Raw genomic sequence first — 63481 nt, forward strand, 5'->3', positions numbered from 1 at the left:
GCTGGTTCGGATAAAACTGGACGGGACGGAGATACATTGCGAGCCAGGGAAGCCCCCATCGTCTGGGGCAACCCACAATTGCTCGCGACAGGAACGACCCCAGAAGGAATTGCCGCTTCTGGGACCGGATCCTCATTGAAATCAGACCCTACCGCAGCATCCAGGAATTCAGAGTCAGAATTCCGAAGAACTGAGTGGGCTGGCGAACTTCTAACCGGACAATCAGGAATAGGCTTACCTGTTGTAGAGGTTGCAGCGACTTGTTGCGACGAAGATAACAAGTTTAAAATTTTCTCTTCAAATACATGGAAATCCTTCTGAGTCAGGTATTTTCCAGTATCCCGACGATCATGCCGACTTCGGTGACGGTCCCTCGAACGGGATCGAGACCTACTAGAAGAATCGCTTTCACCGCTAACCGCTGTCGACGAACGATGAGAAGACCGATGGCGAAACTTCCGACATTAACGATCGTAGTCCCTCTCGCGATCAAACCTTGATCTGCGAGAAGGAGATCTTGCTCGTTTATTACGCTCACGGCGTCTAAATCTAGTGGGAGAGCGAGCTCTATCCCCGGAGCGACGATCAGAAGCAGATGATGAACGTACCGGATGTTTTGAACCGGACGACGTCTGGACTGGACCGGTGCCCGAACCGGACCGATGCCCGACCAGGACCGGTACCGACCGAACCGGTGCGGGCCGTTCCCGACTACCACGGCGTGCGCTCGGTTCCGAACATGTAGTCTGAACCGGCCGAACCGGTGAACGACCAGAGACCGGTGAATGACCAGAGACCGGTGCCGGTGAACCAGCGTTCCTCCCCGGTGAACGGAGTTGGGAAGCCGATCGTACCTGAACGACCGGCGACCGCTTTACGATAAGAAACAGGATTAGAAACGTCGGTTGGCACGTCGGCAGAAACCAACGAATCCCTGCTAACTCGACGACGATCTCTTAGTTTAAGAGCCTTATCGGCCCGAAAGCCAAAGGTCCTCGGACCACACCTCGCAAATCTTGCAAGGATTGCTCCTGCACATATTTGACCGGATTTGCGCCGAATCGTGGTTGTCCCAGGCGCCAAACAAATGCCCGCATCCCTCCCTGCCACGATGTTGACCCTTAGGAGGGGGTGGCATAATTATCCTGTTTCAAATCAAAACAATTCAATTCAATCAAATTATATTTGTAAATAAAATTCTTACGGAAAAATAGAAACCAGGGATAACCCCCAAACCGAACGGACTCACCGTTATGAGAGTGAAAACTCCCTAATATATTAATTCCCAGATTTTTACGGCGAAAAAACCCAACACGTTCTACTGCGAGAACGCCAAGAAAATAGATGGCCGATTTCGCCGGTAGCTAGATGCAATACCGCAGGGCCGGGTCGTATAGAAAAACCATTGGCGATCAATCCAAATTTAGAAAATATTGGCCAAAAACCATAGGAAAGGGTACAGTACTCGACGGAAATACCTCGAACCAGGCCCGAGCCTAATTTTAGCACCAGACAAATGATTGCGTTTGAATTGCAACTGGCACCGGAAATGAACCTTTTCGCTTTGAGCATTGTTGAGTATTGAGTGAATGGTTTGCGTGTGAACGCGTTTTCTAATTAGGCACGGGCCAAATCTTCTCCGTGTGATCGCAGCTAATGTGAATGTACAGATTAGATGGACCAAAATTGTAATAATCAGGACTTATCATTTACCAGTTCTCAGGGTTTCCAGAGGTAAGGCCAGGGTAAAAAGAAGTACTAAGAAGGACTTTTTCACTAATTTTAGGCCCAAAAGGAGGGACTTTTTGACTCGGAAAGATATACTTTTCAGTAAAATGAGGGCCCATAAGGGAGCATCATCGCAATGCCTTAAATTGCCCGAATACTAGTCATGTAGACTGGTCATATATTTCAGGGTAATTCCATAACACTTGCCCGTAGATTTCATCTCACTGATAATTGAATAATGAGGCCTGATTAATGAAATACTTGAACAACAGTCGAATTCGCGACAAAATTGCGCGCAAAAATACACAAAATTCAAATTTGGGAGGACTTTTTTATCTGAAGGACTTTAAGTCAAAAAGAAGGACAAAGATGATGTTTGTCCAAACTTTTTCCAAAAGGACTTGGAAGGACCGTTCGAAACCCCGAGTTCTGTACAGTAGACTAAAATCCAGATTGGATAGAGCCAAATCAGTTTATTGATCTAATCCGAATATCATTTACGGTATATAGATGTGCCGGTATGGAAAACATTATGATTAATTGCAATTCTTAATAAACCAAAAGAATTCTATTGGTCCCAGATGAAAGCCGGTTGGTGTATGTATTGACTATATTTTCTAGACAATAGTCATTTTTTTCCGAGGTAAGTAGGGGGATAATCTAGGTTCAAGTATGGATATGAGTAAAACTGAAAGGATACATTCCACCCTTTTTGGCAAAATCCCAAAATTGTCAACTTCTCCATCTTCAGGTATGGACATTTTAGGTGGCTCTTCAGATGTTTGTTAGATAAAAAACAAGCTTTTGAAATACTTTGAGACAGATTCGTTTCGGGAAAAAATCTAAGAAATTGTTTCAAATGTATATAGGCTCTAATTGATGAGAGGGAAGAGGAAATATTTTTCATGATGTTGACATTTTCCAGAAAAATCTCGGCAGCACTGCGCAAACAATAACCACCGGTAGAATGAATATAACATTGAATTAAAGATCTAATTTTGTGCAAATCATTCGATCAAAAATCAAGATAGAAATATTAAGAAATATGAAAAAACACAACAGAGGATAAAAAAGATTCAAAATCATTTTTTCTAAATAAGACATTTTTTTGCAAATTCAGGGAGCAGGATTTGGACACATCAAGTAAAAAAGAGAGCATTAAGAAACAAACCAAGTGTAGATCTGTAGTTCATTTTTCGGTGTATTGCCTTTTCTGTACTCTCTCAGGTCATTGTGGTGGCCTGTATTGCAGAAAACTCGCAACAGCAGAGGACACGTCTGAATGGAAGAATAAAATAGATTATGGTAAAAGTACAATGTCTAATCTTGCCATAGATTAATGACCAAACCATGAGTTTGAAGTAATTGTTTCACAGGTACCTCGAAGATCCACGGTGCATGGGTAAAGGGGGAAGTGCAACGTTAACTATCACACCATATGGCATGAGTAGCACTCAAACTTATGACGAGCACTCAGTATTTTCATTGAGGTAAACAGAAATAATGCTACTGGAAAAAAGCCACATTCACAGAATTTTGCATCATAGGAAACTATAGGTCCAGGGATGCGATGCCCACTTGGGAAGTGGTTTCAAATGCTCAACAATCTCAACAATTTCAATATTCAACACCCCCTGGTGACCAAATACAAAAACCAATGACCTTGGAACTCACCACAATCATAGAACATGTCAGGAGCTACGATTTTGTAATTAATTGTGATGACAAAATATGCCTCATAACCAATTTAATATGGGAATACTAAATTATTCTACTAATCAACACCCCCTGGTGACCATATGCAAAACCCAATGGCCTCGAAACTCACTACAATCAAAGAACATGTCATGAGCTACAACTTTGTTATTGATCATGGTAACAAAATATGCCTAGGTACATATATAATAAGGAAATACTAAGTTATTATTAGGGTTTTCTGTTATTTCACAGAAAACCCTATTGATATCCGCGTGATTATTAGGGTTTTCTGTTTCTTCACAGAAAACCCTATTGAAATTCGCGTGATTATTATTATTTTTTTTTCCCTTTTCCACATAGTTTTTGTTAAAAGTGTAAAGGCTTCCTTACCTTACCGCTGTCGCCGATACAATCCGTATGATGTCCTTCAGCTCACTTCAATCTCCAGATACTGCATGGGAATTTTGATAAATCCACGTTATAAAGGCACTGTCGAGCCGTAAACATCGGAAATTTGGCTCCGTTCAATTAGTAGCCATGTTGTGTTTTCTTACCGATATTTCTCTCTTCTTTTCGAGGAAGAGCTATCGAATAATTCTCTCTCTTCTCCACAATCAATTTCAAAGTCAATTTTATGAATTTATTGCTCAGCGGGTCCGAGTCCAAGAGTTTACGAGTCTGGCGTTCGCGTGTCTGACAGGTTTACGGGCATTTGTTTGTTACCTCTTTAATATTTTTGATTTCTTGTTATTCCGGTTATTTTATTTAAGTATATTGCTGATCAGTTCATGTAACCAAAAGCGTCAATAAACACACTTTGAATTGATCAAGTTTAAATCAAGGTCGTTGAGTCGCGGAAGGCTACTAGAATTACGTTCGTCTTCGTCTCAGAGAGAGAAAACGAAAGACAGAAAAGTATCAGGTGATTATCGATAGCCTACAACGGTACACACAGCTGACAAACAGTGTTAGGCCTGTGCCGGTTGGTGCGTACTGGGACTAAATATACTGGTTGGTCAGTTGGTTCGGTTGTGAAGTGTGGAAGCTAAGATTATAAGAAAGCCTACCGGTATTTATTTGTCTATAGGCCTATTATATAGAAGCCAATACCATTTTAAGTACGAAATTGTAACGCGTACGTGACTGTACGGTGATATCCACAGGTTAACCGTACGTGAGTTCCCTTAACACGCTGTACGTGAGTTCCTATAATCTGCAAACGCGCATGCGTAAAAGAATAGAGTTTGGGTTAGGTGAGGCTAGGCTATTTGTAAATCAAATTTCATCCACCCACCAGTTACGTTCTGTGGCACAGTGGGTAAATCACTGGACTACTACTGGATTTTTTTTTTCGTTTGGTTTCGAATCCCAATATTGCAAGTCTGAGCGTCAACGTACTCACATATGGCTAACCTGTAGAAATCCCCGTACAGTCACGTACAGGTAACAACAGCGTTTTAAGTATTAAGTGAGTACGACAAGCCTACCATGCCTATGTACTACAAACACAACTTTTTCCCTCTCATCGGCCCTACAGTGATGTTACTATAACTGGTGCCATTATAATATGGATAGGATTTGGTCAGGACTAGCCTAAAGTCTAATTCAGTCTATGTACTAATTCACTCGATAGGCCTATTTTTAAAACAATACAGTGAAATATTCACACGCAGAAAGGCTAATTGATTTGAGCCATGTGATTAAGTTTGGCCAGGCCTTCTCTGACCTGCTGACATTAATAGTCAAACCAAAACATGCATGTGGTCACGGCTTGTATTACCAGAAATCATTGTAGGCCTGTACATTTTGCTGTTCGTAGGTTTGGTATACCGATTTCTCCATTCTTGACTGATAAGTGTACGGTACAGCTGTACACATTATATAATTGTTCCAATGGGAATAGGGCCTATTGATTGGGCTTATTATTTCCTGCTTTTTTCCTAGTACTGAAATAAACCTAATGTTCATTCAAATATCCGACATCGGTGAAAGTTTGATTAATACTGTATACATGTACTGTAGGTTTTCATGTTGTATGAATATTTTGCAGTTCAAATGGGTATGATGCTGATTCCAATGTCAAACGCATGAAGTTAGATGGTCAAGGACAGTCAACACCATATATCTCTCTTCGACCGATGTTGTACCATAGAAGATCTGATTCTTTCAACTCAAGGAAAGTGATTCAACACGATCGACATAACACTGGAATAGGTTTGCAGTAACTAACCGTTCATTTCATTTAGTCCTACGTACTTTTTAGCCAATTTGGATTTGATTGTAATTGAAACTCTGGAACTGTTAACAAAAGACAAGTTGAAAAAACACAAGTTATGCTTGATTCTCATGTTCAAATTTAATTCAAATTTATTTTATTACATCATATTTACAAAGCATATCATTGGTTCATACAGTAATAAAAATTAGGGCAGAACAAATATTATAACAGAAACTCCAAAAAGGCAATGAATTTCTATGACTAAATGAACATTATTTTTAGCCCACTAGGGACTTTAGTCCCAGCGGGCTATTGCGTTCACTTTTCGTCTGTCGTCCGTCCGTCCGTAGACGGAAATCAGTTATTTTAGGAAGTTTTGAAGACGCTTCAATGTAATGTCTTGATATTTGGGTTTCACATGTATCTACCCTAGACACATCTTCAGCTCAAAAACTGGCCCTGTCAGAATTAAGATGGCCGACTGGCAGCCATTGTTGTTCGCCAAAATCAACACTTTTTACACATTTTTGAACTTTTTGAGGGAAATTTTGAAGATGCTTTGATCAATTACCTTGATCTTTCGGATATATGTGAATGCCCCCTGGGCCCATTAGCATAACAAAAATTGGGATACGGACTCAAGATGGCCGTCCTATGACCTTTTTTAGTGCCCAAAAATGTCAATTTTGGCCCGAATTCTGAGTTTGCCATTTCTCATTGCAATTTGTGATGGGTATTCTTTGAAAAGGGATGTTTTATACCTTTGATACCTGAATTGTTAGATTGTTGAGCATTTGGAACCACTTCTCAAGTGGGCATGGTGGCCCTGGACCCCTAGTTCTAATAACTCAGATCAAGAGTGACTCTCCCGTTTATTAGGAAACACACGCAACTGTAGAATTTGTAATCCATAAAAGCCAAAATCAACATCAGCCGGAAACCCAGACCAAATTAATTCATAATTTATTGATTGAATCTACATTAAAATATATGTATTTATTCAAATATTTCAATAAAAACATTAACTTCTTAAATCTATTCTAAATCATAATACGTTCTTATCTGTGAATTCACTCAATCTATCGGCTCAGCAGGTGCTTAAGATGAGTTCTTAATAGGACAGATCCATTTTTAAGGATGGTGATAATACAGTATCATGATGTTTGAATGCCAAGATAAGTGCCTGGTCAAATATATCAATATTTGTGATTGTACGTCCACGTATGTTCGGTTTCAAAGCTGAATCATATTTGACGTTTACACAGTGGTTGCATATTAGGTTCGAATCTGTCAATGCATTTAATTCTATGTATCGATATTTCAATTTACTACAATTCCCATCATTCTGAATGGCTTTACAGAAAACGCGTCATCGCTGCTTTGCAGCTATATTTATTATTATTATTTTCTTCCACACTATTTTTACCAAAAGGACATAGGCTTTGTTACCTTACCGCTGTTTCATATACAATCCATATAATATCGTTCAGCTCACTGAGATCTACAAATAGCCCGCGTGTTTTTTCACGAATCATCGTTACAAAAGCGCTGTCGGGCCGTAAACATAAAAAATTTAGCCCCATTCAATGGGGCGACATGTTTTTCGAGTCGTCATCCCGAAATCAACCCGCAGGCCGACTGTCACTTCGATTATCAATTCAAGTATAAATGAACTAATTTATTGCCGCAGACTTCAAATTCTGTCGCGGTCTTCAAACAGTGATTTTAACAATAGCCCATTTTCCTCATCAAATCATATTACCGATACACTGGAAATTTACTACTTTAGATTTTAAAAGCACTGTCCAGCCGTAAACATCGACGAATCGACGTGTGTTACTACATCGTCGTTCCGGGGATCAGCTGCGAGTTTCTCCTCATCATGAGAATCAAATCGAGTACAAATTAATTTATTACTACCAGTGATTTGGCTGCGGGTTTCAAGGAGTTAGTATAACAATACCTATTTTTCTTTACCGAATTAACCGTGTATTTACTAAGATAAATCTTTAGTGTACCGGGGAATCGTAGGCCTAAACTAAACACGCCGAAGAGATATAGCGGAGAAAAGCTGTTATGTCGACGAGGTATCAAAATAAAAGAATATATCACTTTATTCGGCCGCAGGCTTCAACCTCTATATCAATACCATCAATACTCTATATTTCCTACAGTACATACTGATCATTGTCAAATGCACAAGGTATTTACTAAATACAAGTATATAACACACTCCTATCCGTATGCTGGACTCACACTTGACATTCGGAGTAAGCGTTCGCTGTGGGGGAAAGGAATCGTTCGCTGTGTCGCTTGAAGTGTTTATCGAGTTTGACGCGGCTTTAGGCCTACCGGTACTGAGCTTTACTGTATCAAACAAACACAGTACAATTGTTGCGTTTATTAACGGACTCATTGGATTGAACTTCAAAACAAAATTTACGATATTTAGGTGGGTTGTTAAATTCAATAGGCCTACGACCAATCTGTCCGGATGTTAGGCCTACGCATATACATAGGCCTACATAGGCTAGTAGCCTCTACTAGGTTAAGCGTTCGCTGGGGGAAAGGAGATCGTTCGCTGTGTCGCTTGAAGTGTTTATCGAGTTTTACGTACGCGACCTTAAGGCTTTAGTATGGTGGCTGATAAGGGCCATGCGTAAAAAAAACACGTATATGCAAATGAGGGCGACATTATGACAAAACGACAAAACTAAAATAACGCGACAAAACAATAATTTTGGTTTTGTCGCCCGCGACAATTCATTATTTTGGTTTTATCGCCCGCGACAATTCATTAATTTGGTTTTGTCACCCGCGACAATTCAAGATTTTGGTTTTTCTGCCGCGACAATTCATTTTTTGGATTTGTCGCCCGCGACAATTCAATATTTTGGTTTTATCGCCAGCGACAATTCATTATTTTGGTTTTATCGCCCGCGACAATTCATTATTTTGGTTTTATCGCCCGCGACAATTCATTAATTTGGTTTAGTCACCCGCGACAAAACAATATTTTGGTTTTGTCGCCCACGACAATTCAATATTTTGGTTTTATCGCCCGCGACAATTCATTATTTTGGTTTTATCGCCCGCGACAATTCATTATTTTGGTTTTATCGCCCGCGACAATTTTTTTCTTTTCTTTTTGTCGCGGTTTTATCGCCTGCGACACTTCAATATTTTGGTTTTATCACCTGCGACAATTCATTAGTTTGGTTTTGTCGCCCGCGACAATTGAATATTTTGGTTTTGTCGCCCGCGACAATTCATGATTTTGGTTTTATCACCCGCGACAATTCATTTTTTGGTTTTATCGCCTACGACAATTTATTATTTTGGTTTTATCGCCCGCGACAATTCATTAGTTTGGTTCTGTTGCCCGCGACAATTGAATATTTTGGTTTTGTCGCCCGCGACAATTCATTATTTTGGTTTTATCACCCGCGACAATTCATTTTTTTGGTTTTGTTGCCCGCGACAATTCATTTTTTTGGTTTTGTTGCCCGCGACAATTCATTTTTTTGGTTTTGTCGCCCGCGACAATTCATTTTGGTTTTATCGCCAGCGACAATTGATTATTTTGGTTTTATCGCCCGCGACAATTGATTATTTTGATTTTATTGCCCGCGACAATTAATTTTTTTGGTTTTGTCGCCCACATTATTATCTTTTGAATAATTAGGCCAATTAATAACGTAATAAAGACTTATGCTTTCGCCTATTTTGAAGTCGATTAATCTGATATAGTACGGAAGCGATATAGGGCCTCGAGTTGTCGCGTTCAAACGCGACAAGTCGCCATATTTATGTCGATATATCGCGATATATCGTTTCAAGTCCACATGAATATGTCTACATATCGTGACGTTTTCACGACAAATATCGCTATTTGCTCATTTCCCACGGGACAAGCCGTCATTTGAAGACATATCTAAATGTAAGATGAGGACGCCAGTAATATGACGACTGAGTTTCAAGTCGTCATGAATATGTCGACTTGTCGCGAGGAAAATGGTTGAGAAAACGAAATATGTCGTCAAAACGTCACGATATATCGACATATTCATGTCGACTTGACGCGATATATCGTGGTATGTCGACAATAATATGGCGACTTGTCGAGTTGGAACGCGTTATCTCGAGGCCCCTTATCGCTTCCGTAGATATAGTGTCGAATATTAAGGTCATTTTGGCAGATTCTTTTTTTTTAAAAGTGATATTAAAGCGATCATTCAAGTGATCCTACTTAATGAAAGATCTACGGAAGCGATAAAGGGCCTCGAGTTGTTGCGTTCCAACTCGACAAGTCGCCATATTTATGTCGATATATCGCATATATTCGACATGAATATGTCGACATATCGTGACGTTTTGACGACTTGAAACGCAGTCGTCATATCACAGGCGTCCTCATCTTTCAGCAACGCCAGTCACATGGAGTCGTACGTGTTCTACTTTCTGCGACGCGACACGACTGTTTATTAAATATTTTCAGTGTGAATGTGGTGTGAAAGAGAGAGAAAATTTATTTCGTTCGAACCAATAATATTCTATACAATTGAACCAATTTGAAAAAATCGTTAGAACAAAGTTGAACAAACTTTTTTTTGTCCAAACGAAAGGTTTTTCGTTCGAACAATCATTCAATTGAACAGAATCGTTTTAATCTGGCAGAAACTAGTCGCACACAATCGTATTGCATGCGACTTGCATCGAAACTTGCGATGCAACGCGAGGATCGCATCGTGTTACAAGAACAACCTACGTCTGGCTTTAAGTTACTGCGGAGCACCAGAAATATCTTTTTTTTTGTTCATAAGACCTTTCGCTTGAAAATTCTTTCGTCGGAACAAAATTTATTTCGTTCAAACCAATAATATTCTATACAATTGAACCAATTTGAAAAAATCGTTAGAACAAAGTTGAACAAACTTTTTTTTGTCCAAACGAAAGGTTTTTCGTTCGAACAATCATTCAAATGAACAGAATCGTTTTAATTTGAACAGAATTTTCTTGTCAGAACATTAAGTTTTTCGTTCGAACAAGTATATTGAAAAAAGTTTTTTCTCCGAACCGAAAGTATTAAGTATTTCGTTCAATCGAACAGAATTGTTTTCATTCAAACATTCGTTCGAAAAAAATTGTTTTCGCTCAACCAAATTTTTTTTCATTTCAACAATAACATAGCTTTTTATTCGAACACATTTTTTGTCAGAATGAAGAAAATTTTTGGTTCAAGCAAAAAGCGTATTGTTCGATCAAACAGAATTATTTTCATTCGAACAAGATTTTCTTGTTGGAACATTAAGTTTTTTGGTCAGGACAATAAACAGAAGACAACTTAGGATACTACCTTGCGTGACTCCACTAGTTTGACCGACTTATTCCAAGATGAGGCGTTCCGTTGATTTCAGCTACAAGTTTTCGTTCAGAGATAACTGCTGAGCCATTTGGGCGACCTATCATTGACACTGTTTCCTAATAGCCTGTTTATTAGTAATGGCTGATGTTGTGCCTTATCAAATGCTTCGTCAAAATCCACCGTTGATCAGGATTCTAAGACTGTGCAGAAAACCCGTTATCGCTGCTTTGCAGCTATATTTATTATTTTATTTTTCCATTTTGAATTATAATAATCGTACAAAGTAATACAAATACAAAAATTCAAGATGGAGGGAAACATGAAGAAACCTGTTAAGGTTTATATGATATTCATGCCACCCTCGTACACCCAATCACACTCTCTTTCACACCACATTCACACTGAAAATATTTAAGTGCCAGATGGCAGAGACTGGCAAGGTTATCGAAACATTAATTGAGAAGATACTGTTTGAGAGCACGTTTAAAAACTGGAGGGGATACTGATCCAATGATCTTCAGTGAGTTAGGTAAGTTATTCCAAGTAAAAGGGGCTGATACTTTTAATGAAAATTTCTTTCGATTGGTTTTAAATTGTTCTACTTTGAATGCATGACGGTTTCGAGTATGATGATGGTGAAAGTCGGAATTTAATGAAAAATAATCTGAAAACGAGTTAGGCAGTAGTGAATTCTTATATTTAAATATGAAAAAGCACAATTGGAATTTCGTCATTGCTCGAAAAGCAAGGATACCTAAGTTTTTGAAGATGGGGGCTGTATGGTCAAAGAAGGTAACCTTCGATATTACCCTGATCGCACGCTTTTGAAGTAGGATTATTGGCCTGATTCTCGATTCGTAATTATTGCCCCAGATAAAATTGCAGTATTGGAGATACGGGTAAACAAAACTATAGTATAAGGTTTTCATCACTAAAACTGGCAATCGTCTTTTAACTCTATTCAAAACACCAATACTACGCGAGATCTTTTTACAGACAAATGATATGTGGTCAGACCACGTCAGTTTACTATCAATATATAAACCAAGAAATTTTGTGGAATGAACTTGCTTTATTGGTACATTTCCAATTTTTATGGCACAAGGGGTACCCTTGAAATTTCCGAAAATCATAAAATAACATTTTTCAAGGTTAAGAGACAATTTATTAACTTGAAACCACATTCGAAGTTTGGTGAGTTCATTGTTTATCAGTTGGAATATCTTCTTATGATCTTTTGAATAAGCGAAGCATGTTGTGTCATCTGCAAAAAGGGTGAAGTCAAGAATTTTTGAAGCATTGACACAATCATTTATGAATAATAGATATAAAAGAGGACCGAGAATAGAACCTTGGGGAACTCCGATAGTTATACCCCTTCTTGACGAGTTAATACCATTAAAACAAACAATTTGACCCGATCAGACAGGTAACTTTCGAACCATTTGAGAGGTAAACCCCGAATACCATAGTGATCTAATTTACCGAGCAGAATTGTGTGGTTGACCGTGTCGAATGCCTTCTTTAGGTCTAAGAAAATGCCTATGGCTGAATATTTTTTATCAAGGTATGATGTTAGGGTGTCTGTTACTTTGGCAAGAGCAAGTGCAGTGGAATGATTTGATCGAAAACCGAATTGATTTGAAGAAATAACGTTATGTTTATTGAGAAAGGAGGATAATCTGTTAAAGACCAGCTTTTCTAAAATCTTTGAAAATACCGGAAGAATAGAGATTGGACGATAATTATTGAAATTTTCCGAATCTCCTGATTTAAATAACGGGTAAACTTTGGCTTGTTTCATGTCAAACGGAACAATACCATTATAGAAGCTACAATTAAATATATGCGATAAAGGAGCATTTATTAGATCTATTGTGTCTTTAAGTAAAGATGTACTAATACCATCCAACCCTGCACTTTTTTTCGGATAAAAATTTCTAACTATATTCTACTATTCAACGCCCCTGGTGACCATATAGAATAACTAACGTCCTTAAAACTCACCACAATCAAGGAAAATGTCACGTGCTACAAGTTTGCAATTGATAATGGTAACAAAATATGCATAGGTAAAAATAATATAGAAATACTAAGTTATTGTATTATTCAACGCCCCCTGGTTGCCATATACAAAAAACAACGACCTTGAAAATCACCAATCTCATAGAACACGCTATGAGCTACAACTTTCAAATTGATTGTGCTAACAAAATATGCTTAGTTGTCAATATAATGTTGAAAAACTTTTTTCCGTCTACGAATGAGTACTGATGACACCAAGATGGCCGCCAATTGCGTCATAATTGGCTGATCAAAAATACCTGTCTCAGGTATAAAAGATCCCTTCTTCAAAGAATCACCCATTACAAATTGCAATGAGAAAGGGCAAACCAGTAGGAAGCTACAGGACTCTGAATTCGGACCAAAATTGAAATTTTTGGGCTCAAAAAAAGGTCATAAGACAGTTATCTTGAGTCCGATCGACCCAATTTTTCTTGTGCTGATGGACTCTTGGGGGTTTCAAATATATAGATAAAGATCCAGATAATTGATCAACGTGTCTTCAAAATTTCCCTCAAAAAGTTCAAAAATGTGTATGAAGAGCTGATTTTGGCAAAACAACAATGGCTGCCAGTCAGCCATCTTGATTCTGACAGGGCCAGTTTTTGGGCTGAAGATGTGTCTAGGGTAGATAGATACATGCGTAACCCAAATATCAAGACATTACATTAAAGTGCCTTAAAAAATTCCCAAAATAACTGGATTCCGTCTACGGGTGGACGGACGAAAAGTGAACGCGATATATATAGCACTGGGACTTAAGTCCCAAGTGGGCTACAAATTGCCCCCAGTAAAAATTCATTTCAATATATAAATAAATTCAGTTTCAACTACAATAATCATCGAATATCTTACCATCTAATCGTAAACTTGTATGCACTATTATAAGATTATTCCAATATTACCATTAGTTTGTATCACATCTAACTTAATCAACTTTTACATTCAAATGGGGTACCCGCAAAACCAGCTATCCCACCAGGTGGCGTGACGAGTAGTAGGTTGTTTGTAGTCAAAACATGAGTTCATTTTCAATAAACTTTGAACAGGATTTTTAGACTCCTGAATCCATTATTCCAGGACTAACCAAATATGAAATAATTTCATTCTTCTTAACAGATTTGGATATAGTTTTCATAGAATATTGATTCATTTAAGAGAAAAGTTCATTCAGATTTAATTGAAATGTAGAAGGAAATTGAAAGCAGACGACCAACTATCTACTAGCGAACCTGGCGGATCCTCGCTTGCCATACGTCGAATCCCCAATTGCCACAGTAACACTGCGGGTAAACTGTTATCTGATACAAAAATAAATCTTTGGCTGTGCCTGTGATGAGAAGTCCAACACTTTGATTTCATCTATTATAGCCGATAGAGGTCCACATAATCGTGTTGACTGGAATACAAGTATTGATTAATGATGCCAGGGCCAGGGATCAGCAAAATATCAATTTCTAATTTTATCAGTTTTCCGTGGCGTGGTGTACAACCTAACCAATAAACCATCATAGTCTACCTTCTGCAAAAGTGACCTAAACTGCAGTTACTAGATTGGATGCTTATTGTGATTGAATAAACTAGAACAATGACTAACTCAATATTGCAAAGATACACCGTACAGTGCTGCCACCTAGATATATAAAAATTGCCGCTATTAATGATTACTTCTCATCAGTGAATAGATCCAAAACAAATATCAAGCATTTAGCAAAGGGACAATGTGATCATCTTTCTATAGCTTTTAAAACTACCGCGGAAAAACATACCTTTTCGCGGTCTACAGTTTTTTCAGGATCACGATCACCGCCAATATTATTATCGATGTGGGCCGCCATCTTGTTATTCGAGTAGGCTATTAATCGCCAAAAACCGTTCACGCCGATGCTTTCGCGCGGGACAACGGCGGCCGGGGGCGCGGAGCGTCCTTGCGTACGAAAGATTTTAAAGTGCATCAAAATACGATGCATGCACTTCCCTTTCTGATAGGAAAAATAACTACAACTCCGGCCAGGGAAAAAACTGTGGCATTTGAAATGCAATAAGGGCACAATATTCAGTTGTCAATCAATTCAGAAAAAAAAAAAAACAAGAAAGGCCACTTTTAGTCGCTCTATCAATCCCAAAGGTTGAGAAAGGGCACATTTTTAAAAGACAAGGTGGATGATTTTAACCAAAAAGGCACGCCGTTCTTCATAGTCTAGGCTATCAGGATTTCATCTTTATTGCTGCATCTCAGTGCAGTAAATTTCCTGTTCCTAGATTGCAATTTGCATCAGGACTTCATTTATTGCTTGGATATTGCACTAAAAAGCAACACATTTTCAAAATTTTCTTTGGGGGACACCCCCAGACCCCTCGTTTTTTCGTGGATCACGCCTTTTTTTATAAGTTGTGCTAAAGTAGCCCCTGCTCCGCCCCTGTTTATGGTCCAGATTGCAGGAAATTGATTTAAAAACAGGAAAAATATCAACAATTTCTCACCCCTTTGCTTCGTGCCTGCGGCGATCGCACATTCCGGCCACCGCGCTACCACCATCTATGGGTGCCTTTTTTGGTGACATTGCCCTTTTTCCCCAAGTAGAACCCAGCCCTCGAATAAAAAAGTGTGAAAATGCGTGAATCTCTTGAAATCGATGCTCAAATTTTCAATGAGCGGGTTCGTTTAACCCCCCTAAATGCGGGCCTGAAAATGTAAATTCTACCATTCACTGGGCATCGTTCACCCGGAATAGGATTTTCGGAAGCGTTCTTATTAACACAGGGACTTTTGCAAATTTGGAGTTGCGAAAGTATTAATTGCGACTAAAGCCTTCTCCCACTGTTGTTCAGAAAATCGATGTAACCACCTCTCGATAACAGCGCCCGTTTGCGCTCTTACTAACCGTGCTAGCTAACAGTGATTTCCTGCGCCTATTTAGACGCCTAACCCCAATTTAACTAACCATGGTTAGCGCATACAGGGCTTCCTATGCCCGCCCAATTTTCGCCTAGCCATCGATATATCACAGTATCCACCAACATTATTTCCATTTTTTCTAATCAGTGATTGGTAGGATCATCAATTGAGAACAATCGATTCGATTTATACCGAAATGTAGAGGAAATTGAATGCGAAAGACCGAGTAACTACGAGCGAATCTGGGCGTTCCTCGCTAGCTTGTCATAAGTAAATCCTCGATTGCCACAATAGCGTGGTCAGTCGAGTGACTAATACATGGCCAGCCATGTGTGTATCGCCCTTCAATCCTTCTGGCAAAACTGGTGACGCGAGTTACGGCGATAAGTAGTAAGAATTAGAAATACCTTTTTATACAAAAGATTCTTTTTTATTCAGAAGAAATAATCCAAAACAAAACGTATGTCCAATGCATCATGGCTTAATTTCTAGGTAAAAGAAATTTGTGAATATCAAACATGCATGTACATTTTAGTTAAGTAATCGATTACATTTTGTGATCAAAAATAATACTTCAGCATGATTGCATTTTAAGAGGATATCTCAGTAACCATGATAGTCTTAAGTAAATCAAGATGATACATTGTATATAATCAAAAATACACAAAATACATAGTACATAAATTCTGTATGTATTTTTGATATAATGTACATGTATATGTCAATTTGCGGAATGTATATATATATATATATAGCATAAACACAAAATCTTAACACGAAAAACAAATAGATAATTGCATCATTTACCATAAACAATTGAGTACAAATAATACTTCAGGACAGTTTTTAAAGACCAGTCTTGAATCGAGCTGGTTTAGACCAGATTCTTAACGGACGTACATTATTCGCTGTAAACCAATTATTTGTCGTTTTTAAAGTACTGTATTGTGACATGGAGAATCTTTTATCATATTTGACTAAGAATTGGCTTTAAGTTAATACTAAATGTACAATGAAGTCAGAAACACTGCACCTTGGTTTAAAATGTTTTTTTTTGCCCACTCGGGACTATTGTTCTCCCCACCAGGGAGTTACTAATTGAATCATATACAATCATCCATATTTATCAGTACCTAGACATATCCGTTATCACAATCAATCGCAAATCTGCTCATGCTCTTTGATTATGGCAAGTTTCAAGGTCATTGATATCTGTATATGTTCCAGGGAACATTGAATAGCCGAATGACATGGTATTCCCATACATATTTTTACCTAAGCGCATCAAAACCACAATCAATTGCATAATTGTAGCTCATGACATGCTCTATCTATGATTACATTGAGTTTCAAGCTCAATGATAACAGTTTCTGTTCATATATCACCGGGGAGTGTTGAATTTTGAAATTTTCAGATTTAAAAAGCATTTTACCAAGTGGGCATGGTGTCTTTGGACTCCTAGTTTATCGTAAATATACTCTCTCTTAACTTACGAGACAACAAACATTATTAACAAACAGCAAATATTACTTGTATTTTATGATGGAAATAACCGGTATCGCATGCAGTACGAGTAGCCATCAGATATGTATCATTCTAAGAATATAATATTTAATGCACAACGTTCAATGTAAAATTCACCGTATAAAACTAATTCATCCTTCAACAAGATATACAAAATGTTACGTTTGGCTTCTTACAAAACTACATTGTATCACCACCAAACCGTCTAAAGCCAACAACAATAGTAAATTTGTGTACATTTTCATATACGTGACAATGCTGATAATGTATATACTGCTTCTAAATGCATCAACAAGATGGATATTCCAAGACAAAACATCATTTCAAAGTAACTGAATCTCCTCTGTTACCGGTACACATGTAGATCTGTAAAACCCGCATAAATTTCACCCAATACAGTTCACGTGTTCCAAAAAAAAGTGCTCGATTGAAGCGCATACATACTGGAACCGCAGAAAAATACCATTCCAGCACATGTATGACCATTAACAAATGAAATAAAAAACAATCACTATATACGATTATATAATCAACAGAAACTTAAGAAATTTTAAAAATATTGATACATCATTGAATATATAATATTCCAATCGAAACAATGAAAATATAATTTGTGATCTAAATTGACTTGTTACCGAATGGACAATGCCAATGATAATCGAATGCATTAGCAAGAGACAGATCCAAGAACTACAAATGAAGATCAAAAACGAAGCGAACGGTTTGAAATTCAGAAAAACAGATTTATCAAATCTTCTCAATTGAGCAATTTATATATTACTGTAGGTAACGCTCAGTACCTTACAAGTCAACGCCTACGAAAGGTTCACCTTTCACCTACTGACTGTAACTTTTAACATTTTAATCATTCTATATGCTCCCAATGCCTCGTTGGATAAGGCAGAACATCCACTGCACATTTGACACATAACTTGTGGTTTCACACATGTCAAGTTTTACTACCAAATACGTCATCATAAGACGGTGGTGGATTAGTGTCGTGAAGGGAATAAGGAGGGGTTTCGATGTACACTTGATTGACATGACTTTCAGAAGTCGGTGATGGTAAGGTGGAAGCATTAGCCATAAAACCAGTAGGATTTGAACATCCTTCCAGATTGACATGGTCAAGATTACATGACTGCCAGAGGTCGATTCCAAATACCGGATTGACGTGACCGCTCATTGGCAGCGTCGAACCAGACAAAAGCTGAATTCTTGGCGCAGAATTGCTCGATCTCGTACTGGCAGTTAGTCGTGATATTCCCGGCTGGCTTGGTGTGCGAATTTCGCTTGTTTCGTTGCTCAGTGGGTCGGCTATTCGCATCTGTTGACGCTGTCGTTGTAATTTGTATGATTTGTAACAGCGTCCCATGATCGTACATGTAAACACGAATGAAAACAGGATTCCAAAAATGATCGGCATCCACGTACCTGAAAAGAAGGATAACATTCAAATTACTATTGATTTCATATGCTTTTTCGTAGAAAATGAAAATCGTACTATCTATTTCAAATACATTCAAACAATTACAAATTCATTTCAGCTATTCACAATGTGATCTCTTTTTGATTTATTTGGAAATCAATTTGCATATTTACCACGATAGTCCCAGTAGCAAAATCCAGAGAGTTACATACAGTTTATACGTTGTAACAATGAAACCCCAAAACTACTATATATTCAAAATTTCGGTACCACAACAGTAAATTTTTATTACTTAATGACAAATATCACATATGCATAGCCTATACTACCCAGTTAAATACCGGTACTGTCATGTGTATACAAATATATGAATCACACTTTAATTTATAATCTCAATAGAAAAAACATATATACATATATAACATATACAATCTAAACAAAAAATCAACATCAACCAATTGAAGAATTCATTACTACAGAATCTTAATGGTAACACACATTTTTATCTGGACGGACTGACAATTATAAAAAAGGCATATAAATCATGGACATGTAACTTCACAAGGACAGCAATGAGTTGAGGGCTTTATAACATTTGCCTTGAACCCAACAATTTAATTCGAGTGGCAATCGTTTCAAAATATTCAACCCATTCATCATACTATATATCCAGGGCTGCAAACCTCAGAAAACCTCAGAAAAGTACTATTGGTAACAAATTAAATTTTTCTTCAGTAACATTTCATTGATATATGAAAGAAAATGTTCAATTAATCAGTAGACATTAACAGCAAGTAACATCTTACATATTACTGTACATATCGAACAAATTAAATCAGTATTTCTCGTTATAAAATAGTAACAAATACTCTAAATCAGGAACTCTGAACAAGCAAATTATTGTAACCCTATTGATAAATTTGTGAAAATCATGACGCAGTATCAAATATGAAGATTTGAATCCTCATTGATAAAATACACGTAGATAACAAGATTTTGAATTAAAAATTGGTACAAAATATTTGTTCAACCTCTTTTCACTATATCTCTACACAAAGCAAAGACCGCATAGTTTAGTGACAATTCACCTGCAGACTACATTTACTAACTATAGCAATATCCGTAATAGAGCCCAATCACAACTAATCTAGATGTTATTTTATGATAAACTCAATGATTGACTATGAATTACAACGCATCCAATTATATCATTGATCGAAATTAACAGTTATAGAAAAGAAAATGAGACAAATTTCTTTTACCCACCGACGTTATCAAGTGCCTTCAGTTATTTTAGTAGTCTTTCAGATTATTTTTTCAATCATGAATCATAGATCATAATTCTCCACAATGAAACGTGCTACAGGCAAATTTGCTTAATCCAGTCTAGAAACTTCTACATGTAGATTTCTGAGTAGAATATGATTTTTCATCTGGTTTTCTGCATAATCTGAATTAATTTTACTGATCTCAAATAATCCCTGATTATTACCATAAAACCACATAATGCAGGTATCAAGCTGCCCAGTACACACTCCTCAGACATTCAGCTTTGTCTATCGTGATTAAACGACTTATATGGTCTGGTGAATTAAGTTATTCGTTTATTTTCGATCAAAATTGTCCGAGTTGATGTCCCGAACGCTGGACCATCTAAAAATTGCAGGAATGGTGATGATTAAATATCACATGTCTGAGGGGTGAATCCTTGCTGCAGATTATTACCTGCATTATTCCAGTTGTTAACCTACATTATCTTTAATTATTATCTTAAGTTGTTAGATGTAAAAATATTATGTTCGAACCTTAGGTGGTACCAGTTAAACCTGATTTCATTGGCGCAAAATGATCCAGAAGAAACAGGACATACTCACCAGCTGGTTTTACGTATTAGAAACAAGTGTAATTAGATATGAGACAATTAGTATTTCATATGTGTGTCACATTGATTATATTGATTTAGATTAGATCGATTAAATAAATTGTCAGTGGATACATTAGATTATATTTTCATTTCTTGGATAATATGCAAGGCTTTCTTTATAAGTGATTTAAATAGAGAGTAAAAAGATTGTCAAGATGTCAATTCTGAACCCTGTGTTTTCCTATCTATGTATTTGTCGCTACTAAGTAGGCCACCGATATCGGAATAATTATTAAACTCAAAAAAATATCTGCTGATCTGGTATTTCTCGGTTAGCTTTTTCTATTTTTTGACAGGAAAAATACTTAATCGTTTAACCAAATTGAAAAATTTTTGGAGTAAAGAATTTTGGGTATAAAGTTAAGAGCAAATTGACGTAGTAGTAGCAGGCAGGTCTGGTTTGATGAAAAGCTCAAGAAACGCGTAAAAAATTGTAAATAAATAAATGCAATTAGTGCTTATTTTTACAGACATTTTTCTAAGAAATTCTTATGTACTACTACTAAAAGTGATAAAGTACCTAATAAAGATTTCATCGTATGAAAATATTCTGAATTTCTAAAATTTCAGAGTAAGTGGGTTATTAACTTGATTGATAGCGAGAGGTGTCTACTGTATTAGAAGGTGGCTATCTACTTTTCTGTTCTGTCTATAAAATACATGCTGCTATCAACGGGCCAGTTCCACAGTCGAGACATTAGATAATAAGACTTTAGATCATTTTCACCCATACTAATTAACCAATCAAACAATTATGACCATTATTAAGTTCAAGTCAGGGTAAATCATCGTGTAAACCCTAGTTTAAGGCCATTATTGGAACTTAAGCCAGTAGCCAGAAATGGGTTCATCAAATATCTTATTTGTTGTTTAGAAGCCATATATCAACATCCAGTCACTGAATTGAACTATAGATGATTAAGAATTATATATATATATATATATATATATATATATTGATTTTCACTCAAAGTATTTTATTCCAGTTTTGAGTGATAAATACTTTGAACCGTGGAGCTAAGCTAAGGTGATTTGGTCAGATCATCGTACGTAGGAGGCAAACTGTCATCATTGGGAGACGGTGATGACATGACAAGCGAATAAGATGGCGGGAGCGATATATCCAACTCATCGGTCATATGCAATGAATGATCTGAGATCGGAGAATCAGTATTCGTAAATGACGGATTCCAACTACCGCCGACTGATGAATAAGTAGACACCTCCGATGCTGGTGAGATTAACATAGGCATCGGCACGTGGCGAGGCGTTTCGTATAACGATGCCAAATTAGAAGATTGATACGGGTTAGGTGTTAGCATACGACCTGGGTCGTGTGAGTTGTTGATGTGGTTATTATTGAACCGGTGACAACAAACTCTAGATAAAAAGCAAAGAAACGTGGTTAAGAGTATAGCACCCATAAATGTACTGATTCCGACCCAAATTGGGAGGGAGGACGGACAGCCAATACAAAGACCACCTGAAAGCCAAGCAAGAGAAGCGTTAATACTAAGCATACGCGATAAATTCAAAACAATATGCCATCTGAGATTCAAAGCGTGGGATTCTCGAAAAACGTTTGCAGTACTTGAAAACCTTTTATGGAATTTTTATATTAGATTAATAATATAGATATTGAAAATGTGAAAGAGTCAACCGTGATCGTGCTAGTTAATCCGAATTGAAATGTGGAGAACTCAAAAATACTGATAGCTACAGCGCACAGCTAGTCTGAGGTGGACACACTTCAAGTTGATCCGTGTTCAACAGACCGGGGAGGTTTCGCACCTGCCTGTACAGACTCAGCTTTGATCATTTTCTTCACATTTCAAAATAGGCCTCAGACCTGACTCAGTTAATGCACCTAAGTAGGATCTGTAACAGCAAGTAATTTTACCTGATGCTGCGCCTGACATAATGAGAACATTTTCCATAACTCTAATCTAGAGGTATTTCACCTTCTACATTCAAGCGTTAGGAAAAATAATGCATACATGAACTCAGATGGATCTTTTGGGTTCCATTCAATTTGAGACAAATTAGCCATTGATCACCCGCATCAAGCAGAATACTTGACAATCCCAATTTCATTACACAGTAACCGATTAGAGTTATATGTAGCTAATTGATATGGGTTCAGCCGATCAAAAGGAGTTAAGAATTGTTTTCATTTCCATAAAAGTTAAACTCGCGAAATCTGGTGCCAGAAATCAAAACTTGGAATCATCAGGTAGATCAACATTGTTAGTCTTATCACTGATATCACTTAGATAGAATGCGCGATTGTCATGTGCATTATTATTCCACGACGCGGCTGAGTAACTAGGAGCCACCGCGACTCGCATATCTTCGAGAGCCTCTTCGTACGACGGAGGCTGATCGACAAATACGGGATTCGTCGCATAAGCCGGGAAATGTACATTCGTATCAGAGGGAAGCATGAACCCCGAGGAGTTTGAGACGGCAATTTCCGCCGCTGCCACTGAACCATCGGTGACGTGCGACGCACCGATACTGTTCGGATCAAAAGACGAAGTGTTTCGATGCGTGTAAATTCCTTTGCGACACGACGGACAAAACAAGCCGTTGCGTAATTTTACAATTAGAACGACAACGATGACGATAACAAAAATTCCACCCAATACGGGAAATACGATTGTCAATATATTGACATCGACGAGTCCATTTACACCTGGTGAAACTGAAAGAGAAATTATGGCGCATGCAGAATAAGGTAATGATAAAATACAATGAAACACGCTTAATCCCGATTCATCAATTTAATGTGAATATATCATCATTCATTTCATGGTCTTCCTTTAGACAAATGCATGTAAAATATGATGTTTAATCTGGATTCCTCATATGCCAAATTAATTTCATCGTTTCCAAATGATTCAGATTAAGCGGGTTCTACTGTAATACGCTTTCATACAGCCATCCATTTATCACGTAACCACATACTCGAGGAACGAGAGATGTCGTAATGCTCAAATCCTTAACATTAGTGTGTGTTATGTGGTAAAAAGCCTTCACATATATGCACGCACTGTTTTAGTAAATCTACATCGCCTTATCCGCTGACAAGCGGTGCAACTGGAATATGGCATGACCGTTCCGTTGCGCTCATGTGCTGCCATCTAAACCCCCAGGTTCTCTTTGAGAATGTATACACTTTGGGGATAAATGTCAATACAGTATGGTGCAAAAGCATTTTGATCTCAGTATGCATACATGTATGATTGACCAGTGTACATCAATTAAAATGTGTACAGGGCTTGAAAATAGGACAGTATTTTGCATACATGATAAATGGATGACCTCTATAGCCATAGAAAAAATTCCATGCAGAGGACTTCTGTTTCTTAAGGTTAATTCAAGACCATGAAAATGTGTAGAAAAATTGAGTAAGCTTAAGTGGAACCTTGTTAATACGAGGTGGTCTTTTACAAAACTTGGCGTATAACAATGATTTTCGTGTCCCAGCCAAATGTAGTTAAAAAATCAGTGTAATACGAACACGATACAAAAAATTGAAACAATGAAAATGAAATAAAACAATGAAAATTTTCAGTCGCCATGTCTCATTTCCCTAGTAAATACTTGTGGTTAATATCAAAGCTGATCGAGTGGATCACCTGTATCCTATATAGGCCTAATACATGTGTGTAACAATAACATGATATCGTGCCGAGAGTTTTATCGATCAACAAATGAATAAATTTTGAAAAAGATATCTTATATTTCGTTTTATCATATTTATTATTATTCAGAATTGTGTACATATAGGCCTACAACAAAAGGAGAAACGATCTCAGTGTACATGTGAGCGTGCTGTGAATCGATTGGCGGTAAATTTATGTTGGATTGTATGTTATGAATTCTCGTTAATACGAATAATTTTCATTGCCCCTGGTACTCGTATCAACAAGGTTCCACTGAAATAAGCTCTAGCTTAGGAACCTATAGGAGGGAAATACTAAGAGTCATGGCAAATAAAACTAATAGAGACCAACTTAACCAGAAGAAACAAAGTACGAACTAAGGAAGAATCTAAGAATCCAGTCTATCGGTTAATATTTGTTATGCATGACAATGAAAAGATGTGTACTAGCACAACAACCGAAGAGAAATAGAATTTTTAGACAAATGAAGATGCAATTGTACATAAAAGAGAACTTAACTTTAAACAAAGGGGTGAAGAATGCAGCCAAGAGAAAGAGCCAAGTAGAGCTAAGATAAGTTTACCACACTTACTGGGTGCTGTTGTAGTAGTGTAACCATTGGAGTCTGGTGCAACCTGAATCCCAAATGGACATTCATTCTGACTCGAACAATATGGTTTCTGCAGACGAAATGAGTTCTTATCGCGTTTACACCAACTGCAGCCAAGCGTGTTAGCACAAGACCTTAAAGGAATTGATAAAATTTCATAAATGCTAGAAAAACGATGAGAAATATTTATCATGTAGACCAGTTGTTGTAAGGCCAGCTCTTGCCAGCAGAGCCTATACAGTAGCAAGTCTAGAAACAGTAATCCAAAAGAACAGTGGCAAAAAAAGTTTTGGAGCCCTCCCCAAAAATAAGTATTCCAGGTGCACTTTTGGCCAACATGAAGTCACACCAACACAGAACTCTATGACTGTGAACTATGGCACTGGAGGAGAGACACCATTCAAGTTCTCCTCATTTTCATGTTCATGAGGATTAGGTAATTGTTAGTTTGACGTGATTGGGTTTGCATGCTGTTGCAATGTACACATACTCACCTTTCATCAAGGGATGATGTGCAATCACCTTGAAAGCATTTCAAAAGTAATTTCGCAGCAGCCACCTCAGACTGTACCGCCGTTGTTGGATTTATTTTTGGTGCAGCCGGAATGCATGGTGGATAAGGATTCCTGAAACAAAGGACATCACATTTGAAGCCACTAATTATGTCGAGAGATTTGTAAAGATGTATGGCACTAAAATAGAATATATGAGTTTGAAAAGGCTAAATTATTGAATGAAAAAAAAACTTGACTTACTCTCCAGGAATGTAATGATCTTGACAGTACTGATACATTGCAGCGGAATAACAAGGGCATTCACAATACGACAACCTCTTTGGTTGTAAGCACTTGTATTCTTTGAGCTGAAATTCAAAAGTGATATTGAAATTCATATGAGTTTTCAGAAGTTACCTTTAATGTAGTGAATATGTATTGCATTGCTATGTACGCAAAATAACATTAACAATTTCTATATATGTAGGCATATATGAATTTCGATTCTTAAACCAGATTAGATCAGTTTAGTACGAGATTGGTGATAATGCCAAGACCTTGGGAAGTTATTTTATAGTTGGCTAGAATTCGACAACATAATTTGTCATAACGTGATTAGTTATGTCTGGGAAAAAAATTCAAGCCATTCTTGGGGATTATACTAATTATTCAAAATCATTGAAATTAAATTCACTTAGAAGCATCTTCAAAAATGGTTTTGAAAGAAAACTGGAGTAGAGTCTGATTTTCTCTGCATACTTCATACGGGAAATCATACAGCGCCAAGAAATCTGTGACATACTGTAGGCTAAATGATTTGGTAAATAATTTGGTATATTCTACATGAAAAAAATTAGGCGGATGCAATGAACTTAACTGACCTTTGGAGCACATTCACAAGAATGATACTGCGGTGAGACATTTGCAACAACTATAAATACATTGCTGGTTGGCACTGTATGAATTTGAAACAGCGGCACGCCAGTTGAAATGTAATACTCTTCCTTTGTAATTGATACCTTCAAAAACAATATATATGCACTAGATCAGGGGCCAGATTTTTCAAAGGAGTTTCAAAAGTCACACATCTAAACATTGTTTAGCATTGGACATTGATTAGCATTATCACCTCCTTTCCCCAGCAGCACTATTCTCGGTCGAGCAATTAGACTACTTCCCATTGTTGCGGCATCATTCATTTTTCCATTAAAAACCCAAATTTTTGTGATGCACAGAAACTTACACTTGGTGCCCTGTTATGAGAGCTGTGTTATTAAAAAATTACAATTTTTGGAACTAAAATTTGTATTTCCGAGTAGTACTTACCCTTTCCTATGGTTTTTGCCAATATTTTCTAAATTTGGATTGATCGCCAATGGTTTTTCTATACGACCCGGCCCTGCGGTATTGCATTTAGCCACCGGCGAAATCCGCCATCTTTTTACGTCATAGCAGACCAAAAAAAAACAGCTATGCGGGGCAGGTGGGCGGGATTCCCACCATAGGAAAGGGTAAGTACTACTCGGAAATACAAATTTTAGTTCCAAAAATTGTAATATTTCCGTCGAGTACTGTACCCTTTCCTATGGTTTTTGCTAGACTAGCCTAGCACAAGGATGGTGGGAAAGGTAGATAGAAAAACCACTGCTCTAACGCAAGGTAAGAGGGAAAAAGAGAGCACTTACCCAAGCACGGAATGGAGCACTGTAGTACAGGGAAGACCGGTTGGCCACAGTGAGTCCGTCCAGCTCAGGGGCCCCCCCAGAATTTTTGCGAAATTAATACTTGCAGATATGAGCCCAAATTATGTACAAGGATACACCCCCTGTGATCCTGATAATGCAACATAAATATTCTACACTAAAGGGTCCGATCGGAAAGAACGGACACCTTGAGCCATGACAACAGGACCAAGTGAAGCTAATGAGCCTAACTGGCCTGAAACATCCCGTAAATAAAATGACGTGAATGTCGATGGAGAATTCCAAAAGGCAGCCCGACAGACTTCCTCCAACGGAGCACCCGAAAAGGCTGCGCAGGAAGTAGCCATAGACCTCACTTGATGAGAAACCACTCCCTCCGAGGAAAGATTCTCCTTCAATAAAATGTCCTTGATCAGTGAAGAGATCCATCGGGCCACTGTGTCCCGCGAAATATCACCCTTTAGGTGATCCAGCAGCGGAATAAATAACCGCTCCCGTGAACCCCTCCGTGAAGCAGAGCGATCTAAATAGAAACACAAAGCCCGCACAGGACATAAAGTCCTGTCCGGGATGCCCGGTTCCACTCGATGTTTTAGGGCTTCAATTCGCCATTGATGCCCAATCGAGCCTGGTCGTTGGTTCTTTGCCAAAAATTCCAAAGCAGGCCGCAGCGAAACAAATTCCTTCGCTGGCCCAAAGACAATATGACCTTGTCGGACTGAAAGCGCATGAATCTCAGAGCGACGGGCCGAGCAAGCCAAGAACTGCAAAAATACAGTCTTTTTTGACAAATTTGCAAATGACGCTGCCGAAAGATGTTCAAATGGAGCCTCCATTAACTTCTTCAAAATTACAGACAGATCCCATGGCGGAACTGTCCTTGGTAACCGAGGCCGGGAAATAGAAAACCCTGCAACCAGCTGGGATATCCGATGATCCCCTGCTACATTTGGCCATCCAGAAGCACGCAATGTATGAGAAATCGCGGAGCGGTAACCTTTAATAGTTATGACCTGCAAACCTTTTACTACAAATAGGTGCAGTAAAAAATCTGCCAATTGAGCTACAGAGGGTGAGCATGGATCAATTTCCCCTGCTGTGTCCATTTGGCATCGTAAATGGTACTTGTTGATGCCCGCTTAGATCCCGCCATAAAGGAGGCAGCCTGTTCTGAAAAGCCTGAAGCTGACAAGGATTGCTGGACAATGGCCAGGCGAGCAGATTTAACCACTGGCTGTTTGGATGATGCCGAAAGTTCCCCTGAGACAGAAGCAATGGGAAATTCGGAAGAATCCTGGGGTTGTCGCACAGTAGGTTGAGAAGTGGTAGGAACCATTTCTGAGCCGGCCAACATGGTGCTACCAGAACTATGTTGCAATTGACTGATCTCTCTATATGATCCAGTAAGCGCGGCAGGACTGGTGTGGGCGGGAACGCATACGCATGCATCCCCGACCAGTCCAGAGAGAAGGCATCGACCCCCCACGCTTCCGCGTCTAGAAACGGGGACACAAACAGAGGACACCTCCGATTGAACCGGGTGGCAAACAGATCCAGCAGCGGATTGCCGAACATGCCCCGAACCCGATCGGCTACTTCTTGGTGGAGAACCCATTCTGTCCCAATAGCCTGACCTCGACGAGACAGAGCATCGGCCATCACGTTCCTTTTCCCTGCTAAATGTGCCACAGTCAGGGACACGCCCTTTGTCTGGCACCAAAGAAGAATTTGGCCGACAGACCTGTGAGGGTTTCTGAGTGAGTGCCCCCTTGGTTCTGAAGGTAAGCCCTCACTGTTGATTGTCTGTGGCTAACCAAACGTGGTGGCCCTCCACTCTCCTGTGAAAGAACTTCAGGGCCTTCCACACGGCCAGCATTTCTAGGAAATTTATGTGGTTGGTGGCCTCGTAGCGAGACCATCTCCCGGCTTTGACTCGGTTCTCCAGATGTGCCCCCCATCCTTGGTGACTGGCATCCGTGAATACACGAACTGGAGCCTCTAACGGGGCAAGTGACACCCCGAGCCGAAGATTCGTAGTTGCCGCCCACCACTGAAGATCCGGACTTAGATCGGTTGGAGGTACGGGAATCAAGGCCTTCCAGTTGCCCTTCGACTGAGACCAGAAGACCTTCCAATATTGTTGCAAGCGCCTGCTTCTGAGGCGGCCTAAGGGCACCACCAGACCCATGGAGCTGATGGAGCCTAGAAGCCGTGACCAGTAACGAGCTGTTCTCGGGGTTGTGGACACTCCCGCTACAGCTTCTTGAAGTTTGGCTACTCGAGCCATAGACGGAAATACTTTGCCGATTCGGAGATCGAAGTCCATGCCGAGATAAGTGAACTGTTGGGCCGGCGTCAACTGAGATTTTTCCCCGTTTACGCGGAACCCTAGCTGATGGACTAAGTCCAAGACTGAGGTCATTGCCTCCCGACATTCCTGAGCCGAATTCGCGACTATTAACCAGTCGTCGAGGTAAACGAACAGTCGAACACCCCTTGACTGAAGTACCTTCTGAACTGACTTGACCAACTTGGTGAAAACCCACGGGGCCGTACTGAGGCCAAATGGAAGAGACCTGAATTGGAACTGGCGGCCTTTCCACTCCATCCTGAGAAATCGCCAAGATTTTGGGTGAATTGGAACCTGAAAGTAAGCATCTTTCAGGCCCATTGACCCGGACGGAGCCCTTGAATCACGTCCTTGGGCTTGGTCATCCGGAACCTTGGAATGTCTAGGTGCCGATTGAGGGATGACAGATCTATTACTGTCCGTTGACCCCCTGTGGCCTTTGGTACCATGAATATTCAAGAAAACCAGCCGGGAGAAGTTTCGTTGCAAACTGGTTCTATCGCTCCCTTCTCGGCCAATTCCTTGAGAGCTTAAGGTCTCCTGACCTGGTTTTGGCCGCATGTCGGGAGGTGACCTCATCAGGCGCGGTCGCCTTAGGAAACGGAGACGGTAGCCCCGAGAGACGACCCGGGAGGGCCAACCGTCTCCAAAAAGGTCGGACCAGTGGGTTGCTCCCTGCTGCAGACAACCTCCCACTGGTCCCAAGAATTCATTTGAGCCCCTTTTTTGAGCCTTCCCCTTGCCTCGATACGAACTGGAACTGTTACGACCGGACGAGGCTTGACACGATTGTTGAAGTTGCGCGCTAGTTCTCCAACCGGCATCCGAAGCCGCCTGAGAAAGCGCTGAAGTTTGAGATGGTCCTGTTTGCATCCGTGCCAAACCTTGCGCCGCCGGCGTCGGACCAGAACACTTTTTCCACGGAGTTCGGGGATTGGACTTGGCCTGAACCTCCCGAATCTTTCTCAGCTCTGCGGAAACCGGAGCGCACCAACCGGAGAAGAGATGTGAAGACGTCCCCAATGGGGCTCTCAGCAAAGCATTGGACACCATATCCGGTAGACGAGTTTTGGAACTGGAGTCTATCACTGACTGACGGGAGGCTAACACAAGATTAGCCTGACCCCGAACCGACAACGGAATTACATGCGAAACAGACCGAGCCAAAGATTGGATAATCCGGTCCATTCCCTCCAGTTTTAGGGCAACTGACTCTGGGTCGAAGCCCGCATGAACGGCGGTGTGAGTCTCGCGAAGCTCACCCGTCAACACCTTAAGTGCCATATCTTGAAACGAACCAACCCTGGTAAGATTGTCCAGGATTGACGTTATGACCACCAAACCGGACTTAGGCAAACGAATACCCGACTGTGCTGTAACAGTATCCGGGCTGATCAAAGTATAATCAGCATCCAGGCAGTTATGACTGTGCGCCTATAGTTGGATCGGTTGAACTAAAATATTTCCCAGATTTCATTCCCCGTTCTGGAGGGGGAAATGAAAATGTTCTAGGCCGACATTCACCCCATAATTGCGTATCCAATCGAGCCCATTCTCTCGAAACCGCTGACGATTTTCGTAAAACGTTAAGATCGGTGTCCGGAGGGCGATAAGCTTCCATTGACTCACCGACCAGAGGAGCTGCTGTGGGCTTAGCGCGAGTTGCCCCGTGCTTGACAAAGAACTCACTTATCATCGCTCTAAATGGCATGTCCCCCGCTGGTTCGGATAAAACTGGACGGGACGGAGATACATTGCGAGCCAGGGAAGCCCCCATCGTCTGGGGCAACCCACAATTGCTCGCGACAGGAACGACCCCAGAAGGAATTGCCGCTTCTGGGACCGGATCCTCATTGAAATCAGACCCTACCGCAGCATCCAGGAATTCAGAGTCAGAATTCCGAAGAACTGAGTGGGCTGGCGAACTTCTAACCGGACAATCAGGAATAGGCTTACCTGTTGTAGAGGTTGCAGCGACTTGTTGCGACGAAGATAACAAGTTTAAAATTTTCTCTTCAAATACATGGAAATCCTTCTGAGTCAGGTATTTTCCAGTATCCCGACGATCATGCCGACTTCGGTGACGGTCCCTCGAACGGGATCGAGACCTACTAGAAGAATCGCTTTCATCGCTAACCGCCGTCGACGAACGATGAGAAGACCGACGGCGAAACTTCCGACAATAACGATCGTAGTCCCTCTCGCGATCAAACCTTGATCTGCGAGAAGGAGATCTTGCTCGTTTATTACGCTCACGGCGTCTAAATCTAGTGGGAGAGCGAGCTCTATCCCCGGAGCGACGATCAGAATCAGACGATGAACGTACCGGATGTTTTGAACCGGACGACGTCTGGACCGAACCGGTGCCCGAACCGGACCGGTGCCCGAACCGAACTGATGCCCGACCCGGACCGGTACCGACCGAACCGGTGCGGGCCGTTCGCGACTACCGCGGCGCGCGCTTTGTTCCGAACATGTAGTCTGAACCGGCCGAACCGGCCGAACGACCAGAGACCGGTGAATGACCGGAGACCGGTGCCGGTGAACCAGCGTTCCTCCCCGGTGAACGGAGTTGGGAAGCCGATCGTACCTGAACGACTGGCGACCGCTCCGCTTTACGATAAGAAACAGGATTAGAAACGTCGGTTGGCACATCGGCCGAAACCGACGAATCCCTGCTATTTCGACGACGATCTCTTAGTTTAAGAGCCTTATCGGCCCGAAGCCAAAGGTCCTCGGACCACACCTCGCAAATCTTGCAAGGATTGCTCCTTGCACATATTTGACCGGATTTGCGCCTGCACGACGCACACGAATCGTGGTTGTCCCAGGCGCCAAACAAATGCCCGCATCCCTCCCTGCCACGATGTTGACCCTTAGGAGGGGGTGGCATAATTATCCTATTACAAATCAAAACAATTCAATTCAATCAAATTATATTTGTAAATAAAATTCTTATGGAAAAATAGAAACCAGGGATAACCCCCAAACCGAACGGACTCACCGTTATGAGAGTGAAAACTCCCTAATATCCTAATTCCCAGATTTTTACGGCGAAAAAATCCAACGCGTTCTACTGCGAGAACGCCAAGAAAAAAGATGGCGGATTTCGCCGGTGGCTAAATGCAATACCGCAGGGCCGGGTCGTATAGAAAAACCATTGGCGATCAATCCAAATTTAGAAAATATTGGCAAAAACCATAGGAAAGGGTACAGTACTCGACGGAAATAAATTAGTGTCCGTTATATGAATCAAATCTTGAAGCTGAAAATTCTCAATACCATGTTATTATCGTTAGCATATTCATGATACGAATAAACGCTACTAGAAATGCAGTTGTTTTTGCCAGACAACAATGGCTTCAAGTCGGCCATCTCAATTCTGATTGGGCAGTTTTACCAAGGGCAGATATATGAATAAACCAAATATCGTCTTGTGTCTGATTGACCCAATTTTTGTCAAAGCGTTTTCAAAACTTCCCATGTAAACTTTAAAAATGCACAAAAGTGTTGATTTTGTGTGAAATGGCCAAAAGTGGGCCACCTTGATTCCCATCGGACCAAGTTTTGGGCCACACAAACCTAATATCAATATATAGACCATACATCAAAGTATATTGAAAACTAGATTCTGTCTACAGATGGAAGAACAGACAGCAGAAAAGTGAACGCATTAGACTTACGTAAGTACCAAGTAGGCTAAAAACCCACTACAGTGGAACTTCATCATAATGTATTCTGATATGACGATTTATCAGTAAAAAATAACTGTGACCAAAATGAGAAAATTTGTGAATTTTTGGAAATTCATATTCATTTACCTTCCAGCTGTGTTTAACAGCAACGTCACTTATATTTAAACAGCTTGAGCGAGTCATGATTCCAGCAAGGATCAACGTGGTTGCAATAGATGGTTCCTATGATGAAAATCAAACAACAAATTGTTAAGAACCACAAAGCAACCATTTTTTTTGGCCTGCTTGGGATTGATTAATCTAATATTTCTAAAGTCCCATTCACAGAACTAGTTTAGACCAGTCTAAATGGTTTGCACCAGGTCCGGTCCAAATTTGGACTGGACCGAATCTGAGTGTGCGTTCACACACGCTAAATTGGCAACAAATTGTTATGACTGGGCCCTCAAGATGTCGACATAAGTATTTTACCCTGAAATTTATATCTAGTCCCTGGCAGTTTTTTATTTGAACAATTCTGATCATTACAGTTTATCATATATCTGGACACATCAATCAATGATAGATTCTAGGTAATTTTCGGAACAGTTAAAACAGATATAAACATGTACTCTTCGAGCAACACATGCTGAGATTTTAAGATATGTAATACATGTAATCCGTTAGCATTTACATCAATTTTATGAAATCTAAAAACTATATGAAATCAGCTTGATGAGGAATTGGTGACATGTTTGATACGATTAAATTTATATCCCAGAGTATGATTTAGACTGGATCTGGTACCAGTTTCTGTCCACAGACACAGTCCGTTTTAGTCTGTTCAAAAATTTGGACTGGACCTGGTTCGCTCTTTTCGGTGGGTAGAAATTAGACCAGTCTAAAATGGACCAGATCAATTTGGAACAGAAGTTTTTGCTCATGTGAACACTTGGTACGGTCTTGACTGGAATGGACCAAATTTAGACCAGTCTAAATAACGGCGTGATAATGCGTCTTAAGAGTTATGCAACTATTTTGTGTGGCAATGTGTGTAAATTCATGAAACTTATAAAGGGTTCGTAATGAAATTGGTTAAGTTACATGTATTTATATATGTCATACTTTTTATAGATCTAAAATAATTTTGTATTATAATGTGGTACAGTCATTGTTTGGTCAACTTCCATGTTGTTAAATTAAGTTGGTCTGTCATTCATTCTGTCGCTGCAGTGTTTTCATTATGAGTGGAATTTTGCTCCAGCTGCAGCTGGACGTACCACCTACCAAGAAGAATTCTGCAGGAACCCAACGAACCACAATTGATCGGAAAACTCTTCTCTGAATATTGGGAATTCATGCGGTCACATGTGCATATTATGATACAAAGTATACATATAGGTTCAACTTCAATTTTCCTCTCCCCTGTTAGGGATAAGGAAACAATATACTGGTAATATATTTTGCCAAGTGAAGATTTGTCATTTTGAGTTACAGCATATGCTTGAAGCGTATTCAACTGAGCAATCTGATTGGACAGAAATGCTACATTGGTGTAACGGTATACTACCCCCAGTAGTTATTTGAACATCAGCATGCAGTAACAAAATAATCTTCATCCAATAGTGTAATTGTCATCAACAAATACTAAAGATTTTACGAATACAATGTACAAGTTTTACCTTGGAAGTGATATGTACGTCTTCTACAATGGGTAGATTTGTTGTTCTAGCTTCGATATAATCGGGATGTATAACAATAAAGCCACTGTCATCAATGACAAAACAACTGAAAACAAATACCGCTAACATTAGGTAAAAATAGGAATAAATCAAATATCGGGGAGATGTAGGGTGGGCAGTTCAGGATGGTTGAATTCTGCAACAAAATAATCAAAATCGTTTCTTAATAATTTGGATTTGTTTAATCAAAGGATAACGGAACTCAAAGGATAAGACTTTTCTGTAAAAAAAATGTATACAGGGTACAGTTTCCCGAAGCTAACAAGAAAAATACCTAGTATCCTCCATCGCTATGGCTAATATAAAAAGGATACCAGGGTTTATTGTGTTAATTCAGTGACCATATGTGCAGACTAATGCCTTTGGAGTATGGATTTTACCAGCGAAAAATGTAAGGGCAAATTTTTACGATCACAGACGTTTTATAATGAAGGGAACTTAGATTTCTTCATTTTTGAGTATTTTCCACATTAAATCTTGGAAGGACTACGGAAAAGAGTGAAAACTGCAGTGGATTGCATTCAAATGATGGGAATGATTAGATCGAAAATTAAGATGGAAATGTGAAGAAATTATAGACAGGTTATCAAGAAAAAATTGTTTTAAATAATTATGATAAAAACAAGACTTTTTTCAACAATGATGTTTATGGCGGAATTTCTGAGGGAAAACCGTGATCCAAGTACAATGTTATGAAAAGCATGCATCCCCTAGAACCAAGAAATTCTTATGAAAATCTGTCAATTTTCAATCCATCAATCACCTCCACGATGCACTCTACTGTATAAACATGTAGCAATCACACACAGCTGCATGATTGATCATGAATATATGTAGTAGTGGGTTTTCCCCAATGACTCGAATAGACACCTGCCTTACAACATAGGCCTACCAGGATTGAAAGAAATCAACATGATTTATATACCGTCCATTGTGTGAACTCGGAAGCTGAACGATCAATTACATAGATTCACTGCCCCTCTCCCAATTTCATTGCCTTTTTCAAAAATTCACAGCTATCCATGGACGTGAATTGATTTTTTTCAGTTCACTGCTATTCACTGCTCGCAAAAATGAAGTGAGACTATAGCCGCGATAACACAGAGACCATTTGGCCAGGGCCAAATTGCAAGGATCAGGCTCGAGCCAAATTTGGCCCATGCCTAATTAGAGAGCGCGTTCACACGCAAACCATTCACTCGATGCTAAACAATGCTCAAAGCGAAGTGGGTCATTTCCGGTACCAGTTGCAATTTAGATGCAATCGTTTGTCTCGTGCTAAAATTTGGCTCGGGCCTGGTCCAACGTTTTTGGTTGGGCCAAATTTGGCCATGGCCAAACAGGCTCGGGCCCATTTGTCACCCCTGAGAACAGTTTTTCCGGGCCAAAAATGCTTGTGTGATCGCGGCTTATATGCAACGTCTTCAGAATATTCAGTTGGCTTGATGAAAGGGCAGAAATAGTTTATGTTCAACTCCAGAATGATATGATGAAAGCAGTACTATCATGGGGGGTTTATTCTTAGGCCAGTCAGGCATGTTGAAAGGTAGAACCTCCAAATCAATAGGATTCTTCCCTACATGGTCTCACAACATGCCATAAAATCACAAATGATTCTATCTGTTGGTGTAGCCTGTATCCTGCTCACAAGCATGTTCGCCAAACACAGATGGCCACCAGTCAGCCATCTTGAGAGGTGGTACTTCCGTAATCAATAAGGTAATTCCCTACATGGTTTGACATCATGTCATTAAGTCTCACAAGATTCTATCTGCTGGTTCAGCCTGCATCCTATTCACAATGATGTTTGACAAACAAAGATAGCCGCCAATCTGCCATCTAGAAAGGTGGAACTTCCAAAATCAATAGGGTTCTTCCCTACATGGTTTGACATCATGACATGAAATATATACATGTCAAATATGTACATGATGCTTAAAATTACAATTTTTGGAACTAAAATTTGTATTTCCGAGTAGTACTTACCCTTTCCTATGGTTTTTGCCAATATTTTCTAAATTTGGATTTATCGCCAATGGTTTTTCTATACGACCCGGCCCTGCGGTATTGCATTTAGCCACCGGCGAAATCCGCCATCTTTTTTCGTCATAGCAGACCAATAAAAAAAAACCAGCTATGCGGGGCAGGTGGGCGGGATTCCCACCATAGGAAAGGGTAAGTACTACTCGGAAATACAAATTTTAGTTCCAAAAATTGTAATATTTCCGTCGAGTACTGTACCCTTTCCTATGGTTTTTGCTAGACTAGCCTAGCACAAGGATGGTGGGAAAGGTAGATAGAAAAACCACCGCTCAAACGCAAGGTAAGAGGGAAAAAGAGAGCACTTACCCAAGCACGGAATGGAGCACTGTAGCACAGGGAAGACCGGTTGGCCACAGTGAGTCCGTCCAGCTCAGGGCCCCCCCCCAGAATTTTGCGAAATTAATACTTGCAGATATGAGCCCAAACTATGTACAAGGATACACCCCCTGTGATCCTGATAATGCTACATAAATATTCTACACTAAAGGGTCCGATCGGAAAGAACGGACACCTTGAGCCATGACAACAGGACCAAGTGAAGCTAATGAGCCTAACTGGCCTGAAACATCCCGTAAATAAAATGACGTGAATGTCGACGGTGAATTCCAAAAGGCGGCCCGACAGACTTCCTCCAACGGAGCACCCGAAAAGGCTGCGCAGGAAGTAGCCATAGACCTCACTTGATGAGAAACGACTCCCTCCGAGGAAAGATTCTCCTTCAATAAAATGTCCTTGATCATTGAAGAGACCCATCGGGCTACTGTGTCCCGCGAAATATCACCCTTTAGGTGATCCAGCAGCGGAATAAATAACCGCTCCCATGAACCCCTCCGTGAAGCAGAGCGATCTAAATAGAAACACAACGCCCGCACAGGACATAAAGTCCTGTCCGGGATGCCCGGTTCCACTCGATGTTTTAGGGCTTCAATTCGCCATTGACGCCCAACCGAGCCTGGTCGTTGGTTCTTTGCCAAAAATTCCAAAGCAGGCCGCAGCGAAACAAATTCATTCGCTGGCCCAAAGACAATGTGACCTTGTCGGACTGAAAGCGCATGAATCTCAGAGCGACGGGCCGAGCAAGCCAAGAACAGCGAAAATACAGTCTTTTTTGACAAATTTGCAAAAGACGCTGCCGAAAGAGGTTCAAATGGAGCCTCCATTAACTTCTTCAAAATTACAGACAGATCCCATGGTGGAACTGTCCTTGTTACCCGAGGCCGGGAAATAGAAAACCCAGCAACCAGCTGGGATATCCGATGATCCCCTGCTACATTTGGCCATCCAGAAGCACGCAATGTATGAGAAATCGCGGAGCGGTAACCTTTAATAGTTATGACCTGTAAACCTTTTGCTACAAATAGGTGCAGTAAAAAATCTGCCAATTGAGCTACAGAGGGTGAGCATGGATCAATTTCCCCTGCAGCACACCAATCCGCAAAATGACTCCATTTGGCATCGTAAATGGTACTTGTCGATGGCCGCTTAGATCCTGCGATAAAGGAGGCAGCCTGTTCTGAAAAGCCTGAAGCTGACAAGGATCGCTGGACAATGGCCAGGCGAGCAGATTTAACCACTGGCTGTTTGGATGATGCCGAAAGATCCCCTGAGACAGAAGCGATGGGAAATTCGGAAGAATCCTGGGGTTGTCGCACAGTAGGTTGAGAAGTGGTAGGAACCATTTCTGAGCCGGCCAACATGGTGCTACCAGAACTATGTTGCAATTGACTGATCTCTCTATTTGATCCAGTAAGCGCGGCAGGACTGGTGTGGGCGGGAACGCATACGCATGCATCCCCGACCAGTCCAGAGAGAAGGCATCGACCCCCCACGCTTCCGCGTCTGGAAACGGGGACACAAACAGAGGACACCTCCGATTGAACCGGGTGGCAAACAGATCCAGCAGCGGATTGCCAAAAATGCCCCGAACCCGATCGGCTACTTCTTGGTGGAGAACCCATTCTGTCGCAATAGCCTGACCTCGACGAGACAGAGCATCGGCCATCACGTTCCTTTTCCCTGCTAAATGTGCCACAGTCAGGGACACGCCCTTTGTCTGGCACCAAAGAAGAATTTTGGCCGACAGACCTGTGAGGGTTTCTGAGTGAGTGCCCCCTTGGTTCTGAAGGTAAGCCCTCACTGTTGATTGTCTGTGGCTAACCAAACGTGGTGGCCCTCCACTCTCCTGTGAAAGAACTTCAGGGCCTTCCACACGGCCAGCATTTCTAGGAAATTTATGTGGTTGGTGGCCTCGTAGCGAGACCATTTCCCGGCTTTGACTCGGTTCTCCAGATGTGCCCCCCAACCTTGGTGACTTGCATCCATGAATACACGAACTGGAGCCTCTAACGGGGCTAGTGACACCCCGAGCCGAAGATTCGTAGTGGCCGCCCACCACTGAAGATCCGGACTTAGATCGGTTGGAGGTACGGGAATCAAGGCCTCCCAGTTGCCCTTCGACTGAGACCAGAAGACCTTCCAATATTGTTGCAAGCGCCTGCTTCTGAGGCGGCCTAAGGGCACCACCAGACCCATGGAGCTGATGGAGCCTAGAAGCCGTGACCAGTAACGAGCTGTTCTCGGGGTTGTGGACACTCCCGCTACAGCTTCTTGAAGTTTGGCCACTCGAACCATAGACGGAAAGACTTTGCCGATTCGGAGATCGAAGTCCATGCCGAGATAAGTGAACTGTTGGGCCGGCGTCAACTGAGATTTTTCCCTGTTTACGCGGAACCCTAGCTGATGGACTAAGTCCAAGACTGAGGTCATTGCCTCCCGACATTCCTGAGCCGAATTCGCGACTATTAACCAGTCGTCGAGGTAAACGAACAGTCGAACACCCCTTGACTGAAGTACCTTCTGAACTGACTTGACCAACTTGGTGAAAACCCACGGGGCCGTACTGAGGCCAAATGGAAGAGACCTGAATTGGAACTGGCGGCCTTTCCACTTTATCCTGAGAAATCGCCGAGATTTTAGGTGAATTGGAACCTGAAAGTAAGCATCTTTCAGGTCCAATGAAGCCGCCCATTGACCCGGACGGAGCCCTTGAATCACGTCCTTGGGCTTGGTCATCCTGAACCTTGGAATGTCTAGGTGCCGATTGAGGGATGACAGATCTATCACTGTCCGTTGACCCCCTGTGGCCTTTGGTACCATGAATATTCGAGAAAACCAGCCGGGAGAAGTTTCGTTGCAAACTGGTTCTATCGCTCCCTTCTCTGCCAGTTCCTTGAGAGCCGGAGAGATTAAGGCCTCCTGACCTGGTTTTGGCCGCATGTCGGGAGGTGACCTCATCAGGCGCGGTCGCCTTAGGAAACGGAGACGGTAGCCCCGAGAGACGACCCGGGAGGGCCAACCGTCTCCAAAGAGGTCGGACCAGTGGGTTGCTGCCTGCTGCAGACAACCTCCCACTGGTCCCAAGAATTCATTTCGAGTTTTTCCGAAAGGAAGAGCCCCTTTTTGGAGCCTTCCCCTTGCCTCGATACGAACCGGAACTGTTACGACCGGACGAGGCTTGACACGATTGTTGAAGTTGCGCGCTAGTTCTCCAATCGGCATCCGAAGCCGCCTGAGAAAGCGCTGAAGTTTGAGATGGTCCTGTTTGCGTCCGTGCCGAACCTTGCGCCGCCGGCGTCGGACCAGAACGCTTTTTCCACGGAGTTCGGGGGTTGGACTTGGCCTGAACCTCCCGAATCTTCCTCAGCTCTGCGGAAACCGGAGCGCACCAACCGGAGAAGAGACGTGAAGACGTCCCCAATGGGGCTCTCAGCAAAGCATTGGACACCATATCCGGTAGACAAGTTTTGGCACTGGAGTCCATCACTGACTGACGGGAGGCTAACACCAGATTAGCCTGACCCCGAACCGACAACGGAATTACATGCGAAACAGACCGAGCCAAAGATTGGATAATCCGGTCCATTCCCTCCAGTTTTAGGGCAACTGACTCTGGGTCGGAGCCCGCATGAACGGCGGCGTGAGTCTCGCGAAGCTCACCCGTCAACACCTTAAGCGCCATATCTTGAAACGAACCAACCCTGGTAAGATTGTCCAGGATTGACGTCATGGCCACCAAACCGGACTTAGGCAAACGAATACCCGACTGTGCTGTAACAGTATCCGGGTTGATCAAAGTATAATCAGCATCCAGGCAGTTATGACTGTGATCCACAGCACCTGGAGTTGCGTAATACGCCGAGCGAAATGCGCCTATAGGTGGATCGGTTGAACTAAAATATTTCCCAGATTTCATACCCCGTTCTGGAGGGGGAAATGAAAAAGTTCCAGGCCGACATTCACCCCATAATTGCGTATCCAATCGAGCCCATTCTCTCGAAACCGCTGACGATTCCCGTAAAACGTTAAGATCGGAGTCCGGAGGGCGATAAGCTTCCATTGACTCACCGACCAGAGGAGCTGCTGTGGGCTTAGCGCGAGTTGCCCCGTGCTTGACAAAGAACTCACTTATCATCGCTCTAAATGGCATGTCCCCCGCTGGTTCGGATAAAACTGAACGGGACGGAGATACATTGCGAGCCAGGGAAGCCCCCATCGTCTGGGGCAACCCACAATTGCTTGCGACAGGAACGACCCCAGAAGGAATTGCTGCCTCTGGGACCGGATCCTCATTGAAATCAGACCCTACCGCAGCATCCAGGAATTCAGAGTCAGAATTCCGAAAAACTGAGTGGGCTGGCGAACTTCTAACCGGACAATCAGGAATAGGCTTACCTGTTGTAGAAGTTGCAGCGACTTGTTGCGACGAAGATAACAAGTTTAAAATTTTCTCCTCAAATACATGGAAATCCTTCTGAGTCAGGTATTTTCCAGTATCCCGACGATCATGCCGACTTCGGTGACGGTCCCTCGAACGGGATCGCGACCTACTAGAAGAATCGCTTTCATCGCTAACCGACGTCGACAAACGATGAGAAGACCGACGGCGAAACTTCCGACAATAACGATCGTAGTCCCTCTCGCGATCAAACCTTGATCTGCGAGAAGGAGATCTTGCTCGTTTATTACGCTCACGGCGTCTAAATCTAGTGGGAGAGCGAGCTCTATCCCCGGAGCGACGATCAGAATCAGACGATGAACGTACCGGATGTTTTGAACCGGACGACGTCTGGACCGGACCGGTGGCCGAACCGGACCGAACCGGACCGATGCCCGACCCGGACCGGACCGGTACCGACCGAACCGGTGCGGGCCGTTCGCGACTACCGCGGCGCGCGCTCGGTTCCGAACATGTAGTCTGAACCGGCCGAACCGGCCGAACCGGTGAACGACCAGAGACCGGTGAATGACCGGAGACCGGTGCCGGTGAACCAGCGTTCCTCCCCGGTGAACGGAGTTGGGAAGTCGATCGTACCTGAACGACCGGCGACCGCTCCGCTTTACGATAAGAAACAGGATTAGAAACGTCGGTTGGCACATCGGCCGAAACCGACGAATCCCTGCTAACTCGACAACGATCTCTTAGTTTAAGAGCCTTATCGGCCCGAAGCCAAAGGTCCTCGGACCACACGACGCAAATATTGCAAGGATTGCTCCTTGCACATATTTGACCGGATTTGCGCCTGCACGACGCACATGAATCGTGGTTGTCCCAGGCGCCAAACAAATGCCCGCATCCCTCCCCGCCACGATGCTGACCCTTAGGAGGGGGTGGCATAATTATCCTGTTACAAATCAAAACAATTCAATTCAATTCAATCAAATTATATTTGTAAATAAAATTCTTACGGAAAAAAAGAAATCAGGGATAACCCCCAAACCGAACGGACTCACCGTTACGAGAGTGAAAACTCCCTAATATCCTAATTCCCAGATTTTTACGGCGAAAAAATCCAACGCGTTCTACTGCGAGAACGCCAAGAAAAAAGATGGCGGATTTCGCCGGTGGCTAAATGCAATACCGCAGGGCCGGGTCGTATAGAAAAACCATTGGCGATAAATCCAAATTTAGAAAATATTGGCAAAAACCATAGGAAAGGGTACAGTACTCGACGGAAATATTACGTACATACTGGTTATAGAGGACAGTTGAATAAAATCCAGAAGTTACAGAAAATTGAACTTACAATTTGTTTGATTCTGAGCACACAGGATATTGCTTGCTTAGCAAGTTATAGAAATAAGGCAGCGTAAAATCAGCACCTAATACGCCGATTACAGGATCAGCAGATTGATGATCTCTGGTTTGGCTGGAAATTTAAACAAAAATAAGATACAAGTTAAGAAATAATTAGCGCATTGCAACAGAAATCTGGTAGTAGGTCTGCTTTATGCTCTTATCATCCTGCCTTATAAGTTGAAGAAAACATACGAAAAAACAGAATATGTTAACTTACTTCGCCATGAAAATCGTATGACTTAACGTGATGACGAAACCTGCTCCAAAAGGATCTAATCGGGGGCCTGTTAGAGTATTCTTGCCAGGGTTAGCTCTTGCATTTCTGTACCTGGAATGTTAAGGATGTTAGCTGACTAGACATCATACAAATATTTGATACCAAGAAGTTACAACTGATTTCTATTCACACTATTGATTTTTGAAATGACGTGTTCACTTGCCATTTTTGTTGAGTTGGATCATAGATCTTTGGCAAGACAACACCAGGAATGATTCTGAACACACCATCACTGCTACCATAGTAACGCCAAACAGTGTTTTGAATGAGACCCGTGTGACCTATTAGCCAAACTTCATTTAAATATGATGTCATGGTAACTGTGTTTTGGATTCCATGCTGTAAACAAATGAATCTAAGTATAAACAACTTTGCTGTAAGGCAATACCTGAAAAATATTTGAATCTGTTAGACCTTTCAGCATTTAAAGCTTGAGAACAATTTTGGTAACCGGCTTTCAGAAGTGTGATAATAATTGCAATGTTTTCTTAGTTTTCTTAACAAGTAACACTGGGACATATTTCTGTTTAGAGCTAAGCTCAGGTCGACTTACAACCCGATCAGATCATTGGATCGGAAGTAGACGAATCTGCAATTTTCTAATCGAGAACCTATTCGATATGAGTGTAATTACGACCACAAAGGATTGATCGCAGACTGATCTAAGCCGAATCGTAGGGATAGAACAAGTACCATACCATCTTCTACAACCCGATCAGATTGCTGTATCCAATCAGCGATGAGTATTGCATCGAATGATTTTTAGACTCGGCGATGATCGAGTCATAGTTGCCCAAAGTGCTCTTATGATCGTAAAGCAATCGGCAATCAGCAGTCACGTGTCCTACTGCTGTTCTTATGATGATCTAGTTTGAATGGTCGTAAGTTGACCTGAGTTTGGCTTAACATCAATCTAATCAGTGCATGCACTCATTATTGATACACCCTCTACTTCTAATATTCCACTAGTTATCCACTAACAAAGACCCAGTGGAAACCACAGGTGTTTTTTTTAGTCCAGGAACCACAAACATTTCGATTCAATATGTTTTCAGGGTTCATTGAAAGTCACAACTTTTTTTCAACTAACTACTTAGAAGTTGCGCCAGTTCACGCATCAAGATACACACAGTTCCAACTGATTTAGATTTGTCTTGTTACCGCTATCAATAAATTGGATTGATTGAATTTGTTCTACTTGACTTTTTTCGATTAAATTGCGAAACCACACAGCGCCAGTAATCCTGGGAATATTATGCATAGTCATAGTATGCATTTCGTGATTTTTATTAAGCAAAGGTCAAATACTTCCCGCATGCCTTAGGATCTTGGGAACTTGGTAACCCTGGCCCATGGAGACAGGGAGAATGAGTCGAATACCAGATCAATATGTACTTATCTACTGTAAGAGACATGTGCTCAACTAAATGGACCACACTGCGACTACAGCATACCAGTATACTAGGCTACGATGTTATAGATTTTATTACTCCAGAACTAATAAGGCCAATGAATTGCACACTTCAAATAGATTCCAAATAATATTAAGGGAATTATTCCTTTTTCAAAAGAACCTTCCTCACATGTTTTCAGTATTCAAAAGATATGTAAATACTGGGGCGATAGCCTACTGGGACTTAAGTTCCAAGATGGCTAAAAATTCACAAAAAGTGCTGACTTTGGCAAAAAAAAAGCTGCCGATCGACTTTCTTGATTTTGATTGGGAAAATTTTGAAGTTGCAGATATGTCTAGGGTAGACATAATTGTGTGTGTAAACCAAACAAAACCTTGGCTAAATAAGGAAATAGCTTTCTGACAAATTAGGTGCTACTTCTCTTTGCAAAAATAAATAAACCAAAATACCTTAAAATTAAGATCATAAGCATCAGTTTTGCCAGTTATATACTGCTCAATTCGGTCAACTGAAGAAGGAGTTTCCAGCATATTCATGTATTCATATGGCTGTTCGAAGCATTCAGGTGCAAATTTTATCACAGACATAGCTGAAATTGGTTAAAAATGTACAATTAGTAAAAAATATCACAAGTAGCGTTAAGTAATGTGTACAACTAAAAATTCATACAATAATATAAATTTGAAATGATGCTGATATCCAAGCTACAAGGTCATAATTTGTACTGAATCTATGCTTTGGGAATGACTGGCCATTTTATTTCCACTTGACCTAATTTTCTTGTTTCCAATGAAAAACTTCAAAAATGTACAAAAAGTGCTGATTTTGCCTTAATTATTAAAACTGTAGGACTCGGAGAGTGACTGACATTCTTAACATTGACTGACAGTCTTAAAATTCAGAATATACATGTTGTATAACGAAAGTATGACGCTCCATGTTAGAATTACTGATTTCAATTGCATATTCCTGCTGAGGGACTATCTAATTCGTAATGTTACAATACTGCCTAGTAGTAACTTAACTAATAATGCATCTGCCATTTGTCACAGGTCATTGCATTTTTGTTTTCAATTACACGTTACAGTAAAGGCTGGCTTATGTCGACAAGCACGCAACTTGGTTTATCGCCGATTAGCGGCGACTAGCGGCCTACGAGAGGCCGCCAGTTGCTGCTCTATCGGTTCGACAACCCGACGCCTACCGGCTCGTCGCAAGCCGTATCCGGCTAGTTGCCAATGTTCTACTCCGGCCTACGGTAGGCAGACAGTTGCTTTCGATCGCAACTGACATAAGCCCATCTGCGACGCGACGGAACTGAGCACAAGGGTTCCAGCCAATAAGAGACCGCATATACATAGTACAAATTATGACTGCTAGTTAGCGTCGTTCGTAATTAGTCATTAACTTTCAAATTCAAGTATTTCGAAACGTAAACCAAACCTACAGCACGGCAGATGACTGGACCGAAGATCTAGAAGCGAAATTGGTAGAATTATTATGGTGTGAGCGGCCATCTTTATATGATGGCACTAGCACATTGAATTCAAAACAGAATCAGAAAGATAAAGATCTTAAAGAAATAGCTTTTCTAATAGAAATATATTTCCCAATAATTCAAAATAGATCAAATTTATTCTAAAAATGCTTATCACGTGACCATCTGAGCCGTTGCAGTTGCCAGTAATCGGAACCGACATAAGCAGGGAAGCAACTGAGAGGATCTCGTATACCGCTAGTCGGCCTCAGTTGCTGCGAATCGGAGCGCAGTTGACATAAGCTGGGCTGCGATCGCGGTTGCTCTCAGTTGCGTCGGTAGGCGTCGCGTTGCTTGTCAACATAAGCCAGCCTTAACACGTTTCAAACTGGCTACTACTACGGTTCGACAGGTTTTCAAAAACCATACATGTGTATTAATAACAGCTTCCTTCTATTCAAGTGCACCTTACATTATTTTGATGTAGCAGTATACATGAAATGCTTAATGACGCATCATAGCAGTGACTATGTGAGAAATTTCGAAACATATCCTAAATGTGTGTCGAACACATTTGCAACTGAAGGAAAATGAACTACAGAATACATTTTGAACTACAACCAAACGCAAATGAACACTAAAGTTTAATTACTTCTAGGCTCTACCATAGCTCTTAATTACCTTTAGTTGAAACATGGTCAAAGTGACTGCATTTATGCGGGGGTGGCTTTATGTCTATACGATGGTAGATAAATGCAGATGACTGTGGTTGCAAGGATTGTAGTAGAGGCTCCACTTGACCATCAAATACAACCACGCATAATCGGAAATCTGTACCATTGACCTGGAGATAGGGAACTCTATGTCAGCAAATACTCTACAATACAGGGCTATATATAACTTAACAAATATCTGTTAATACAATTCTATCGAGATGAAGGAAAATGCTTAAATAAACCAGTAATTGAGGACATCTCAAGGTAAAACTCAAAGAGGGTCGATGAAATGTATATATCTCAAAGGCAATTAGAGTATCAAAATATGAAAAATCAGTGCAAATACTTAAGTAACAAAGTACAAGTAACAAAGATGACTCACAGTTTTCCAGTAGTAATGGGATAGAACTGGTATACTGCTTGTTCCTAGTTTGAACACATCGACAGGCTGAGTCAAGAAACTTTTTTGTCCAGAATGTCCACTGCAAATAAAATATTTCGAAGAAAACCTGAATATGCAACTAGGGATCTAGGGACACCATGCCCACTTGCAAAGTGGTTTAAAATGTGCAACAATCTGACAAGCTCAATACTCAATGACCCCTGTTGAACACATACACGTAACCTCGGAACTGACTAAAGGAAAATTGTTCAAATTCCATAGTTTCCCCTATTTTTCTAATTCTGAGGTTTTAGGTTCTCCAGGATAGTGGCCACCCAGCTGAAGAGCTTCGCTAATCAAGAGATTAAAAGAACATAAATGATGTGACACAGTACCTCAACATGTCAGAAATAACACCTTCGGCTTGAGCAGTTGGTTCCAACATTCTAATATCAACGATGATCGGCATTGAAGAATAATCGGTTGGTTGTGGAAGTAATGGATGGAAAAGCGTTCGAGCTGAGGAATCGATTACGAAACTATAGTGACGATTATAGGAAACTGACTGCATCAAATCTGACATTTGTATATCAATACCGGCCACGCCCACAAGCGTTCCGGCGTGATAGACAGGCGTGGCTGCCGTCATAATCAGTCCAAGACCCAGTGCGTCGTAATACGGTACAGTTAATACAGGCGGTGTATTCAAAGTTGATGGTTTGCTGAAGAAGTCGTAATATGAGCCCATTTCTGTTCGCAGCTGATCAGGACTTAAAATATGCCTAAAAACACCGGCCTAAAAAAACAAAATACCAATACTACCGGTACATAATTATGAGCAGCTAATAGATTCCTAAGACAAAAAATGTCCTCGAGTCAGATGAAATATTGAATGTAGGTTGGTCAAATTTACCTTGGCTGGGCCATAAGAAATATCAGCAAAAGGCTGTTGAGCCATCACATCCAAAATAGTTTGAGCATTTGCACTTAAAACTGAAAACAACAGTGGCTGGTTTTATAGAAAAAGTTATAAATTTTTCCATAGGGGTAAACTCAATTGACCATGATTTGAGTTAAAACGAAGGGACCAGTTACAGCCATGGCTTAGATTCAGGACCAGTTCAAGACCATCTCGGTTCTATAGTCAATACTATGGTAGTCAATCTAGCAACTTAATACGAGTTTGGAGATTTGAGACCACTAATTTATGGCAAGTCACGACTGCGAAACTGCACAAAGGGCTGAGTTGCAGAGCAGTGAACTAACTAAAAAGCAGTCTTAAATCACAAGACTCATCTTGAGTTACTACAGTCAACCTTGCTTCATTCGTCGTCGGTTAATTCGTATAACTACCTAATTCGTAAAAAATGAAAGGTCCTGATTTTTTCCTTTGTTATTCCCATTAATTTCTATCAGATAATTCTAACTTCGTAAATCGTAGCCGTATCCACGGTCTTTTTTCTTAAAAACAATAAGAAATGCGACACATAATTCGTATCCCATTGTTCCCCCAGCTGACAATGAATGGCAAGCTTATCAATTACTTGACAGTCATTGGCACTAAGCGTGCTGCGGCCATGCGACATATTTTTCCACCAGTTTAGTCTAACAATGAATGGCTATGGCACACAGCATATGTTCCAATGCCAATGAAAATGATTTTTAGCAGGTTTTTAATCGTAGTTTATATGAATTAATAGATAAATCGTTAATTCTACAAATCATACATAATTCATAGAAAACACGAATTACGTATAATCTGTATAATGTCTATTTCGTAGAAAAAACCATGGTCCCAAGAGATACGAATGAAGCGAGGTTGACTGTAGGTGACCTTGGATGGTCTTAAATGTAAGCTTAGTTGGTATTGGTTACTTTTTAAGCGATGTTGACTGTAGATGGCCTTGGATGGTCTTGAACGTAAGCTTAGTTGGTATTGGCTACTTTTTGTTTTGATATAAGCAAAAGGATTTTAATTAAGGATTTTATGAAATAGAACCTAGAACTAGACAATGAGCTTACATTCCCCGATGCCATATGTCAATAAAACGACTTTATTGCTAAATCTAGAATTTTCGATTCTAAGTCGAGTTTCAATGTCTTGCTTTTGTTCGAACGGTTCACCATCCGTCAAAAAAAGGATAACCTTATCTGAAAAATGTACAACACATATTTAAAATAGTAAAGAAATGAATATGTACATAATCAAAATGCCAAAGTCTACTTTCAAAACAATTACCTCGAGTCCGGTTGTTGCTCAAAGCTTTGCCATTCGATTTTGAAAGCATGTAAAATGCTTTACTTAGCGCTGCCACATAGCTAGTTCCACCTTGTAGCGTGTGTAAACTCCTGATGTAAGATTTCAGGTATTCAATATTCTGCGGTGTCGCCGCAGCCATTTCCTTTGAGAAACAGGAGGATAATTCAGAACTACCGGGCGGAACATGACCATACGATGAAAATGAAACTACTGTCACCTGAAATTCAACATTAATCAAATAAGTTAGTCTTCAAATGAATTAGTTTTACTAGGGATTCAGGGATATAATGCCTACTTCATGAAATGTTTGACAATCCGAATATTTCATTATTCAACCTTTGGCTGTCAGTACAGGTAAGTATTTTTAGGGAATACAATTCTTCAATAGAAAAATGAAATATTTCCGTCAAAAAATGTTCCCTGTACTGACTAATAGCCAGGATCCAGTCCCACAGTTGTGAGTAAGAGTTAAAATTAGTTCATTTTCAATGAGTTAACTCAGGGTCAAATTTTAACTCCGAAGGACAGCTAGGAATCTCAAAGTTGCTGACCAAGGTCTAAATTCGCTTAAAACGATTAATTAACGAATAAAATACAGAAAGACACTCATCCTTCATGACAGTGCGTGACAGAGAAAACCTCAAATCTAAATGCATATACAAGCATATCCATACCGGTATATACACCCATACCTATATACATATACACCCACATGTAGAATTGTATCGTATAACCACACAAACCTACAGCTACATGTGCGTGTGGCCCGACCCCAAATCAGGTGAAATCGAGCCCAAGACACTGTTCGAACCTAAACGAACAAACACCTGAGAACCGAAGCGAGCTAGAACCGGGACTGAGAACGAAACCATATAGGTTCCGTAATGGAAAAAACTAAACCTGCGATTAGGTTCAAAACAAACCTACAGCTGTGTCTCAATCCCCAGGACCAGGCTAAAAGAAACTCTGAGGACTGTATAATCCAACGGTTGCGGGGTTATCTCAGCCCTTGTGCTAAAAACCCCCGGAACAACCGCCGAGAGACTAACCAACTGACCCGAGACGTCCTTCAGATACAAGGAGAATATGGGCGAACCTGAACTGAATGCTGCTTGCATACTTGATCTAAAGCGTCTCCGGCAAACACGGCCCAGGCTAAACTATCGTACTTGGTACGAAGCCAGGTTTACACCAGGTTCTCGTGCTTTCACACCTCGTTAATCACTAATAACTGACGTAATCCAAGCCACTGAGCCTCCAAATGCCCTCAAGAGTGATCCCCCACTACTGGGAAAGACTAACTCTCACTGGATTCCCAAATTAGTTCAGTCTTCTCGAAAAACCTCTTCAGGGAGCACACCACACAAACTCTAATCAGGTAAGTCCTCTGCGACGCTGAGCCGCGGACTCTACCTTCCAAGACCCAGCTACTGCCGGCGAGGATTACTCTTTCTTCGTGAAATGACATATACATAAAAAAGCAGACTGGTTCCCTTAAATTGTAACCACTAAACAGTTTCTGGTTAAACAGAAAATGAAAGTGGTCCGATAGCTTCGCTACCAAGGGATGGAGAGGATCCACCGTCTCCCAGGGCGACAAAAATTACATCTTTATATACTATACTGTCCCTGTTGAGTCTCTTGATGCTAGAATTCCCTGCGATAACCCTGACAGAAAAATCAGAAAAAATCAGTTTATCGACCAGGTTTAAATCCACACCTGAGCTGTCCAGTATCATGCCACAAGGACCAATTCGCAGTTTTGCACATCCTCAACCCTCTCGAACACCCAGTCTATCCGGGAATAGGGGAAAGCGTAATTAATGAGGACGTTTTCATCCTAGAGGGTGCCTCCATGGCCAAAGCCCTGCAAAATTGGCAGACGAACCCTGGGCACCTGGTGGCCAACAGATACAGATTGGGCCAACCTACCAGTGATCTGACTCGATACACGACTGGCTGAGACAAGGTCCACCTATGGGAATGGGCTTTTCCTGTTGAAGAAAATGACAGGCCACCTGACTAAGTGGAATACTGACAGCGAGATCCCCAGCGCCTGGACCCACAGAAGGATCTCTGAGATGAACAGTGACGTCCGAGATCTTGTTCCTCCCCGATTCAAGATATAGACCCGGACTGCCGAATTGTCTGTGTGGGCCCCAATCCGCAACGGCTGGGGTCCGTGAATGGGCGAATCGGCACCTGGGTGAGGCTACGGATGTGTCCCTTAGGAGATTGACATCCAGAGCCCACCACGTGAAGCCCGCCACTAGGGCCAGGGAAGGAACTAGAATTCAATCTATCACCACCCTAGTGGGGAGAACAACCTTGAGTCAGGCTATCCCCAATTCCATAATAGGGCATAATAATAGGGCCGCCAATTGCTTACAAATAGTCCAAACAGGTCACAGAATAACCATGATGGGCCCTAGGGGATACTGTCCAATCAACCCGATTTTTATTAAGATGATAGGAGGGCCCTAGGGGGATAGATATGAGTCTTCAAAATGTCCCATGAAAAGCTATAAAAAACTGATATTTCACAAACTTTTAAGCTTACCATATCATCAGGAGTGAGTGTATCAAGAACTGTTACAGCAGCTGACTTGGCAATTGAAATGAGTGTCTGTTCATTGTATTTAGCTTCCATTGATATTGACATATCTATCGCAAGAACAATTTCTCTAGGCTGAGCAGTCGCCGCTTCTACATACCACGGTCTACGTACAGAAGAAACATTGTTAATTGGCTCGATATCATCAGTCATTATTTACACGTGTTCTAACTAACCTAAAACGTGGATCGTAAGATGTACAACTGGGAACAGATGCAGCCGGAAACATAGTCATAACACCTTCTTCACTACCGAAATACTGCCATTTTAAAGTCGAATCAGCGGCTAGGTTATTCTTCATCGTATCCAGAATGTCCTTCGACAGTTGTTTTGGCAACGCCGACGCAGCAACTGCCGACTGGCGATAACACATGCTATTTAACTTCACCTATAAGTAAAAACTGATTGTACAGGGCGTTCGGATTTAACAAAGAATATCATGTTAAAAGAAGAATCATTCAACTTAACCTATAAATTAGGGTCAATTGATTTCAAATAATGGTACAAGAGGTGGGTCGATGTTACAAAGAATTCAAAGTCTGAGGCAGGCCTCGAATTAAATGGTAGCAGCGGCAGCATCTTCCTCTCGTAATAAAACTATTGCTGCAGGTTTGTCTCAATACTGACGGCAGTGTGAACTGCTGGCTTGCACACTGTTATATTTGTTTATGGCTAGTTGTTTTGATCATGATCTGACACTCATTTGTAAAATTGTATCGAAACAGAAGTGAATAAATAAATTGAATATATCGGACCTTAAAGATTGTATCTACTAGCGCTCCAAGTCAAAAGGTGAGGAATTTTTATCTTTTGTGAAGAATTGGGGGTTTTTACCAATGCCGATGTTACCAAGGGGATTTTTACCGCTAACCATTATAGTCACCTCACCCGCAGTAAGTATATCTTTTTAATACCTCAGGGGTGGGTTTTACAAACTAGGGGTCCAGGGACACCATGCCCACTTGGGAAGTGGTTTCAAATGCTCAACAATCTAACAATGAAACCAATGAACTTGAAACCCACCACAATCATAGAACATGTCAGCAGCTACGATTTTGTAATTGATTGTGATAACAAAATATGCCTCGTTACCTATTTAATATGGAAATACTAAGTTACTCTACTATTCGACGCCCTCTGGTGACCATACGCAAAACCCAATGACGTTAAAACTCACCACAATCATAGTACATGTCATCAACTACAACTTCGCAATTGATCATGGTAACAAAATATGCCTAGGTACCAATCTAATAAGGAAATACTAGTTATTCTACCATTCAACCCCCCTGGTGACCATACAAAATAACTAATGTCCTTAAAACTCACCAAAATGATAGGAAAATGTCCTGAGCTACAACTTTGCAATTGATTGGGGTTACAAAATATGCATACGTACAAATATAATATAGAAATACTACGTTATTGTATTATTCAACGCCCCCTGGTGGCCATATACAAAAACCAATGACCTTGAAACTCACGAAAATCATAGAACACGTTATGAGCTACAACTTTCCAATTGATTATAGTGACACAATATGCCTAGGTATCAATTCAATGTGGAAAAACTTTTTCCCACCTACGAATGAGTACTGATGACACCAAGATTGCCGCCAATTGCGTCATAATTGGCTGATAAAAAATTCCTGTCTCAGGTATAAAACATCCCTTTACAAAGAATACCCATCATAAATTGCAATGAGAAATGGCAAACCAGTAGGAAGCTACAGGACCCAGAATTCCAAAATTGACATTTTTGGGCACTAAAAAGGTCATAGGACGGCCATCTTGAGTCCGATTGACCCAATTTTTGTTATGCTGTAAGCCTTGGTAGGTTTAAATACATACGAAAGATCAAGGTAATTGATCAAAGTGTCTTCAAAATTTCCCTCAAAAACTTCAAAAATGTGCAAAAAGTGCTGATTTTGGCGAACAACAATGGCTGCCAGTCGGCCATCTTGATTCTGACAGGGCCCGTTTTTGGGCTGAAGATGTGTCTAGGGTAGATACCGGTACATGTATAAACCAAACATATAGACATATAAAATAAACATATAGACATTACACTGAAGTGTCTTCAAAACTTCCCAAAATAACTGGATTCTGTCTACAGACGGACAAACGGACGGACAAAAAGTGAACGCAATAGCCCGCTTGGACTAAAGTCCAAGTGGGCTGAAAAATAAGTTTAAAGCAGTTGAATGAAAATGTGAAATAACGAATAACATTTCACTCAACTGAAATATACAGAACATACATGAAGATACATCAGATTACTTCATTAATATTCAGTATACTGGTAAAGGTATATTTCATTTACTACATAATGAAATTTGATGATTGTCAAAAATGGTGAACTGCTGATTCTCAGTCTTTAAGCCACAGATAGCAGGAGCACTGGCCTTGAAGACCACAGAGCATTCCGAGGTTGAAACTGCCACCGTTACTCTTATCAATCATGCAATGAGGCAATAAACAAATGACCGTCAACCCTTGATCTTGCACTTAGTTGCTAATAACACAATCATTATATACATTGTAATGAAACAATTCAAAATTTTTCTTAAATGAACGCTAATTTCCTTTTTATTAAACAACCATTTACCAGTACACAAATTGAAGAAAATCAGTTTACCTTCAAGTTTAGATACTCACTTACAGTGGAACCTCGTTACAGCGAACTTCACGGGACCAGAAAATATGTTCTTTATAACCGATAATTGGTTATCCAGTATGAAATTAATCAAATTGTCTTAGTTGCAATAAAATTCTATATTTGTTATATCGATGAATCGTCTTATCGGAGTTCATTATAAGGAGATTCCACTGTATCATGGTAGATCCTATGAACCAGTAACCAAAATAATATATGCGAACGAGGTGACACTAACCTTTTGTTTGAATCTCAAATCATACGTCAAACCATCTAAATTGCAACATTGACCATACGCTGTCCAAACAGTGAACGTCTGATATGCCTCTTCGATCTTTTTCTTGTTGTTCAGAAGAGCTTCCATGCGAGTTGAAAACTGATACTCCAACTTCGCAGACAGCTGAAAAAACAAAAACAATAACAATGTTAAGTTGATGGAATGGAGTAAAAATCCATCATAGAAATATCTGATTTAATCATAATTATATTATTTTATCTGAAAATCATGTCATCTGCTTTGGCTGTACAATGAGTACGTAATGAAAGTGAGTCTCTTGTCAATTTAAAATAAATTGCCCATGGGTAAAGTGTGGTTTACCTTAAAAACTTGAGCTTGTTTGGAAAGGGCATTGCTTATGAAAAATCTTTTTAATTCGTGACTTCAAAGTTCTATTATTGTATTTCAGCTTTCTCAAAGAATTATTTTGTACTCAAATCAAGGCCAAAAATATACATTTGTTTACGGTCCACGTCCAAAATTTCGTAGGGTCCAGGTAAGCAGGAAATCTATTTTATATTAGGAAAAAAACAATTTTCATAAAATGAAAAATATTTGAATAGAATTGATATGATATCACCAATCAGAGGGTGGCTAAATATTGAAAGCCTTGACAACCCTTTCCAATGTATGGCCACAGAAGCTAACATACCGGTACCGTAAAAAATCGGCATATATAGTAAGAAGATCGTTTTAAATCTTGGATTTGACCACTAAAATATCCAGACCTCGACTTATACCTATACATGTAGTTTGTTGCTTAGTATTATCAGGTCACAAGTAATTACAATTTATTACAAATTCTAACAGAAAACACAGTGCTCATCATCTGCTATAATAGTTGATTATTCATAAGCGTATTTTCATGTCAAACACGCACGCGCCAGCAAGCAGCGTTTCAGTATCACTATATAGTGTATAATGTACGAGCGTGTGTGTGTGTGCAATGTTTAAGTGAATGCTCGCTTACACTTCAATGTCAATCAAAACAATCACCGGGTATTAAAATGAAACAATACCTATGGCGGATATGTGGAATAATTATATTCTCACCAGCAATGAGCATAGACGGCACCTAGTCCAATGAAACGTTCGCCATTTTGGCTATCCCATAATTATCTCAGTAGCGCCGGAATTCCCCGTACATCCCAAAAACAGCCAATCACATTCGTTCGTAGAGATGGCGCCACCCAATCGAGGTCATTGAAATTTTATACACAAGAGCTAAAAATTTTCCTGCCAAAAACAGTTTTTCTCAGAATTTTAACAAAGTTGACCATGTCATCGACGGAGGTTCGTTCGCCTTGTCTTCGATCGCATCGATTATACGTCGTTCAGGCCGAGAACCAATGGAAAAAATGTTCACATAAAAACGTACCGTGATTTTACATAATTGGCTCAATGCCAACTTGAATATCGCTAACAAAGGTAAACCAAAATGGTCAAACCTCAACTTTCAATGAAACTTGTTATTAAAATGTTTCAAATACTGGAGTGCAACTGAACGGTGCACTATAGAGTAGGATTAATTCAGCTTTTCTGAAATAAGGAGCACATGAACATTGTACTCACTTGATTTAACAAAAGTTTTCCATCAGGAACCTTGATTCTATATGCAATTCTTCTGTCAACATAATTCTACAAAAAAAGTTCATTGAATGACTTATCAGAAACAAGCGGGCAGGGCTGCCAACCTCTGAAAAGTGCTATCAGTAACAAATGGATAATTTTTCAGTAACATGTTATTGAAATATGAAAGAAAATGTTCAATTAAATCAGAAATCAACAGTAGGACTCTCAGTAACATCTTTCATATTTCTGTATATATGCATCAGACAAATCAAATCAGTTTTTCTCCTTATAAAAAAAAAGTAAGAAATACTGAAATTCAGGAATGGTTGGCAGTGCTGAATGGGCACTGGCCCACTATCTATCTCACCAAATGACATGACTATAACACTGGTTTTGAACATATGGACCGCGCTAAGTAAAATAACTTCCATTTCAAACAACTTTGACCAAAATTTTATCCCTTAAATCCAAATACTATCATACAAGCTGTTACAAAACATTGATGACTGAATTTTAGAATTGACTTACCTGCATGTCAGACACACCCAGTCCTTCATTAGCCATATTTCGAAGTGCATCCTCCAATCTTTGAGGATCAATGATTGGAGAACAGTCAACCAGTTTAAATGCAGTTGCAGTAAAGATCACAATAAGAAAAACGGCAACTGACATGATTCGTCAGTGTTTGGTCGCTTCAATTCGCCACATGTGGTACATGTTGTAAATGAAAATCTACAAAAATTATGTACAGATTTATTCATTGACTGAATGAAGCTGGATGTACCAACTCATAGCCGCCTGACTGACCTAAATTTTTCATTTCAATTTTTACTGAAACATGGGCTAGCTCATTCCAACTACACTTACACACACTTTATCAATCTCAAGTGATAATCTCTTTTTACCAATAACTGTTAATTTGTCAATAATAAGGGGGTTTTCTCTCCGTGGTTTCATTAAATAATAATTTCTTATAATAATAATCTTCTATATTGATTCCAGATTGAAGATAAGACATGAATTCCTATTTCAAATGAGTTATTGTTTGTTTGATTCCCCCTTCATGGAATTTAAGAAATTCCTCTGATTTCCGCTTGCCTCACTTCAGCCATTCATACCCATGGAAAGTCAACAAGGCATGAATCGCTGGTCGCAGTAACAGAGTTTTTGTTAGGGCATAGGCCCATAAGTAGAATCATTAGGCCTATATAGGTTTTTATATAGGTAACTGCTCTTTTTCGGGCACAAAAACAGGATGGCCATCTTGAGTCCGATCGACCCAATTTTTCTTATGCTGATGGGCCCTTGGGGGATACAAATACCTACCCAAGATCAAGATAATTGATCAAAGCGTCTTCAAAATTTCCCTCGAAAACTTGAAATATGTGTAAAAGGTGCTGATTTGGTGAGCAACAATGGCTGCGAATCGGCCATCTTGAATCTGACAGGGCCAGTTTTTGGGCTGAAGATGTGTCTAGGGTAGATACATGTGTAACCCAAATATAAAGACATTACATTGAGGCGTCTTCAAAACTTCCAAAATAACTGGTTTCCATCTACGGACGAACGGACGGACAGACGGACGAAAAGTGAACGCAATAGCCCGCTGGGATTTAAGTCCCAAGAGCGCTAAAAATGAATGCTCACCCTGTTGATCGATATAAATTTGCCCACGGGAGAAAATCCCGAGTCACTTCCATTTACGGTCAAAGTTGCCGTTTTCAGGGTAACTTTCAGCTTTTGATGCTGTCAGGATCTAAGAAGTTTTCTTAAGAAAAACAATTCCAATCTTTTTTTTAAAAATCTTAGTGCAAGTTTCCATGTGGACACACAAATTGAATCATTTTTAAGCAGGGTCCCCATAAAATTTGTGCCATTTGGATGTTACACAGTACATTTTGAGGAATATTCTGAACTTCATATAATAGAAAGTAATAATTCATTAGGGGATGAATATTCGGTCAATCCTATAATGCAATTTAACATTATTGCGGCTACAATCCGCAACTTGTGTAATGTTTCAGAGCATCCACGAAACAACCAATGCGCATGCGCGAATACGCGCGACTTAGAAAATTCTAAGAAACAACATAGCAAAATTGGGATTCGAACACGTAAGCTTGAGCGTACAAGCGTAACACTCTAACCACTGTACCAACCCAGCGGCTGGCGTTTCACCCAACTTTTTGACTACTTATAGCCTTACCCTTAACCCTTCCCTATCATAATGCACAACGGAACCTAATCCTAACCCTATCCCTAAAACCTAACCCTAAGGACCCTAACCCTAAATCTCTAGACCCTAAACCCTAGTCTGAATACCTGTCATTGTTACGGCTCCCTACAACGTCTGACGCCATAGTATCATAAAGAGGTCAACTCCTGTTAATTGCAATGCAACAACTGATTTTAGTGTCAAATCAAACCTTTGGACTAAAATAAATTAATTAAGTTACCTTGTTGACTTTGAAAACGTGTTTTATAATAATATTTTTGATGATTTAAATCGCGAACCGGAGAATTTATTGATTTGATTTGAATTGATTGCCACAATCGGGATTTCCAATACGGACTAAATTAATAAAATGTGAAAATTCAATATGTCTCTCTAAAATTACTCTAAATGTTAATTTTTGTTGATAAAACGCATAGATTTTGGTCAATTTAAGAATTTGAAACAAGAATAATATCTGCATTGGCATCAATGTCAGTCCAAGTTTAAGTTCGAATCTGTAATTTACACTCCCATCATGCACCACGAAAAGCCGCCATATTTGTTATTGTGCTTCACTTCAACTATTTTTTGAGGCGACTAGTCAAAAGTTTTGAGCTACTACGATTGTCAAAAGCTACTTAGGATTACAAATTTAAGCACAAACAATAGTTAACTTCTGTCTGATTACAGAACAGTCAGTTTGAGGTAGGTTGATTTAAGGGGTGAAATAGATGCTCAAAGCCTCAAAATGAGGGACGAAAATTAACCTTATATGAGCACTTACGCCCTAGACGTTGTTTGTAGCACGAAGGCTAGGTACTAGACTATCTAGGCCCTAACCCTTCAGCAATTCGAAAGGCAGCCATTTTGTATCTTCCAATATCACTTCCGTTTCATGGATGCTCTAAAACATTACCCAAATTGCCTACAATCCAGCAAATTAGTTTCATGGACCCACAGCTGGTGTCTCTGATGTTACCACAGGTGGTTACACCAGGCTCGTAGTGCGAGCCAAGGATCACTGACTGGACAACACTCACACTGACACTCAACCAAGAACCTTAGTGTCTTATGATGATAACACAAGGATCGTAGAGCGACGGAGATCACTGATGGAGACAACCGCTGCCAGTGCTGGGTGAAACTGACACTTAACGTCCTACTAATTAACAGTGACACTGACCTGACCAGCTGACGTGATCCTCGTGGAAACAACCATTTCTAGGACTGGGAGGGTTAACTGCAGCCTAGCCTACTAACTTAACAAATTATTACCACTCCTACTACTAACACTACTACTGTATTTGAAAATAAACTAAATGTTTTTTTACAAACCAAGGGCAAGGTCTATATTAAGTCCAAGGCAAGGCCTCTTCTATTTCTAAATATTCATGGCCTAATTCAATATTCATTACCGTGTTAAAACTTAGATGGATTTCCCATAATGAAACCATCTACTAACGTCAACGTTCATCTACAGATTAGGTTGTCTAATATATTGATGGTTGTTCCTTGTAGGGGACCGCAAACAACATCTGGTATTCAGATTAGAAGTTGTCAGTGACTCATTAATATTCGAACGATGCACCGCCTAGCGACTATTTGAGGCACTAGTGTCACAAACTCAAATTCACATTATTACTGTATCGCTCCAACGAACCACGACGCGGGAAAATGAAAACAGGAGACAGAAAAATGTTCAGAAACATGTTTCCGAGTGTGTCGTGTGTTGAAACGAGAAACATGGTAGATCAAAACGTAGGCCTAGGTGTTCTCGAGAAGTGTTAAAAAAATTTCTTTAGATTAATATCACACTGGCCGTAACATACTGTTAAAAAAGTGTCTTTAATGATAAAAGAAGTTATTTTTACATTATTCAGGGCCGTATGCAGCTCTTTATATGGGTAGGTGCGAATTTATGCCAAAGTGGAACTAAATACACCGCCGGGAGCGCCGCAGGCGCGAAAATGAGGGGTCTGGGGCCGTCCTCCCCAGAAAAAGGTACTCTGAGGTGTATTCTGAGGGCTTTCTGGCTATCTTTCTTTTCTGACGTTTTCCATCATAAATAGGGCAGAATCTGAATAATTTTATATAATCAGATCTGAAAATTTGATTTAATGATCATCAGTTCATGTAATCATTGGATGCTTCCAACACACAGAAAACTGATCTGTGCAATTCAAAACTCACAGAAAACTTATCTATGCAATTCAAAAACTTAAGACTCATATAGAAAATTCATGACTGATATAACATTTATTTTTTTCAAAATCTTTTGTATTTGAGGAGAAACATCCCATGATGAAACAGGAAATTAATCGTCCAGAAGGATATGTGCAAACTTCATCCTCCTGGGGTGAAGACAGATAAATCTTTTCACAATCTATCTCATCTCTATCAAACACAAAATCATAGTGAATGTGAGCTTGTACCAAAGCACAGGCGCGACTGGGCCATTGAGGCGCGCATATAATTGTGCAGTCTCCAACGCGAGCTGGCACTTCGCTCACATTCATAACTTGTAATGAGAAGTGTTGCTGCTATTCTCAAAAGAACTGCAATATTTGAATACACAGAGCCTCATCGCACAGTTTAAGCGAGCTAGCAATTGTTGCCAGCTTTTCTTTTGAAATTTCAACCACCAGCGCGTAAGTTCCTGCTTAATTTCATCTGGTACTGGCATATCTGAGTAATAACATTTTATTGTCTCCTCAAGTTTAGGCAAGTATGATCCATTTCTTCATGGCAACAGAGTACTGAGGGTGTCAACAACAGTAACCTTGATGCTTTTTTCGAGACTTCTGAAAAATTATTAAGCAAACAAATTGTGATAAACAATTTCATATACCCCGGTACGAATTAGTGTAGACTTTTTGATATAAACCTATATAATATTTACCTGTAAACTGAATATTGAGCTCCGAGGTGATATTATCTAAAAGTGGGATTGCAAGATTTCGAAGATAATACTCTTCGACAGTTTCTGCCGGTGCATTCGATCTATTTATTTGTCATGTAGCTGATCTGGGTTTCTCGATTGCCGCGCCGACTTTATCTGCCATTACTTTTGCTTGATTGATAACACATTTGTAATCCGATTCTATTCTTTACCTCAATAGCTTGTAGGTCGACTTTACGTCTTCGATCTGCAAAATTCAAAACAATGCTATTTTTAATTACAATATTCGTATTTGAAATGGAGGCTCCAGTGGTTGCATTCGCATTAAATTTATTACCTCGTGAAAAACTTCTAGGATATCTAGCGTGGAACTTTGTAATTTTATTGTAACTCCTTCAGTTGGGAAAATACTCATGTTTGGGGTAATATAGCGTCACTTGATAGCATTGAACGTGTACAATTGAAGTTCTATAAGCAGCTGTTTGGACTGAAAGGAAATACTGCTAACTGTATGGTATATTGCGAAGTGGGTAGATATCCTATTGCCATAAAGATTAGAACGCAAGTATTGTAATTTTGGCAAATCTTGAAATCAAATCGCGATCGTTGGTCATGGTCGTCCTATGAAGTAATGAATCAAGACCTTGAATCAAAATTCTTATCTGCAATCCTTGTTAGACCATTTAGGCTTTGATAACGTCTGGCACACACAAGAAGTATCCAATGAGAACCTTTTTATTAAATCTATAGAAAGTAGACTTCGAGATAATTTCATATCACCCTGGCAGTTTAATTTAGAGAATTCTTCAAAATGTTACTACTAAACACATACAAAGTTGTCATTTGGAAATGTTTTTCAAATGAAGTTACTAAACTTAAATCACAAATATAAATCCCTTCGATATCATATCTGAAAAACTTACTTGTACTGTCTGATATCATATTATCTGATATCGGTGCTTTACATGTATATTATATTCCTTTGTACGTGGGTATATCCACCATAAAAGTTTGTATGACTTTGGTGATGGATAAATGAAATATATGAATAAAATACAATCTTGCTTTACGGTTGGGCAGATCTGAGGATTCTCCTACCTAGACATCATTGAGCGTGTTTACACTGAATTTTGCGTTGGGTTTTACACCAAGAAAAAGCACTCCTCTTAACATATTCTACGGTGAGTCTGGGAGATTACAACTTTCTTCAATAGTCAAATCTCGAATTATGAATTATTGGTCAACTCTTATTACAACCAGGCAAGGTAATATATCAGGGACAACTATTAAGCTCTTTATGGCCTACCCAATTGTAGATGGTTGCAAAATATAAAAAGAAAATTTTATACTGTTGGTTTTAACAACATTCGGGATATAGCCAATTAATTAACTTAAACCCAAAACTGGCTAAATATCCCTTCGCCGGAGACTGAAAGATCAATTTGTGCAAG

General features: G+C 40.3%; 2 protein-coding genes across 3 annotated transcripts in view; both read right to left on the bottom strand.

The window, feature by feature from the left end:
• LOC141914900 (histone deacetylase complex subunit SAP18-like) overlaps positions 1–14916 on the bottom strand; it is a 23098-nt gene extending 8182 nt beyond the window's left edge. Inside the window, exons 1-2 of the mRNA XM_074806239.1 lie at positions 14843–14916; positions 2900–3006 (exon numbers count right to left, since the gene is read on the bottom strand). Coding sequence (XP_074662340.1) covers positions 2900–3006; positions 14843–14911 — 176 coding nt within the window. The 5' untranslated portion in view covers positions 14912–14916. The remainder of the gene's footprint in view (positions 1–2899; positions 3007–14842) is intronic.
• A 7315-nt stretch (positions 14917–22231) lies between these two features.
• LOC141902181 (VWFA and cache domain-containing protein 1-like) lies at positions 22232–60671 on the bottom strand. Of its 2 annotated transcripts, none has more exons than XM_074789824.1 (23): positions 60547–60671; positions 57445–57648; positions 56917–56982; positions 55306–55467; positions 52588–52799; positions 52358–52517; positions 49777–50014; positions 49560–49688; positions 48451–48530; positions 47933–48333; positions 47538–47637; positions 47121–47283; positions 45412–45551; positions 43711–43886; positions 43488–43598; positions 43218–43340; positions 35032–35137; positions 33497–33592; positions 26504–26641; positions 25884–25990; positions 25623–25754; positions 25111–25262; positions 22232–23554 (listed from the first exon to the last, which is right to left on the bottom strand). In XM_074789824.1, the coding sequence occupies exons 2-23, from the start codon at positions 57586–57588 to the stop codon at positions 23064–23066; spliced, it is 3627 nt and encodes a 1208-aa protein (XP_074645925.1). In that variant the 5' UTR covers positions 57589–57648; positions 60547–60671; the 3' UTR covers positions 22232–23063. The 2 variants fall into 2 exon arrangements, with proteins under 2 accessions (XP_074645925.1, XP_074645932.1); XM_074789831.1 differs by having other exon boundaries at positions 23412–23554; positions 25651–25754.
• Positions 60672–63481: the final 2810 nt, after the last annotated feature.

This window comes from Tubulanus polymorphus, chromosome 1, assembly GCF_964204645.1.
Source record: "Tubulanus polymorphus chromosome 1, tnTubPoly1.2, whole genome shotgun sequence".
NCBI classification, from domain to species: Eukaryota; Metazoa; Nemertea; class Palaeonemertea; order Tubulaniformes; family Tubulanidae; genus Tubulanus; species Tubulanus polymorphus.

Bases quoted from the DNA above. Each gene is read 5' to 3' on its own strand.
- LOC141902181 (XM_074789824.1), bottom strand. From the start codon at position 57,588: ATGTCAGTTGCCGTTTTTCTTATTGTGATCTTTACTGCAACTGCATTT. The intron at 47,638-47,932 runs GTACTGTGTCAC...TTTTATTTGCAG, and splicing joins GTTATTTCTGACATGTTGAG to TGGACATTCTGGACAAAAAA. The intron at 26,642-33,496 runs GTAAATGAATAT...TTGTTTTTGAAG, and splicing joins CTGTTAAACACAGCTGGAAG to GTATCAATTACAAAGGAAGA.